Source organism: Zeus faber (genome assembly GCF_960531495.2).
Source record: "Zeus faber genome assembly, chromosome: 19".
NCBI classification, from domain to species: domain Eukaryota; kingdom Metazoa; phylum Chordata; class Actinopteri; order Zeiformes; family Zeidae; genus Zeus; species Zeus faber.
In genome coordinates this window covers 20,655,717-20,711,177 of record NC_137206.1, presented here as the reverse complement: position 1 = coordinate 20,711,177, position 55,461 = coordinate 20,655,717, and the positions used below count along the sequence as shown (strand labels likewise).

At 43.3% G+C, this 55,461-nt stretch overlaps 1 protein-coding gene across 9 annotated transcripts; it reads left to right on the top strand.

Moving 5' to 3' along the window:
• The first annotated feature begins 19,417 nt into the window (after window positions 1-19,417).
• On the top strand, window positions 19,418-55,244 carry unm_hu7910 (un-named hu7910). Of its 9 annotated transcripts, XM_080020220.1 has the most exons (28): window positions 19,466-19,605; window positions 21,159-21,513; window positions 21,606-21,671; window positions 23,655-23,840; window positions 25,883-25,927; window positions 26,966-27,034; window positions 40,616-40,669; window positions 41,552-41,623; window positions 41,917-41,949; window positions 42,982-43,017; window positions 44,075-44,119; window positions 44,458-44,490; window positions 44,633-44,665; window positions 44,801-44,836; window positions 45,315-45,362; window positions 45,490-45,633; window positions 45,942-45,974; window positions 46,063-46,154; window positions 46,607-46,693; window positions 49,018-49,168; window positions 49,437-49,573; window positions 50,469-50,567; window positions 50,696-50,785; window positions 51,201-51,338; window positions 51,478-51,613; window positions 52,174-52,265; window positions 52,389-52,522; window positions 52,633-55,244. In XM_080020220.1, the coding sequence occupies exons 2-28, from the start codon at window positions 21,357-21,359 to the stop codon at window positions 52,781-52,783; spliced, it is 2,397 nt and encodes a 798-aa protein (XP_079876346.1). In that variant the 5' UTR covers window positions 19,466-19,605; window positions 21,159-21,356; the 3' UTR covers window positions 52,784-55,244. The 9 variants fall into 9 exon arrangements, with proteins under 9 accessions (XP_079876343.1, XP_079876345.1, XP_079876346.1 ...); XM_080020223.1 differs by lacking the exon at window positions 25,883-25,927; XM_080020222.1 differs by lacking the exon at window positions 42,982-43,017.
• The last annotated feature ends 217 nt before the right edge of the window (window positions 55,245-55,461 follow it).

Sequence of the window (55,461 nt, the reverse complement as noted above, 5' to 3'; positions counted from 1 at the left end):
CATTTTGTAACTTCCAATCGTTTCCATTTCCTGCATTGACTGTTTTATAACAATGATCGTTTTAAGGAAGTGGCACGTTTCAGGTTGTGCACGAAAACCTCTCACCAGGAAACAACAACTCTCAGAAGTCAGTTGGCGAGCTCCTCCCAGCCATTTGAATTCTGGGAATAGTCGTTTCTGGGGAGGGGCGATACGCGGCGATTTCGGCGGAAAAAAAAACTAAGCTTCCGCCGCCCTCTTCTCATAATCCACAACGACGCGGAGAAGGCGTTTTCACGGAGAAGTGAAATTTGGTTATTTGTTGTTGTTCCTTGAAAACATTGCTTCTGGAGGTGATTCTTCCTCATGTTCATTGAGGCGGCGTCAGCAAAACATTTTTTTTTAATTAATATTTTTTATTTAAGACGCCCTCTTGTCATTCCTGATTCTATACACTTGATAACCTTATTTTACCCACACAGCTTCACATTCTGACTTCACATCCCTCACCCTGATCTGCACGTTTGCACCAAAAGGAACCATAAGATCACGGTGTGTTCAACAACTTGTTGGTGAGAAACCCGACTAATGTTGATGGAGCACATAGCCTGGACTTTTTAATATTTATCTAATTTTTAGAAATCATTGAAAATACGCTGAGAGATAGAAATCAACTCGAGGAACATAAATCTACTATAATCTCATCTTGGACTAAAAAAGAATGACGAACTTCAGATTTAGTCAAAATTACTTCCTTTCAAACAGATGCATAACAACCTACAAGCCCAGTGGGTTGGATCACATTCCTTTACAAATGTGTCATAAATACATTTTTTTTTTTCATAATTTTTCTTGAGGGCAGGCTACGAAGTGGGAAGAGGACGTAGCAGAAAGGAGTCCCAAAATCGGCTGCCGACATCTTTTGCCAGGAGGGATAAATAACCCAGCACCCACACAGGAGGGATTCAAGCTTCGACTGAAAACATGAGGGATCGTGAAATTGACTTGAGATTTCTAGATTGATTATTGCGATATTTCAACATTAGATTTAAACATTAATTGGGATTGAAACATGCGATCGTGGATTCTGACAATTTTACAATTTCGTGAGAGGATAGAAAAATGACTATCTTGTATATATTTTTTATACCATTTCTTTCATTATGTCGCAAATCACAGCTGCTTTACGGCAGCGTTTGACGTCGTTTGGAGTCACGGTGCTTCACCTTATCTGCACGCACGAGCGAAAGTAAACTAACATGGCTCGGCGGGAAATTACTCATGGACAAGTCGTGAGCGGCGCGGCTCAGGAGGTAGAGCGGGTTCGTCCGGTGATCAGAGGGTTCCTGGTTCGATCCTGGGCTCCTTCCTGGGAGCGCGCCAAAGTGTCCTTGAGCAAGACACTGAACACCTGACTCCTCTCGATTGAGCGGGTGGTTGCGTTGCACGGTTGCCGCCGCTATCAATATGTGTGTGGGTGAATAAGTGAATGAGAGGCAGGTATTGTAAAGCGCTTTCAGTGGTCGCAAGATTAGAAAAGCGCCATATAAGATGCTGTCTATTTGCCAGCTTTTTTTTGAAGTGTGTTAGAAAATGTGATGAAAAACCTGTGTTTGATGAGGATATGTCAAATTGCGTAATGAACCAAACTTACTTTTTGTCTGCCCATCGCGTTACAGTTCAATGTTTCAGTGAATGAAAGTTTACATCTTCAATTTTGCAAATAAGTCTGATATAAATCTGTCGCTCATTTTTCCCCCGCTTATTTTTCCTCTTCTTTGAATTTGAGGGCGCCGACAAGCGCCTTTTCCCATGCTGCACTGCGTCACAAATCCATTTAAAATAGGCTTCACCATGTGTTTGTTTATATAAACTATTTATTAATTGAATATACAGAAAACATGGTACATTTTGATATTTATCGTTATCGAGGTTTGAATTTACCTACGGTATATCAGCATAGGAGATTTTGGCCACATCGCACAGCCCTAGTCTGCTCAAATAATTGTGATCAGGTGATGATGTAATTATTGTGACAGCTCTAATCAGGGAGGGCTCGTGCATTTTCCACATCCAAACATCTATGGTTGCAGCGCTGCTGACCGAACATCTCTTCTGTTATTCAGAGGTTTTTGCCTCAATAGTGAGTGGTGTGCTGACCTGATAGTTATCACTGAAAATTAAAAAGGCTTTCAAAACAAGCTTGTGCTGGATGAGGCAGTGGCCTGACATGAGCGTTGTCATTGCTTATATCACACACACACACACACACACACACACACACACACACACACACACACACACACACACACTTTCTTTCATTAGGCATCAATATTCAGGTTAATTTCAATTTAGCACAAAGGAGGTCAGACCAGCCTAGCTCATCACCCTGTAATAGCTTTGTCATGCACGCTCACTCACACACACACACACACACACACACAGTCTGCTCTACTTGTGAGACAGGAGGGGAAGTTATTCAATGTCTTCATCCCATTTTGACTAAAGTAATGACAGACAAAACAAAAAAAATACTGTACTTTGCAGAAAGAAAGAAAAAAAGAAAGAAAGAGTTCATGGATATTGTGTGTTTTTATGTGAGTTTGTATGGATGAGTATATTTGTAAGTATATCTGTTTGTGTATGTGTGTGTGTGTGTGTGTGTGTGTGTGTGTAGTCTCTTCTCTCCTCTGGTCGCAAACCTGGCATGACGCTGATCAGCTTAATAGGCTTTCTATTGATTCTGACCGCCTGCTCAAACACACACAAACACATACACACACACACACACACACACACACACACAGCGACCCAGTTAGATTTATCCTATTTGAGTCTCTACATCACACCTTGTCTCTTCTCTTCTGTGCTTTTGACTGTATGTGTGTGTGTGTCTGTGTGTTTATGTCATGCTGTTCTTCTGTTTTTCTCACTGTTGTCCCTCATGGCTGATTAAATCGCCGTGTATTAGGACCACACACACACACACCCAACCCACACACACACACACACACACACACACACACACACACACACACACACACACACACACACACACACACACACAAAACATTTCCCTGTTATTCTGTTAATGCATTCTATTATTGTACACAAGCCATGAGGGAATAAATAATAGTTTAAAATTTACCAATTATTAATATGTCATATATTAAATTATTTCATTTGCTTTATTGTTCTCATTATTTTTGTCTTTGGTTCCTTTTCTAATGTCTTCCAGACATTAACACAGGTACACAAAAACATGCACACACTCATGCAACCAGTCACAGACACACACACACACACACACACACACACACACACACACACACACACACACACACACACACACACACACACACACACACACACACACACACACACACACACACACAGCAGAAGAGGGGCTGGCGCGGTACATGCTATAGCTTATATACCTAACAGATATATGAAACTTGAATTGCAATTGGATAGATTGCAGTCGTGTGGTAGCCTTGCAGTCCTGTTCATTAACTTTATTTTTTTCTACTTAATATTCAACTTTTGACGAGAAAATGGAAACGCGACATGAGAGAGTGCAACTTGGAAGTAACTAAATCACAACTGCAGCTGCAATCACTGTTGATAGTCAATTAGCGGGTCTGCTATAAAATAGTTGGAACAATTGGCAATAGGCACTTTGAGTTTTCAAAGCAACCTGAGCCAAAGTGGCCAAATAGTTTAAGCCTGAATTACAGCAGCAGCAGTCATGAGAATTGATGAAATATTGAACGTGTCAAAGGGAACAGTCTCAAAAATCAATGTGCCAGACATTGGACAAACTATATCAGCAAAGAGGCTCAATGGTCAATTCTCACCAATAGGGATGGGCGGTATGCTTGGGCTGATATTCGATAATACCGAATATCGCGATATTTGTCACCATATGCAATATTTTCACAGTATCGAAATATCGCCCCCGTCTGTCTGTCCATCCGTCCAGCTGGGGGACCACGGGAAGCAACGGACGGAGCAGCAGAGCACACGGAAAAAGCTCATTCACTTGCGAAAGGTATATACCAAACATACACCACAAAGAGAAGGTATGTGGTATATGTATGCGTGCAACAGCAGGCAAGCAGATGGAGGATTTGGACGTGGTGGTGCGCGTGGAGCGGATGGTCCAGCGATTAGGTTGCAGCTCCAGGTTATTACTTGCATTACAACAAATATTTAAAAAGCTGTTTATGTGTTCTAAATGTTTATAATAAGTGTTATACAGAGCTGCTAAGTCTCACGCATCGACTGCGAGACTCACGCATATCAACCAGTTCACACGCATAACCTCATATTTCTCACGCTGAGAATCCCAAAATAAGTCAACTCCCAATATTTTTTTTTTGTATTTCCTCACTCGCGCTTGCTTGGTGTCTGTCAGTGTACACGTGGTGAACGGGAGATCCTTTACACACGCATGTTAGGTGAACCCCCACGTGCAACTTCCTAGTTGGAGTGGCATAAAGCCATCTGTTCTTTGCAATCAGCATAAAGTTTCCCCATCTCCCCAAAGAAAACAAATACAGAGTGTTTTTATTGTATATATATTTATTGTAATTGAATGAAACCAAAAAAGTGCTGTGTGCATCCATGTGTAATGGGAACCCCCCCAACTCCTCCACCTGACATTGCCCAAGCCTAATGGACGAACACTTTGATTGTAGATAAATGCCATAAATGTACAGCCACATAATTACCATACCACAGACATAAATTACCATTGCTCAGGACACCTGAGTAATGAAAAAAAGTGATATGCTCTGATGAGTCATCTTTCACTCTATTTCCTACATCCAGATGGGTTTGTGTTCAGAGGAAGCCAGGGGATGCCTTTCGCCTGTTGCCAACTGTTCATCATGGTGGGGGATCCGTAATGGTATGGACAGCCATCTCGTGGGAGTGATTGGGTCCGATAATTGCTCTGCATGGTCGTATAACAGCCAAGGACTATGAGGCCATTTTGCAGGACCAGGTTCACCCTGCGGTACAAACTGTTCCTTCATGATGTTCCCATAATCCAGGAAGAGAACGCTGCACATACACACTGCTAAACAAATTCAAGTGGTTTCATGAACACCAAGATGCAGTCAACTCCCTTCCATCACCTGATCGGAAGGTCAGTGAACCCTTCTAGGACAAAGGCTGCGTTCACACTGCAGGTGAAAATGGCCCAATTTTTTTGCTCATGTGTGACTCAAATCTGTGTTTTTTTCATAACAGGGTGAATAGTACAAATCACATGGAATCTGATCTTTTCAATTGGGTATTGAGCCACTTTCATATGTGGTCCTGAATCGGATACAGGTAGGATTCTTTACGATGCGACCTCAGTCTGAACAGTCTAATCGGAATTCATGCGAATTTTACGTCACTCCCGAGCGGGGGTTCCCGACGGACCGGACTGCAGCATGCAAAATGTTCACGGACCAGGGACACAAAAAGAATAAGTACCCCTGTGTTTTGAGAATAAAGTAGGAATTCCGCCCCCGACTTCGGGATCGGCGAGCAGAGCGAGTCGCACCGAGGCCGCCCCTACCATTAAGCAGCGTATACAGCGTGGGGAGGGAAAATAAATAATAGATCAATAAATAGATAAACAGATAAACAGATAAATAAGATGACCCGGCAAGGGAGCACACCTCAACACCTCTATTATTTGTTTTTTGAACATCCCCAACAATAAGGAGAGGTGAGAATGTCCATTTTGAGAGTTACAGAGTCGACAATGTTAAAACCCAATTCAATTCATGGAGAAATCTAACTAACCAAACTTAAAGTTTTGGAACTCCTGGGGTTGTCATCCGAAGCAGAAGACACAGAACAAGGTCTAAAGGGTGAAGCTCCATGAAGCGAGGCACCAACGTTGCAAGCCAGGGTTTCCGTCTGTTCAGCATGGCAGCTTAGTCACGACGTTAATTCTCAGTTTCAGCGTATTGGGAATCTATAAATGCTAATGTTTTGGTCTTGTTATGAGCCCTGCCTTTATTCTGGTCCTCAGGGGCAACAGCTAGAATAACCCCTGTGCAACCCATAACAACCCACCCTCCTCCTGACCTCCCCACATGGACAGCTGACGACCGTCCATCACTGGCAACAAGATGTGGAGAAAGGTTGAATTGAACACACTTGGACTCACAGAGAAAGAGAAATAAGAGTCAATACCAAGACACAAACCAACGTGCTAGGAATTTGAATAGGGATTTTGAATAAAGGTTACCTCAATTCTAGTTATTTGCATTAGTAGACAATTGAGCCAGTTTAACTTAACTTGTAACAGGATTTTTATTTTATTTTTTGTATCTTTGAAGTTGTGAAAGTTCTTTTTTTTTCCAGCCCTGTTTGGATTCAGTTTGAAATTGTTCATGTAACGGTATTGTGTCATGTGGCCATGATGTCATTAGGCCCAGTGAGCCTCTTACAGGAGAGGGACATTTTGCAGTCAGGAAGGGCACCCACACACACACACACACACACACACACACACACACACACACACACACACACACACACACACACACACACACACACACACACACACACACACACACACACACACACACACACAAACAGAGATGCACATACACACTCCAAAAAACCCTATGCAGGCATACACAGACACACACTCAATAAACACTAAACACACACACTTCACACACACTTCAGCATGAGTGCACTCCAGACTGGAAACACTCAAAACACTCGCTCTGAGCACACACTCAACATTCTTTGCAAACTTAACACGCACGTGCACACTTGCATATGCATGCGTATGAACATTTGTGCGAGCACATTTCTAAACAAATATTATACACACAAACACACACACACACACACACACACACACACACACACACACACACACACATATGCATACATGATACAGCTGTCTGTCTGTTGTGCTTTTAACCAAACACGTTTTTTTTCAGCAACTCATTTGTATGAAAAGCCAACGGGACGACGTTTTTATTTTGAGTTTATTGTGCTATAACAAGGATTTAAAACAAGGAAGTGTAAATAATGCCGGGGTCAGAACATGATTTGAATTTGTTGTTCATTTTATGGTGTTTTTTCTTGCCCACTGACTTTTATATGGGAAATTAAATGCAATATTTAATTCTTTTTTAATGAAGTCATATCCAAGTGAGGTGCATGCTCACTCGCATATGCGTGTGTATCAACGTCTTGTGTCACAGTTTCGATTTGTTTTTGTGTCGTTAGTGCGTCATTTTGGTTTTGTCCTTTTGATGTCTCCCTTGTTTTCTGTCCTCGTTTCACCTGTGTCTTTGGGTATTTAAGTCTGCAGTTTGATTTCCTCTGTGTTACTTGGTCTTCGTCTAAGATATCCTGTTTTGTTTACTTTTCCAGTTAAGTTCGGTCATATTCAGGGCCTGCATTTGCCTGCCTGTGTTTCTGTTCTCCTAAACCTTTTTGAATTAAACTCTGCTATTGTTGATATCCTACATCTGCCTCAGTGTCTGCATTTGGGTCCTGGTTAAGAACAGTTACAGTCCGAACTACGGCACGAGCAGCAGCTGACCAATATCAGAATCAGAATCAGAATCAGAAATACTTTAATAATCCCAGAGGGAAATTACTTCAATATGGCCGAGGGACTCCAGGAGATGGCAGCACACCACACCCGTGTTTTTCGCAAAATGATTGAGCAGTCTCAGTCCCTGGCTGTTAGCATCCAGCTCCCTCCAGCCTCCACCTCGGTTCCAGCTCTGACATCGGTTGCAGCCATCTCTCCGCCCCTGGCTTCAACTGGAGAATCCAGGTCCCCCCGTACCCGTTGCGGGTGACCCACGAACCTGTCGCTCCTTCCTCGCCCAGTGCCCCCTGGTGTTTGAGCTTCAGCCTTGCTATGTCAATACTGAACCTTCCCGCATGGCCTACATCAGCACACTCCTGGCCGGGAGAGCGTTGCGTGGGCCTCTGCCGCGTGGGAGAATCGGCTTCCTGTCTGTTCCAGCCTCCACCCGTTCACCACCCAGATGAGGAGGGTGTTGGATGTTCAGCACACTAGCCCTGGAGAGTGCGGGGAAATCTGATGCCCTGTTCGACACCTTCCATCACAGGCTCTCAGACCATAGTTCGAATTACGGGGGGGATTGGGGCAGTCTGACCCCCCTAAGACCTGGACACCCACAAAAGAGGTGAAAACAACAGATCGGAGGGGTCGAAACATTTATATACTGTATCCTTCGTACCTGTAATCGTAAACAATACAATATATGTCCCATACTCATGCCTGGAAGAATCTTGTAATATTATTCCAGACACCCCTAAAGTGGGCAATACCATTACACATCACGCTCCGTGGTGGACCCAGGTGGAGCAGCTCCAGCAAGAGATGCTCTACAGGGAAGGGCCCGATCAGCTCAGATCAGAGCAATCTTTTTTTCTAAACAAAATTAAAACTGTTTTTTTATTGTAGATTTATTTATTTTACTCCATTTTGTAATTGAATGAAAAAGAAATCATTGTGATGATAGGATTATGCGTATGGGTCCTAGTTCCGAACCCTTACATCTTTGCATGTTCTGTAATGCAAATATTCAGAAAATGCATGGACTTACTCACGCGCACACACCGTCACCAACACATGACGAGCAGCTAGGTCTCTCAGTGCCGAGAGCGCTAATGCCTGTCACAACGCAATGTTGCCCTCCACTACGCACAGTGGTCAAACCAGGCGCCTGGGCACTCCCCGCCTGCCGCTAACCTTTCGAAGTGCGGTGGCAAAAACAAACTTGATCAGAATGGAGGACAGCTTTTTTTAAATGTGTTACCAGACGTCTGCCACCTGTCATTAAAATTACATCATGATCTCGCTAAAAGGTTTCCCCTTGTCTGTATTTTTCCGTTCTCTGCTTCCAATTGTGCTTCTGTGATGTCACTCTTAAGCTGCTTTCACACACGCACTGCGACCCTGAAATTATCCGGACCATACCCGGAGGAGCTGTACGTGTGAACGCAAATGTCCGAATCATTTGACCCGGACTTTACCCAGCCAGCACCCTAGTACAAAGTCTGTGTAACGTCCGATTGAGCCCATGTGTGAACACAGCAGGGGATTGAGCATTTACAGCGAGGGAGTGGGCTTGTCGCGTATGATGATGTCTCTATCAGGTGGCAGTTATTAATATTTCTAAATCGATCTTCGTGCCCGTAGCATAGCTGCTTCGTACTCCTTATTGCTTTCCTTTATATTCCTTCCCACCCTGTGGTTTATATTGCGGTTACATCCAAATACATGGAGTATCAACGCCTCGTCTGCTATCTTGGATGTGCTAAAACACCGCAGCGTCATTGCGTCACGTCCTGCCTCCTGCACGCTCTACCCAGGCTCCGCCCCTTCGCCTAAACCAAACGGAATTTTTCCAGTACTGAAGGTGTAGACGCGTCTGAGACGGACAATCTCCGGTTGTGTGCTGCAGGTGTGAAGGGGCAACTCAGGACAATATCAGGAGATGTGTTGCGCAGCGTGTGTAGGACCCATTTAAGGTACACTAGCGTCTGAAAATGAGACTGCAGGATTGCTAAAATCCCAAAATGTAATTTCCATGGAACACTTTGTATTTTGTTCCTGGAATAGAAAAAGAGCTTGAGGTAATGCTTGGCTATCTACCACACCAAAAACTCTCGCTTTTATAGCAGCAAACTGGATGTGGGGGAACGGAACAGGACCCATATGACGGGCGGCTTCCTGCTCTTTTTCCATATTTGTACCACAATTAGATGTCAACGGAAGTTTCGTGATCATGACGCCGTACCTGTACGTCTGCCGGTGCAGAAGGCTGAAGGAGTCTTTGTCTTCTCTCTGGACGACAGAAGACAAACTGGTCCTGAAAATGCCAAATTACTGCTGGATATAATTGTTACGCTCTCACTTTGTCCGTCTGCCCTCACTGTGCATTAAGAACTATTTCCGTTCGCCCTGAGAATCATCCCCATCCCTGAATTTCAGCTGTCAGCGAACTAACTAAAATTCGATAAAATGCATCCAAACTTTTGGTCAAGCTTAAATGTATAGATTTTTATTTGTTTGAGATGTTTATCTATTTGTGTTTATTTGTATATTATATTTATCTATCACCATGTTATAGTTAATTAACTAGTTAGGGATTTAAAAGATAACTTCTTTATTTTTGGTTTTCATTTTCTTCTCTTTTTCTTCTAAGCTTTTTTATTTTATTATTTTTTTTATTTTACAAACGTCACTGTGCATGTGTAGGTGCTCATGAGCAAAATTTTAAATCGATCAAAGTTCTCAATGCCGTTTGATGGGGCCTTTAAAGTGTTGGGCTGCGTATACACCTTATAAATGAACAGAGTGGATGGAGGGACGGCGAGAAGAATTAAAGCCAGCGAGAGAGAGAGAGAGAGAGAGAGAGAGAGAGAGAGAGAGAGAGAGAGAGAGAGAGAGAGAGAGAGAGAGAGAGTGACTCAGCTCAGAGGAAAGAGAGACAGTGGGAGCGCAAAAAGGACAGACGGGTAGAGAGGCGACCACAAGAAAAGAAAGAGGGCGATGAGTGAGGGGGGGGGGGGCCGTAAGAGACTGGGAGGCAAAAACAGAGGAAAGAGTGGAGAGGGGGAAGGAGGCAAACAAAACATTGAGAGCAATGGAGAGGCGAGGGAAGGAAACGGGAGGGAGATAGCGGGAGGGCGAGTGAGATAGAGGGAAAGTGGGAGAAAAGAGGAATAACAAAGAAAGGGAGATGAGAGCCATGAGGTCAGGGGAGTGGAGCGAGGGACGTAGACAAAGACAATGAGAAATAACGAAAGAGAGCGAGAGACATGTGTGAGCGAGAGAGAGAGAGAGAGAGAGAGAGAGAGAGAGAAAGAGAGAGAATAATACAGTTTTTCGAGACAAAATAATATTAAATAGCATAAATTTGAAACAAACTGAAAAAAATGAAGCAAAGAAGTGAAACTCATCGCTATGCATGTGAGAAGGGGCGGTGCTGCTAAAATTAGAAGCACAATGACCCGAGCAAATAGCAAACAGAGAGAGCCGGAGAGGGGAAGGGTTGACACAGCGGCGTCTTGTCAGAAATAAATCCTAAGCCGTGAAGAGTTTTGGGGGATGTCAGTGTTGTGCTGAGGGCGGCGTTCACTTAAGAGCCCTGATTTACGCACAAAGGACGCCCCGTCACACGGACTTTATGGCCGGAAAAAACTTACTTCCTCGACGCACGTGGACTAATCTGCGGAGATGCACGGTGCAGGGGATTGCGGGTGAACGCGGCGACGTGGAGCCATAACAACGATAACAACGGAGTAGGAGTGAACATAAAGATAATGTAGGTGGGGTGGATAAAGGAGAGACTTTTATGACGCTTCTTTAAACCTTGACCCGTGCGAAAACACCATAATAACTCTTCTTCTGTTGCATTTTCGGTCTATTTCGGTTTGGTACACTCAACTCTGCCCCCACCGCGTTTTTTGGTGGCACCGCATCGACAGAGAAGCCAGGAAGAATGAATGACTCTACTTTGGCTCCTCGGACTGGGGACGGGGCCCTGGGGTCACCAGGATCATGAAATTTAAGTCGGCGATTAACTGTCATACAAGCAATGGCAATTAACAACTTAATTGTTTTTTTATGTTCATTTTATGCCGCTATTATAGTGTAATAATACACATCCACCTTCCAAAGAAAAGCCATTAATATTGGAACATAAAACTTTGGGTAGACAGTTAATTTGCCCCAACCCAACTGATGAAAACTTTAAATTTCTTGCGACATTTCTAACAACGGCTCAAAATTTACACAAAATTTGAATGGAAGCAGAAGATTGGAGAATCAAATGATTTTGCAAAATGATTGCATTTGTCTTTAGTAACTGCAATCAGGTGATTATGTAATAATTGTGACTGCTCCACTGCGCCCTAATTTTATATGGTCGTTTTCCAGTGGAATTCTATCATTGTGAGATTAAGATCTGAACATGACATTAAATAATATGGGGTCTTATATATTCAAGGGAGTGCACTGAATCAACACCCACCACACTGTACAGTTTTGGTCAGACAGCTCGGTCGGAGGGGGGTCAGTGCCTTGCTCACGCTCAGTGCGATTCCAGAACAACAAACTTTAGACTGGTCTCTCTAACCCCAGTCAGTGGTCTCTCTCTCTCTCTCTCTCTCTCTCTCTCTCTCTCTCTCTCCCCTCTCTCTCTCTCTCTCTCCCCCTCTCTCCCACTCCCTCCCTCCTTCCCTCCCATGCTGATCCCTGTCCACCGTCGAAAAGCGCCTACAATGGGCACGTGAACGTCATAACTGGACCATGCAGCAATGGAAGAAGGTTTTCTTTAAAATCATCTGGAGAAAAGATGGCACCAGGATGCATTATGGGAAGAAGGCAAGCTGGCGGAGCAAGTGTGATGCTCTAGGCAATGTTCTGCTGGGAAACCATTGGATCCTGGCATTCATGTGGATGTAACTTTGACACGTACCACCTACCTTAACATTGTTTAGGCGGTCAGAGCTATTTTGGCGGCACAAAGGGGATCTACACAATATTAGGCAGGTGGTTTTAATGTTGTGGCTGATCTAGTGATTTTGTGATGATTGAGAAACTGACACGTCCACAGGTGGTGATTGATAAGGTGACACAGTGACTCCCTCTGAGGCCGTGCACCCCAGCTACATCACCACCCAATGACAGCACACACTCACCCAAACACACACACACACACACACACACACACACACACACACACACACACACACACACACACACACACACACTCTTCAACACAGAGGCCCAAATACAAATGCAAAAATACGTGGGGTATGTGTGTAGTATGGCCACACTGTGCATACTTAAGACACTCCACATAACTGCATTAATAAGAGTGAGATGGATTATAACACACACACACACACACACACACACACACACACACACACACACACACACACACACACACACACACACACACACACACACACACACACACACACACAAGGGCAAAACATGTCAATGCTTTCCCCAATAAACACCACATATATTTCAGCGGAGATATGTGAACGACCTGAGAAGCGCTTGATTTATCCACTCCGACACCTTTACAACCTCAGAATTGGACGAGACGCTTAGCACGTTCAGAATCCAGGACCTCTTCAAGCTCCCGAAATGACTTGCTGGCCATACGAGGAACCGAGGACAAAAATGTCACCAGAACAGCCAAGGCGTGAAGTAATAATAGTTATAAGTGGTTCAAGAATGAATGTACATTTAAAATTTTATAATTTTTTTTTCGGTTTTCAAAACTTTCCTGTTTCATGTTGCAGAGGGGTCAGGTTACGTTTTGTTTATGATTTGTGAAAGGTCTGAAGGATCTTTATTGTCTCTCAACCAAAACACTATCGGCTTCAGGCTGCATGCTGCTCTAAGGACAAACTATAAATACACCACACACACATAGCCTGGCACACACACACACACACACACACACACACACACACACACACACACACACACACACACACACACACACACAACAAGCAACACAAAATGCTCCTCAGACTTACAGAGTTGTGTAACTTTTGGATTTGGATTATGTTTGGACGGCATCACACAAAAACAGATTCTCAATGACACAGGCCATGCATAGAAGAAGATCTTCTCTTACTGTGTCATAAACAAGAATAAAGCCTAATTTTGACAAATTCAGCTTTACGTTTGTGTTGTTTGGTGCATGATCATCCCAAATGCTCATACAGCAGTTTGCTGGAATCGACTGCTAAACCACCACACTTCTTTTTAACTTTCCAAGACATTTTTTCCCAAAATGGTTCCATTCTTTCCTGGTGGGAGCAATGCAAGCTGCTGATCATTTAAAATGTACGACATCGATAGTAGAGAAAACCGCCATGCAGAAACAGTGAATATTTCTTTGCCAAAATATTGTTGTACAAGTCATTATTGCAGCTCCTTTTGAAACATAACCTTCAACACACTAATCAATGGATGAATATCCTTCAATAAATGCAATCAAAAAATTGATGAAATCATATGAAAAACTTTGGATCTTTGACAACTTTGAGAACCTCTTCGAACTAGCCCACATGTTCTGGAAAGAAAGGACAATAAAGGAAAATTTGGTTTTTAGCTTCCCTAACAGCTGCTCGCACTCTGGTCCCCATCAGCGTCGCTGAATCAGCACCTTCTGCAGAGCAGGGTGTGTGTAGGTAGACAGACAGACAGACAGACAGACAGACAGACAGACAGACAGACAGACAGACAGACAGACAGATAGATAGATAGATAGATAGATAGATAGATAGATAGATAGATAGATAATAGATAGGAATCAAGATTTTCATTTGTCAGGTATTTAATCACCATTTAATTTGTTTTATTTACCGCTGTTTATCATTTTTATTGTTTTATTGTTTTGCCGTTTATTCTCTTTTTATTGGTCTCACTGTGTTCTTACTCTTTTAAATGTCTTCATGTTGTGTTCTTGTTTCCTCCAACCCAACCAATCAAAGCCCTGTTTAAAGGGGTTAAAAGTTAACACTGTTCAAAAAGTGTAATTTATTCGTCTCAATCTCTTTTACAAGCGCTCTAACATGACAAATTAGGGTTCAGACAGTGGAACGGGTTTGGAACTAAATTTAGGACTCTGAATGGGGCTTGTAGGTGCTGTAACACAGGCTGTGTGGCTTCGCTGAGGCATGATAAAGGTCAGGCCTGCCGCTCCAGCACTGAACAAGCATCTCACACACACACACACACACACACACACACACACACACACACACACACACACACACACACACACACATACACACACACACACACACACAGCAGATAAACATGCACGCGGGCGAGCGGGGGGTGGGTGGAGGGGGGGGGGGTGCAAATAGGAAACATGCACACATGTATAGGGCTCACGGAAGTCACACACACACACACACACACACACACACACACACACACACACACACACACACACACACACACACAAATGTAATGTATGTGAGGCAGGCGGCCCAGGGACACCTGTTGTTGGGTCCGAGCTGCAGTGAGGTGGGTACTGAAACAACACCCACCACACTGTTTGTCTGGCATTGTAGTGTGCGGCCCCATAAAACAAGTGTTAATTAAAGTAAATTTTGTTTATAATTGAGAGAGTTCATTATCGGACATATTGGATGAAGTTGCAACCCACGATCTCTTTCTCTCCGTCACAGGCACACATACAAGCACACACACACACACACAGCACACATACACACATACACACACACACACACACATTTTGTCATCATGTGAGAACTGAGCGCATCTGGGACCAGTCAGTGTGATTCATCACAGACACACACCTTGCCCTATACATTGTCCTCTATACAGACATGTATATGTCATACACACTTTATACCCTGTTATTTATGCATTTTGTATATTTGTTCTATGCGGAATGTCCCTCTTTCCCATCTTATTGGAGTGACACCAAGAATTCTCTCGCTTCATGTCAACACTAGGCCTACCTCCATAATTTCACCTCAAAAGGATTATTTCACTAATCTGCTATTTGACAGATTTTGAAGTTTCCTGTTCAGCGTGTATTCCCCATTTGGTCGGTGATTGATACGTCAATTACTACACCATTAAGGCGAATAATAAGGCAGGGCGAGCGTGACCAGGATAAACAAGTCCCCTCCAGTTGAACACGGTGTTATTTCATCTTATTGTACCTCATCGCGTCTCATCTCATATCACCTTATCTTCAGGTTTGCATTGTCCCAGGTCATGAGGGAGGGCAGACTAGGGGGTGTGGGCTTTTCTGCAACCATAGCCGTCCTTAGAAGAACTATACATAGTCTAAATAAAATGATGCTTCAGTTAAATGAATTTCAACAAACGACTCCAAACTGTCTTCGTTGCCTGGTTCTCTACTCTTAGACTGCAAGCGCACCTTCCACCTGCCAACGGGGTTAAAGGATGTCATTGTGACATATCTTTAAGATAAATTACCACAAATTAAAAGATATATTTTGAGTTGAAATCGAAAAAATGCGTACACCCCCCCCCCCCCCCCCCCCCCCAAAGGTGATCAAATGGTAATCGGATCCAATATCATGAAGTCAAAACAGAGACGGTGCCATAGATTCTATAGATTTGGGCTATTTAGTCAAAAAATAAAGACCGAAAAGGTTTTTTGGTTGTTGTTGTTTTTTCTTTTTAAACCAGGACCAGGTTGTAGTCGCACTTATGCTAACACGCAACGTAGCTCTCAATTAACGGAGAGCGGCGGCTCGGCTCGGCTCGGCTGGGCACAGGAGCGGGTTGCGTGGGAACAAGCGGAGCGGGGAAAGTGGAGGTACTTACATGTGAAAAGTCCCGCTTTAACAGAATGTCTTCAACGCCATCACGCCGTCCTCTCCTCCACCAGCCCTCACTTCTTATCGCCATCCAGTGAAAGTGATTCGGCCATGACGTCCGAGAAGAAGTCTCCACGGCGCGCGCGAAACTCCAAAAACGGCGGAAGGGGACGAACGGCAAACAAGGTAAAAAAAAAAAATGATAATAAAATAAAAAAGAAATAAATAAATACAAATAAAAAAAAAATGATGTGTTTTGAAATGTAGAGACGTTAAATCCAGACACAGGTGTGGAGGTGGTGGAGTAATTAAGTGCCACTTTACTCTGGTGTCTCCCTTCGTCCCGCCAGATAAAAAAAAAAGAATATATATATATATATATATATATATATATATATATATATATATATATATATATATATATAAAAAATTCAAGTCATCGTCGGTCAATTGTTGGTTTCTTTTATTGTATTTTATTTGGTGTTGAATTTGTTTTAAGAAAGATTCCAAAGTAACGGGTGAACACGGAGGGTCGTTGGCCGGTTGACCGGTGGGGCTCGCGCTCTGTCTCTGTGCCGGAATCGCATCCCAGTCGCGCGCGCTTGATCGCCCCGCGCGACGCTGAGCGAGAGAGAGAGAGAGAGAGAGAGCGAGAGAGAGAGGGGGGGAGGGGGGGAGGGAGAGAGAGAGGGAGGGAGGAAGAGAGAGAGCGAGAGAGAGAGAGGGAGGGAGGAAGGGAGAGAGAGAGAGAGAGAGGGAGGGAGGGAGAGAGAGAGAGAGAGAGAGGTATGTTCCGCGAAAGAGAGAGAGAGAGAGAGAGAGAGAGAGGGAGGAAGAGAGAGAGAGAGAGAGAAGGAGGGAGAGAGAGAGGGAGGAAGAGAGGGAGAGAGGGGGGAAAAGAGAGAGAGAGAGAGAGAGAGAGAGAGGGGGAGAGGGAGTGAGAGAGAGAGAGAGGGAGGAAGAGAGAGAGAGAAGGAGGGAGAGAGAGAGGGAGGAAGAGAGGGAGAGAGGGGGGAAAAGAGAGAGAGAGAGAGAGAGAGAGGGGGGGGGAGAGGGAGTGAGAGAGAGGGGGAGAGGGGGAGAGGGAGTCAGAGAGAGAGAGAGAAAGAGAGAGAGAGAGAGAGAGAAGAGAGAGAGAGAGGTATGTTCCGCGACGGGGGCACGCCTCTTCTCGTCTGTCTCTCTTGATGTTGTCCTGAGGCGCGCACGCACTCCATCACTCCTTCGCTCACTTACCACTGTCACACGCACACGGACACACACACTCTCTCTCTCTCGCTCTCTCTCTCTCTCACACGCGCACACACACACACTGACATATAACCCACGTGCCACTGTATTGTTGTAGGGGCTGTTGGCGATGTCATTGATAATTCAAATTATTAAACTAATACATCAACATTTAAAATTAAACAATTATAATATATATATATATATATTTTTTTTTTTCTTTTTTTTCCAGAGACGCTTAATATAAAGAGCATAATGGAAATATCTAAATATTCAAGAAGTCAAGCGTATAAAATACATAACTGTAGAACGTCATAACTCACGATGATATATTTTCATACGTCATACGGGAGCGAATACTTCACGAGGGTGTTTTTGCATTATCAATAGACAGGACAACTGTGCGCGCGCGCGCGCGTGTGTGTGTGTGTGTGTGTGTGTTTTAGGATCTAGGCCTACCGCTCAAGCAGCTATAGGGATGGAACACCTGTTAAATAGCCCGGCAAACAAAAACAAACCAAAAAACAAAAGACATCAGAGAGAAATGTCTAAAAATATGAATAAGGAACCAGTCGCGCGCTCAGTTTAGCCCCACTTTTCCCAAATGCGGTGGATTTCCTGCAGCTTGTGCTGATGAATGTCTTGTTTTGTGTGGCTTAGGGGAGACTTCCCCGTTAGAGTCTGTCAGGGTGTGTCGTCGACTTTTATCGTCGTCGTTATCGCTGCTTTTTACTTTATTGGCTGAGGAAGCTGTAGGTGCAGGATATTTATAGTGGACTTAAAAACCCGTGTTTAAGAATTGCAAAAAGGGGACATTTGGAGTTCAGGCTGGTTCTTAATCCCTTTTGGAATGGATGTTGTGGGTGTTTTTGCTTATTGTGTGTTATTATTTTACTTTTCACAAACGTTTGTCTATTTCTGTTGTGTTCCGTGTGTTCTTTTTAATATATATTCCACCTCTGTAAATTCCGTATCCAGTGTATGTCTATTGCCAAGGCTACACTACTCGACAGCTAATACAAGTAACAAACCGCTGACAAGAATGAATTCAAGCAATTAATTCAAGCTCTGTTAAAGCCATCATAACTTTTTGCGTTGTTTTTGTTTTCATAAACATGTGTCCAGACTACGCCGGAGCGTCGAGCCACCATGGTGCGCGCTGCTCTACGGTCTATGAGTTTATGGTGGGAGAGCGCGATCTACTGGTCACGTCTGAGAACAGCAGGGACACTGAGCGGCAGCGGGCGCTGCAAAAGTGGCCTCGGTTCCCTTTCTTTTCCTTCTCTTTGTTTCTTTCGCTTTCTTCCTCCGTTTGTGTGAATCCGAAAACGCAAATTGGAAAAAAAAACAAAAAAAACCAAAAAAAAACAACAACCCAAAAAAGTTTAAAATAAAAACGACGGAATCCCAAATAAAAGGTAAATGGGAGTTTTTAAATGATCCGAAACTCCGTGGGGCATGGGACGTCACGCATTCCGAAATAATGCGTGAAAAAAAAAAATAATAATAATAAGCTTTGTTTTCTGGACCAATAAATCAACCAGCACCGACCCGGGTCCGGTGTGCTCCGGTCCGGGTCCGGCGTGCTCCGGTCCGGGCCGGGCTTGGCCCCGCCCCGGCCCCGCCCTCTCTTCCTTCGCCGCTTCTGCCACGTTTTTGCTCGTTTCCAAGGAACGGGGCGGGGCTGACACGGCGGCGCCGACATCCTATTGGTTCGCGGAGCGACGCGCCCCGCCCCCTTCCCCGGCCCCGCGTCGCCGATTGGCCGACGTCCGCGTCGCTCACGCCAATCGCGGTTACCATGGACCGCGGCTGGCTTGGACGTGCATCCTGGAGGAGGTGATCGCTCGTCCAGGGCTGGGATCCATTCCCGCTGTTTCGCGGCGATAAACGCGCTTACGTCTGCCGCCACCGGCCTCGCCGCGATATCCAGTTGTTAGTGCGCGACGGGAAAACAGAACCGGCGAGACCCCCGAGCGATGGCTCAGAAAAGGAATCCCAAAACTCACCCCAAAAGAGGTCAGTGCCCTTTTACTTGGTAGATTAGCAACAGGGCTAATGTAGCATCCCGACACGTCCATGTAATAAACACTTCAACCAGTAACACACGCGTTAGATTTCAACCCAAGCCTGGGCCCTGCTGCTGTTCTGTTGTCCTCCAAACTTTACATAAGCTAGCCAAGGTGGAGACTGCTCGACAGAAAGACAAGCCAGAGAGAGATGGATGGAGAGATTCTCTATTACTGCTGCAGCACCCATCAGAACAATAGACAACAACAATAATAATAAACTAACAGAATACCATTTTCAAGAACATGCCAATAATAAACTCAAACATGAAATTAAAAATAAGAAAAGAAACGGGGAAAAACTGCACAATATACCTAGTACTTACTTCTTGTACTTCATAATGCATGTTTACAGACTATCAGGACGTTAATCTTCCCGCTAGTATGTTTAGGTTTTTAAGTAACGTTGAACATCAGAGCAGATTAATTTTCCCTCTAAAATAACTAATATGGAAACTTTTGTTTATGGAATTGCTGCTCATTGCATGCTCACACCAAAGTGTGTGTGTGTGTGTGTGTGTGTGTGTGTGTGTGTGTGTGGTGGGGGGGGGCACTCTGAATACTGACAATCTCAGAAGTTTGTATTAATAACTTCTGAAACTGTCAGTGTAATATCCCAAATGTAAAGCTTCAGTCTGTAAGGATAGTTGTAGATGGGGGGTCTTGTGTATGTTCCATCTATCTATCTATCTATCTATCTATCTATCTATCTATCTATCTATCTAGCTAGCTATCACACACACATACACAGTGGATGGATCATTTCAAAACTACTTATGCCCTACTTACCAAGCACATGTAAAGTAAATGACATTACATTACAGTTCAACCACCCCCCTCAGCTGCCCTGTATGTGTGTGTGTGTGTGTGTTGAGACCAAGTTTCAAGGTTAGGTTGTTCAGTGGGCTATTCGGTGCTCTGTCACCACCCCCCCCCCCCCACACACACACACACACACACACAGACACTCTGACACACACGCACTACACATGCGCACAGTAGATCAAACACCTCACCCCTCTCTCTTTCTTTCATACCATACACACACATGCTATGTGTCGTCCATGGTTTTGTCAACTCTAAGAATAGAGTGGATCAGGTTCTGCCTGACCCATCAGCCTCTCCACCACCAAGAGGAGGAGCATCTCTCTCTCTCTCTCTTTATCAGTCTCTCTCTCTCTGGTCTTCCTTCTCTTTCTATTTATCTCCCTTTCTCTCCCCGATTGCCTTTACTCAGGTCACAATTTCTTGCATTTGCTGCCACTTTTTGAAATGAATAATTTGGCACATTTAATTTCATTGCCCTTATTTCAGTCTTACAAAAGTTTTCCTTCCCTCTGTGAAATTATTTTTGTCTTGACAGTTGCATTTTGGTAGATGTAGAACAGAGTTCATTGTATTTTAAACATACTCTGAATAACCTTTTGGTTCATATAGATATAATTTAAGTTCTTCTTCTATAACTGCGTCACTATCAGCTCAACTCTACTCTTTTTTTTTCAGCTGTCTAGCTTTCTGTCTTTCTGATTGGACTTTTCGCTGGACTGACACATCCATCCACAGTGGTTTTTATTTTATTTATCCATCTATTCTTGTGGGATCCTCTGAGCGGAACTGCTTGGCTTACTGCGGTCCAGTTTTCTCTGCCAAGCAAAGTTCTGTTTTGAACCCTGTTGGGTTCTGAGGTCAGCGTGGCGATACATGGAGCGATACCAGCACACAGATTCCTCCCTTTCAACTCCCACAGAGGATGTGTACACTGAGGAGGACGAGGAGGTGGTGTATGAAGAGGAAGAGGTGATAGAGTATGAGGAGATTTTTGAGGAAGAGGTGACAGCATCAGCTGTCCAGGAGTCAGGTAGGACTGACTGGCTGTCTTTTAAAAGGTTTAACCCCTTTTAACTTGACTTTGTTTTAATTTGGGCTTGATATTAAATTTGGCCTGGTCAGGAGATGTTCAGGAGGAGTGGCCCCCACTTATTAAAGAGGAGGTGTGTCCAGAGTTCTTGGAGACAGGTAGGATTTATACTAATAAAGTTTGGACTGGCGTGGTTTGGTTTGGTTTTATAAAAAACTCTTTGTCGAAGAGCTGCATGTTGTGGCTGCATGTTATTTACCAGCCACTAACAATTCACTGGAAAGCAATGGGGGGGATAAAAAAACAACACCATTTGTCTTTTCGTACACATATTCCAGTATAAATGTCACAGTACCACATGATGGATGGTTATCTTCTATAGAGATTGATGAAATACTTGGCGATAAATTTAGCAGTGTTTGACTGCTAGGTCATGTGAACTGTTTGACTCCCTTGGGAACTGGAAAGCATAGTAGGTGTTCTCGTGCTAATTTTCAATACCTGATATTCTTTGATGCAAGGTATTTGCAGGTAAGGTTGTGTTTGGTATTGTATAGAACGTTCCATAAAGACAATAATGGAGCACGATTTGATCGTTGTGTGTCATGGTTTGCTTAAGTTTCTCCGCTGTTTCGCCCTGATTAGGCTCATCTATCTACCCTGGGCTTTCCAGGTTGATTTTAGAGCCATGACCATATAAGTAAAGTAACCCCGTTAGTGGCAGGTTCAGGCCCTGTAACAACTATGCTTTGGGTTTTCACTTGGCATGGCAGACTTTGTTTTCCGATTCTGCAACCCAGGTCAGCCTGGCTAGACTTGTTTTACAGTTTAGTCATGAAACCTCATATACAGCGGCCATCAATGACAACATTATAAGCAGCCATTCGGAAAGTTCAATATTTTTGTTAACCTAGATGATGTCAAAAATAAGTCAAGTTCATTTGGAGAGTCCTCAGTGGCAGGAACCATAAAGAATGTGAGGAAGGTGTGAAGAATATTCATTTTAGGGTTGGGTCAATGAGTAGAGTTATTAAAAAGATGATGTAACAAGTTGGCTTTGTCCAGCTTTGATACAGGACGAGAGTTGGTCTGTGTGCTAAATATTTATAGTTTTAAGAATGACACAAAACAAAAACAACCATGGTGTCATGTAGGGTCGACGGTTGTATTAGCACGGAGGGTGCGGGTTATTGGAGTGTATCTGCTCACACCCATTACATTTCTAGTAGCAAGGATGACAGAGGGCCCACCACTTACCATCTACCAACTTCCTCGGTCTATCTTCATCTATTTATCTATTCACGCATCTTTCACTGCTTTCTCCCATCCTCCCAGTTCTTTCTCTTTATCTCTCCCTGTCTAATTGCTTAGGTTCAGTTTAGTCTTATTTTCCATTTCAGTGTCCAGCCTGTCCCCCTTCCCTTTAAGGGGATCGCTCTGTCTTTCCTTCTCCTGCTACCCCCATCTCGCTCACTTCTCCCACACACTTCACCTCCTTTTTCCCCATTTTCCTCTGTCTTTGCCGACCCGCCACCATCCTTGACCTCCATACTCTCAGCTGCGTCTCATGTTGCTGCTCGAGCATTTGGAGCTAGAATAACCATCTACTCTACTGTTGCACTCATCGTGAGTCACTCCAGACAAGAGCGTCCCCTTTGTGCCTGTAATGTAAATGTAAAAATAGTTGTATGTTTGTGTCTTCCCTGTCCTTGGATCTGATCCTTCAGGAGCTTTTCTCTTGCTCTCTCTCTCTCACACTCTACTTGAGCCTCCACTTAAGGGTAAAGATTTAATTAGAGTGGGCTACACACTTCATCCATGAAACAACAGCAGAGAATATTCTGTTTTTCTTTACGACGGTTATGGACAAGGCCACTACTTTCCCATACTACTGACACTTGTATGCATCTTTATTTATCCATCTATCCATGCCATTGGTGAGTTACATGCTTGAAAAAAATAATTTTGGAGCCCATACTAAATATCTACCAGTCATGACTATGACCATATGACTACGAGCAACATAATGCGATTATGTCCCCACATAAATTGTACTTTTATTTTTAACCTTTTATAAATCCTCTAACACTCCCCCAATATTGTTCCTTAGACCTAATAGACTGCATCTGTTTCTCCATCAGAGGTGAAGGCAGCAGTGGACAACAAGAATGGAAAGAAGACTGAAGGCGGAGGAGGAGGTTCCGGCGGTGTAGTAGTAGGGCCCAAGTACACCATGTTCACCTGGTTCGTGGTCCTGGCTCTGCTGGGGGTGTGGAGCTCTGTGGCCGTCGTTTACTTTGACATCGTGGACTACGACAGCGTCATCGGTGAGTAGCGTTCAAGGACACCGGCTCTTCTACTTGCATGGCTCTTTTCCAGGTTTGTAGAGCTCCGTAAATGTCGCAGAAATTATTTTTAAGGCTACATGGTGCAAGACACATTTTAGACGAATAGATACGGCGTATTACTATAACATGTCCAAGTTCAGAATCAATCAGAGACCCCTGCCTGTTGTACAACCACCATTGTCAATAAAAAAAATTATTATATTGAGTTTTGACTAGTGGCATGGTGACGCAAGGTGCTTGCACTGCTGCTTCACAGCAAGAAGGTCTTAGGTTTGATTCCCCCCGGGGGCACTGTTGGCACAGTATCTGGTGGGTTATCTCCTGATTAGGGGCCTTTCTGTGTGTTCTCCTAGTGCTCACATGGTGTTTCCGCCATATAACATTGGTAAGGACACTCAGCAAAAACGTGCACAAGATCTCGTCGTCTGACAAGGACTGGGTGATAAAATGATTAAAAAAAAATAATAACTTCCACGATAAAAATGATAAATGTATGACATTTATTTTCAGTCTGTTTTCCTCTGCCTACAAAGACACGACACGAACAGCCAATCGTACAGCAGAGAAACATCCATGTGACGGGACTAGCCAATCGTACAGCAGGGAAACAACGATGTGACGGGACTAGCCAGTCGTACAGCAGGGAAACAACCATGTGACGGGACTAGCCAATCGTACAGCAGGGGAACAACCATGTGACATGAACAGCCAATCCTACAGCAGAGAAACAACCATGTGACAGGAACAGTCTGACCAGTGTTGGGGTCCAGGGGTGTTGTCTTAAAGTTGCACAAATCCTTATGTGTTTATGAGAATCCACATAAGGGGAATGGTGTCTGTTCAGCCACAAATGAAAAGTAAAATTATTTCTGGCTGAATAGGGCCTGTTGTCAATTCCTGAATGGAATAGGGGCCTTTGGAAAGGCTATTTGGTTGGCTCTACATGTAATAATAGCACTTCTGGGTAAATGACAAATAAGGGTTTTTAAAGGGAATAAAAAATATATTGAGATGCATGCATTTATAATTTGTTATTTTGTAAAAATAAAATGTATTTTGTTAATTCACGAATGTCTATTAAGTTCAAAGACTTACTTTGTTTCTTTTTTTTCCCACATAATTTGTTAATTTGTCAAAAATTTCAGTACATTCAGAGGCAGTCAATTGTACGTCACCATCATCAGCAACAATCTAAGATAAGGAATTTTAGCTACGAAGACAGCAGATCCTCTATCAAACATTTATAGTAATACTGGCATGGGACAATGGGAAATATGTCAAAATATACATAGTATATCATATTTGTATATCATAGCATATCACTTTACTTACACTACACTCTAAGTGTTCTTTTTGTACAGTAATTCCCTAAAATCAGCCTGTTGTGTCTGCAAGAGGTTTAGAGAGGGACACACACGTACAGGAATTGAGGTAGCTGCTTTGATGCTAAAAGATGAACATGTCATTTTCATATCATCCAGTTTATTATGTGTTATAATGATATATATATATATATTAAAAATCATGACTTATCCCTTATGTAAAGCACTTTGAGTTGCCCTTGTGTATGACGTGCTCAGAAATGTGCTATTATGCTCATAAACTTGCCTTCACTTACTGTCGCCTAACACACTCTGTGGACCATCCAATACCTGTCTGTCTTAATCTAAAATGCATATGTCTTTGCTACATGTGCAATTTTAACTACATTTGAGGTGATGAATAAAGTGCAATCTTATATTATTAAATGTAATACGAATGGCTTCTATCCTTACATATTTTCTCTCCACTGAAAGGTTCTATTGCCTTGTTCTAAATCTGCTGTGGAAGTGCCAATGCCAAGTGCTTGTGGTTATTACGTTTACATCTTTGACATGTTTGAATATAATCGTCCTCTCCATCTCTCTATTCCCCTTATTCTACTTCCCTTCTACTTTTTTTTTTTTACTAATTTTATGTCGTGTTAATTTTCTTTCTCTTTTTTCCCTCTGCATTTTCCTCTTTTAATTCTCTGCATGCAGCGCGAGCTAAGGAGTTTCGTGTGAACTTCTCTGAGGTTCTACAAGGTACCGTCTATGAACTGACTTACTGCAACCCTATCCCACATCTTTCAACACCTCATTTACCATATCCTTATACTGCGTCGATAACACAAGAAACACATGTAGTAAAAAAAAAAATCAATCACAATCAAAGCTGATCAATTAGAGAACCTTGGTAATGAAACTGTAGGTTGTCACCCAGTCTGCAATTTCTGGTTAATATGAGAATTTCATGGCGAATATAAATGATTGTGGTCAGTGTGCCAAGAGGAAGTGTTGCTATGACTTTTTTTGTTTGTTTGGTTTTTTTTCTGTCTGTGCATACTCAGTTTAACCACATCCTCCCTGTTGTGGAGCAAGAGCAACTCTTATCCAAACAACCTGATTAGATTTGGTTTGAACAGCGACATGATTTTAAATGTTGAACAGCAACTAGCTCATGGCACAGTGTACACAGCCCTGTAGTTTTGGAGGGAAAAAAGGGTAAAAAAAAAAACCTCGTGAATTGAAGCATCAGTGTATGGCGTTTGGTTCCAATAATATTTTATGTGAGCAGTCGCGGAGCTGTTTTGCTCGCAGAACAGTGTCTGCGAGCGAGGTGCTGTGAGGCGCGCAAACCTAAATTGGCACTCACTTACAAGAGGTTCATGTCCTCATACGCAGTATTCCATATTTGGATGTAGGGGGAAGAAAGGGCAGAGGAGCCCCTGATGTGTTTTTTTAATTTTTTTTTTTATACATGATATTAATATCAGTTGTGACCAAAACAACACCTTGAGAAGCCAGAAAGAAATACACAGTGAGTTTAACACTTTTCCCTGGCAGTGTTGTTGCCATGACCAGTTGAGCCACTCTGGGAATGGAAACATTCAATAACATTCCATGACTTTTTCATATGTTGATACCACCATTAGAAATAACTTACCCTTTATAATCTACATGAAAGCCTTACTCCGTAATTCTAAAACAACATCTTTTCAATGTCATTTTGAGTGTCCTGACTACAGCAAGGTGGATGCTGACCATGTAATGCGGTCACTCTCCCCCGTCTTCCTCCTCCAGGTAAACTGACGGCCTACGACAGAGATGGAGACGGAGACTTTGACATGGAAGATGCTAAAGTTCTGCTCGGCAAGTCCAGTTAAATACTACGGCCTATCGACCTTTTCTCTCTCTATCTTGGTCTCTATCTGTTTCTCTCTCTTTCTCCCTCTATTTCTCTGGCGTTATCATTGATTCTCTCTGTTTCTCTCAAATGCACAATGCATGAGTGTTGTAGCAATTCTTTAGTAAACAGTAACCAACGTCACATGGTGGAATAAGTGAACCGTACTTCACCATAAAACCATTCAAAGCCCTTGTTGCCATTCCATTGAGTACTACCTCAGTACATGAATACTCAAATTGAGTTAGAATGTACTTTGTTTTATGATTAGCGTCAAAGTTAGTCCTAAAACAAAGCATGGTTATAGTGTGATACACAATTCTCTAACTGAATGTTGATGATATGAATTAAGATGATATGGTCATCATTGGTGACAGTCTTTGAGGGAGTTTGGTCGCATAAACACAAAGTTGGGGTCTTTTACGTCCTCATTAATGGGCATCCGGGGATGATAAGGCAGAGGCCTGCTGCCAAAGGAATCTGGTGAAGAGCTGGGGCACAAATGTTCACCTGCCTTTGCTGATATAAAGCAGAGTTCTATTGAACACAGGTGTCTGAAGAAGACAGTAGTTTGGCAATCAGCAGTGCAGGCTCTGGACCAATGACTTCCTTTTCCAAGGGTTCTGTTGGCTGGATTGTGTCAGGTTGTTGGTTGATCTATAAGACTTTAATCTAACTGTCTTCTCTCTCTTTCTGCATCAACACCTTTTATATTTTCCCATATTTCACCTTTTGTTTTCCATTTCTCCCATGGCTTGTTTACGTTGTTTGTTACGTCTTCCCTTCATTCTTTTTCCCAATGTTGTTCCTTCTCCCCACCCATTCTATTATTTCTTCCCCTTTACCTCTCCGGCTTGCTTTAATATTATGTACTGCGTTCATCCCTATTCCCACCTATTTTATACTTCCTTATTTTTTACCAGCTATGTTCCATTGTCTCTCCTTCCTCTTTTCCATTTTCCTCTACTTCTCCCCCTGCCCTACCTCCTCCTATTTTTGCATATCCATCTCGCACCGCCTCTCCACGTCTCTTTCTGTGTTTGTCCCCTTCCTCTTATTCTCTTTTGTCAGGCCTGATCAAAGATGGCGCTGATAGTGAGAATGCTGCTGAGTCGCTAGAGGAAGTGCTTGATATTTTAGCCGAGGAGGGGTCCGATTGGTTCTATGGATTCTTCACCTTTCTCCATGACGTAGTAACCTCACCCGTAGCGAGGGTGAAGGAGGAGGAGGAAGAAGAGAGCGAGGAAGACGGGCAGTCAGCGGCCCAAGAGGAGGGCGGGGCGGCCTTGGATGACATGGTTGAAGGGGTGATACTTGACCTCCAGAACCAATAGGGAAGCAGGACCCAGAGCCACAGCCAATAGCAAGGCTTCCTGGTCTCACCAATGGGAACACACCAGGAAGTGTCTGGATTTCAGCCATAGGAAGAGAGCAGTGTATGTACTACTGTGTGGATAACCTTTTATTAAGGGTAACGGTGAAATGCGGAATAATTCCTACAGGGTAATCACTGAAATGATGTGTTTTGGAGAAAAAGAGGTAGTCGCCGTGCCATTTCTTCTGTGGAGCATTACTGGGGAAATAATGATGAAATAACCCTTAATTAAATTGTATAACTAATTTCCTCCAAAGTAAATTTTATAAAGTTGTAGATGGTAGAAGTCCAGGGAAATTTATTTGATCAACAAATAATTGAATTTGAAATGGTTCCCAGTTTGCTCAGCCCCCCAGTGGCCCAGCAGTGGTAAAGGAAGCTCCCTGGTCTCAGAAAGCGCCAACGTTTGATGCCTCCTGCCTGAACGCATTCCCCTGAAACGCTCGATAGAAGTCTCTTATGGACCAATCAGAAAGACTCCTGATCTTGCAGTGTGACACATTTCAACGAAAACATGATGTCTATTTTGAAAAGAAAATCGTATCATATCTCAGCCCTGTTCTATTTTAACATATTACTTGGCTTATGAAATTGGTGATGATGATATTAATGGTGTTGTGTCAAGCTTTTTTGACTGCTGCCAATTTATTCTCTTCCTGTCAATCTTCCACTCTGCACCCTGCCTGTTACTCTGTCTTAGTCTTTCTGGATGACTTGCTGCTTCTCCCACCGTGTTACACTTACACTAACACTTACACTCAAGCCTTTTTTTTTTTTTTTTAATTTTTACTTTTTCTGTTTTGTAAATTACTCATTTAAATTATCAACAATGATAAAAATCCACTTGATATAAGACTAGTTTCACCTCAAACACGTAACTTCTGATGTGCTTTTCGGTTACATGTTTCTGATTATCTAATACGTAATATACTTATATTCAGAAATCATACAGTATTGGTGTACAACCACAATTCACTCCGACAAAGTAATACACACATTGTAAACTATTAAAGTTACATTTTACAAGATTCTATATACAAAGTATTTCTCCATCTACCTTTTTCCTAGTTCTGTCAATGTTCACCTGACGTAAAACATACGTAGTATTTATGTGCTGTCATTAAAGTGATAAATCAGTCAGTGTCCTGTCTAACATGGTGCTGTGTGCCGAGCAGCCTCACGGGGGGCGCTGACAATAATTGGGTTCACTGCTTCATCTACTTCTCACTTTGGAAAATGTAAAAAAATTAGACGACATGAAACCGCTTCATTATACGAGATATGGATACTAATGAAATGATAATACCAAGTAATGTTCCTTACCTACTTGGGTTATTCTTGGTTATAAACTGCTTAGATTGTTGTCGGTGATTCGGAGAATAAAATTGATTGATTGGTGCTCTATGGTGGGGATGAGAATGTGTGATTAAACTCGGATTGCAAGATTTTTTTTTACCAAGCAAAATTTCTACTGAACCTGCCGATATGTCAGTTCCTTGTACTGTGAACCTGCTTCGCATACAAAGCACCAAAATTTCAACATTATTTTAAACAAACACAGTGATTTATTATGAACCTCAGGTTTCACTCCTCACTTTTTTTTTTGTTTTATTTTTTTAACTTAATTTCAACTTCAACCCATTTATTGTCAAGACGCCCAACAAACTCTGATAGCTTTGTAAAACACATTCCATGATATCAGTCAGTAGTTAAGAACAACTTTGACAATAAATCATTAACCATTTTAAGGTTTGCTTGCCTTTTTGCTATGTTTTTAAACACTGACATTATATTGATTGATTTTTATGTTACCTAAACGGCGGTATTTAACTTGTTAATGTAGTGTATCATTTGCTAACCAAACCTAAATCTGTAAGAAAAAAACAGGTAGATTATGATGTTGTAGTGAACTCATTAAATCGCTAATTGTCATATCTGTTGGCTCAGATGAGAAGAAGTTGAAAGGCTCTGATCTTCCTAAAGAAAAGCTGACAAAAGGTACCCACCACCGCCATGTGTGTGTAGAATAGGCTTGGGCCGATATTCGATAATATCGAATATCACAATATTTGCCACGATATGCAATATTTTCACAGTATCGAAATATGCCCCGTCCATCCATCCGTGGCACCACGGGGAGCGACGGACGGAGCTCATTCACTTGCGCGTACAGAGAGCATGTACAGTATGTGGACGTAGCTAGCAGATTAAGGATTTGGACATGGTGGCACCCGTGGCGTGGATGGTGATTAAGTTGCAGCTCCGACGGCACGACGATGCGCACGCCAGCGACGGGGTGCCTGCCATCGGCGCACCAAAACGTTGTGTTCTTATTTTAGTTGTAGGTTATTTTATTTTACGTCTCCTTATAGAACGAAACAAGTGCGTATGGAACGGTGTGGAACAAAACCGTGCATAATGGGGACACTTTCTCCGTGACTCTCCTCAATCGCCGCCTCTCCATGTGTTACGTGCAGAAAATAATCTTAATGAGTCTACGGCCCGTGCCCCATCCCCACACTCTTTTTAGTTGTTTTATTTGGAGGAACGGGGCACGCCGATCAGGGTGCATGACGAGCCGTGTTCAATTCACACATGTAAAAATATATTTATGATTCCCCTTATTTTTAATTCCTCATTGAAATGTTATCCCTGCGCATTTTGTAAGCTTCCATCTGTTTTATCCTGTTATTGTAATGCACACCGACTGACTGGTGGACGGGGGATCCTTTCAACTTGAGATCCATTCTCGGTGATCCAGCATTGAAAGGTTCACTGTTTCTCAAGAGTGTTTGTATTTCTGATGTATTTATTTTGATTGATGAAACCAATAAAGCGCCCTGCGGAACACTTTCTCCGTCACTGCCAAAACGAAGAAAGAGCTTGACCACTGGCCACCAGTTTACTCAGTGGTAATCAATATTCAAGATGACACAGTGACCAAACGAACCAGAAATGATGGTTGAACAATGTGATATTTGGGCCAGATGTAGATGAGAAAAGTTGGCAAGCTGATAAATAGTTCATGCTGGGGCCTTGCACTCCCCACCACCCGCTAATTCAAGACATGGTGTCCTTAAGTTCGCTCCTCGTTCTCAGTTCCTCCTTTTTGCTTGAAAAGTTCCTCACTGTGAGTATACTGGTCTTGATGCGTGACTGCCCCATGCATCTGTATGAGCTTGTTTGACAACCTGTCACTGTTTCCCACATTTCTAGAGGAAAAGACTGATGTGAAGAAAAAAGACAGAGCGGGAGGTAGTATGCTCGGTTTGAACCCACTTGATTTTGTTTGGCTCACTAAATAGAGCATGGCACTAATAAAGTCACTGAATGGTATAGTGAACTCCCATGGCAACTGGGGAGGTATTTGACAGTCTTTGTTTTCCTATTTTATTACAGTGTGCACCATTTTGAATGCTTTTCAATATACATGTTGCTGGTTGGTTTTGTGATTGCAATAGGGAAGCCTTATACCCTGAGACAGTGTTTGTTACTGGAGTTGGCATATCTTCTCCGTTATACTCTTACTTACCACAAAGATAGTAACGTATTGCTACACAATTTTTTTTTTTTTGCAATCCTGATCTTTATCTTGAGGTCTGACATTTTATGTGGAAATACTGTCTCTACTGACTCTTGTGTTGTGTCATGATAAGGTAAAGCAGCTGTTTGCTTGGGTGCATGCTGCCTGGCCTGGTGTGATGGTTTGACCATTGAACTTTGTAGCTCATTGGGTTTGACCAAGCACCAAATCCCATCTGTTGTGTGTGTTTTTGCTTATGTTTGTATGGAGCCACTCCAGGAGAAAAGGCAAATGTAGTTCCTGCTTAACTCCACAGAGTTAACAGTTTATCTGCCTACACTTGGTAATGTCTCCTGATTGTTTAACATCAACAAGTATTTTTCAAAAGGCATGTACCAAGTCTGGCAAGGAAAGAAACACTTACTCCTTAAGATCCATATTTTAGAGCAGGCAACAGGTAATTTTGTGCTTTGAAGGGGCGAGAGTGAAGTTTTAATCCCAATCAATCACTGAATGAACTGATTAATACACCTTTACCAGAATGGGAGAATGTAATCATTAAATTCTGGTGGTGCTGTAATGGCGCACTCTGCCCTCTGCCTAAAAGTGTCCCCTAAGCACTCACGCTGCTTTTAGAGTGGTACTTAATTTGAAGTAGGAGACATACCAGCGAGGGACATTTGGTAGAGAAGCAGAGACACTCTTGCCTTGTTGATGTGGATATTGAGTTATATCAGAAAGCTGCTGCATTTGCTACTAAATTACCAATGAAGACAATGTGAAATTATGAGCATAGTTCATCATGAATTTATTAATTTCAACGTATTTCTTTCATAGTTATTTACCATTACACAAACATGTTCAAAGTTGAATTGTCAAATAAAATGGCTTCTACACATTTGTGGGAAGTCCAATTATCATTTGTCCAACCTTTGCCCCACAGTCAGTGTCCACAGAACTGAGTGGGCTGAGCAGCCACTTCCCTCGACTCAGTTTAGCGCACTCTATATTCAGAAAGCTCTTGCTCCGCCATTGATGTGCGCATACGTGCAAAATCAAGGCTTAGCACGTAGGGAAAGTACTTAAGGGATGGTTTGTGATGAAGGGTTGGTTTTCAAGGACGATGGTTGTCCCCATGTGGTTTACAGATTGTAGCAGAGACAGTATTATTTGTGAGGAGACAGAGTACTTTGTTTTGTTGTTTTTTTTGTTTTTTTTATTTTTTTTTATGAAAAGTGTAAGGTGTCAGCGAAACCAGCCACACCACCACAGCTTGTCATTCACATTCACACATGTGCATACACAGAATAGTTGGCAGTGGTGTTTTCTTTTAAATGACATTTAACACGGTTGTTTACAATTCACTTGAACCACCACTTTACGAGCATTTCTCTTGAAGTGACTTTTGAAAATTGGATTCCAAATACGCTCAAATAGAAACACTTCAGGGGATTGATCTCATATGTGGATTTATGCTTCGATCCTCATCTGGAGAGTGGTTTATTAATGTATAATCTAGTAGAGAATACCACAGCTCTAGATTTTTAAATGGAGAAATTGCTTGTTCTGGTCACAACAGTTATTACTAGAACATTCCTTCCTTACCCTGTGTTCAGATTAAATTAAACTTAATCTATCCCTGGGGAGGGGGCCGTATTTCATTGGTTCGCCTTTCTGGCCTTGCGCTGTGTGTCAAGTCGTACGACTGGTGTAATTTATTCCTCAGGTTTCGCTGTGTGGATCTTTGTCCTTGTCCTCCGTTGCTCTGTGAAGTCTTCCGTGACAGACTTGTATGTCGGAAGCACTTTAGGGACAAATGAAGCTTGACAAGCTGTTTCTTCCCCTCTCTATTTCTCTCTCTCTCTCAGAGGAGAGGCTAGGGGAAGTGGCTCCCGATCAGAATGGATCTCAAGGTACTAGCACCTGTCCCGTGCATGCAGGAAGATATGCCTGAGTTTGTTGGCTCTTGGGACTTGATGAGTTATGGGCATGGCTTGAACTTGTATCGTTCATTATATTTTCGGTATATAGATATATTGTTTGTATCATTGTATTTTTATATAACAAAGGGCATAAATATTTAACATGTAATATTTTTGAGTAAAAAATGTAAATAAATTATTGACATGACTTCAACCATTCCCTAAATGAAACCATGTCATTCGTGATATTTAGCCTTGGTTTTTATTTTTATTTTTTTGAGACATTAAATCAAACTAATTTGCTAGCTGTTATAAGAATACTGGCATTGAAACACATATGGCATCTGTGGTGATGTCATATCCTGTCATACTGTGTGATACCTGTAGCCGATATTTGATATGTGTCCTTGCTTGACCATAATAGTTGGATGATTGTTTCAACACTCATCATATTTTTTAACCTTCTTTTTTCTGGGCGACAGATGGGCAACCATGTGCTGTGGAGTACCCAGAATGGGCCATCTATCTCTATTCCAATCCAAATACACCAGCTGATTGTACTGATTTACACACCTTCAAACTGTGAGGGAAAATCGAATACCTCAACTGGTGGTTAATTTGAAGGAGAACATGGATACTCTTGGCACCCCACAGTGTATAGTCGCTATTTCTTATCTACTATGAGGTTTGCTTTACTTTACTCAGTTGCTCCTAGGAGCTGCCCAATACATTTGCAGTCTTCGACTGTTAGCCACTGAGAGCTGTCCAGTAGAACTGCAGTCTTCTACTGCTGTTCCATGGGAGATGCTTGGTAAAGGTGCAACAGTCTTCTACTGTTGTTCTATCACTGTAAAACTTCAGTATTAGTCTTATTCAATGGCAGGTGGATAGTAATTGTTGTCCCTGGCCCTACTCTCAAAGTGCTCCAGGAGGTGGCAGATGTGTTGCTTCATATTCATTGAGCAGCTCCTAAGAATGTCAGAGAGCATTCTGCTCAATCCCATTATTTTTTTAACACACCCAATAAAAAAATCTTTCTCCAACTCCAAACTCCACTTCCCTGACTCAGCCTCAGCTCACCTGCCCAAAGGTTTGGGGTTAAAGCTGCGGTCTGCCTTGCGTGAGCAGCTGAGGTCCATCCACGAGAAGATGGAGGCAAAGAGGATCGCCCGGTTAGTCATGGAGGAGGTGAGGGCTGTCCTGGCTCAGGAAGAAGAAGAGAGAGAGCTGGTCTGGGCGATGAAGATGAAGAGGTTGGAGGCAGCGCAGAAGGCTCAGGAGAAACTCAGGGAAGAGAGAGAGATGGATGAAAAGAGGAGAGAGGAGGCGAGGAAGAAGGAGGCGGACAGGTTGCTAGAAGAGAAGACGAAAGAGGAGGAGCGGAAGAAAGAGGCGCAGAGGGTAGCGGCGGAGGAGAAGAAGAAAGAGGAGGAGAGGGAAAAGATAGAGCGTGCAGCCAAAGCGAAAGAAGAGCTTGAGAGACTGGCAAAAGAGAAGGCAGCCAAGGAGGAGAAGGAACGGATAGAGAGAGAGCATCTAGCCAAGGAAAGAGAGAGGCTGGAAAGAGAGAGAGCAGAGCGAGAAAGAGCTGAAAAGGAGAAGATGGAAAGGGAAAGACTAGAGAAGGAGCGCATTGCCAAAGAAAGGGAGAGAATCGCCCAGGAGAAGGAAAGGATGGAGAGAGAGAGAGCAGCAAAGGAGAAGGAAGAGAAGGAACGGAAAGAAAGGGAGAGAATCGCCCAGGAGAAGGAAAGGATGGAGAGAGAGAGAGCAGCAAAGGAGAAGGAAGAGAAGGAACGGAAAGAAAGGGAGAGAATCGCCAAGGAGAAGGAAAGGGTTGAGAGAGAGAGAACAGCAAAAGAGAAAGAAGAGAGGGAACAAAAAGAACGAGAGAGAATTGCCCGTGAGAAGGAAAGGATCGAGAGGGAGCGACTGGAGCGAGAGAAGGCAGAAAGGGAGAAGATGGAAAGGGAGAGATTAGAGAAGGAGCGCCGTGAGAAGGAAAGGATCGAGAGAGAGAGGGCAGCAAAAGAGAAGGAAGAGAGAGACCGCAAAGAAAGAGAGAGAATCGCCCGTGAGAAGGAAAGGATGGAGAGGGAGCGACTGGAGAGAGAGAGACTAGAGAAAGAGCGCATCGCCAAAGAAAGAGAGAGAATCGCCCGCGAGAAGGAAAAGATGGAGCGAGAGAGACTAGAAAAGGAGCGCATCGCCAAAGAAAGAGAGAGAATCGCCCGCGAGAAGGAAAAGATGGAGCGAGAGAGACTAGAAAAGGAGCGCATCGCCAAAGAAAGAGAGAGAATCGCCCGCGAGAAGGAAAAGATGGAGAGAGAGAGAGCAGAAAAGGAGAAGATGGAAAGACTAGAAAAAGAGCGCATTGCCAAGGAAAGGGAGAGAGTCGCCTTGGAGAAGGTGAGGATGGAGAGAGAGAGAGCAGAAAAGGAGAAGATGGAAAGACTAGAAAAGGAGCGGGTCGCCAAAGAGAGGGAGAGAATCGCTCGGGAGAAGGAGAGGATGGAGAGAGAGCGACTGGAAAGGGAGAGGGCTGAAAAGCAGAAGCTGGAAAGGGAGAGACTAGAGAAGGAGCACATTGCCAGAGAAAGAGAGAGAAATGCGAGGGAGAAGGAAAGAATAGAGAGAGCAGAGAAAGAGAGATTGCAAAAAGAACAGGCTTCCAGAGAGAACGCGCGGAGGGAACAGGTGGAGAGGGAGAGAATCGCTAAAGAGAGAGAGAGACTCACCCGGGAGAAAGAGATAAAAGAAAGAGAGAGGGCAGAAAAGGAGAGACTCGAGAGGGAACGTCTCGCAAAGGAAAGGGAGCGGATTGCCAGGGAGAAGGAGAGAGACAGGGCCGCCAAAGAAAGAGAAGAGAAAGAGGGGATGGAACGGGAACGCGCCGCCAAGGAAAGGGAGAGAATCGCCAGGGTGAAGGAAAGGATGGAGCGAGAGCGGGCCGAGCAGGAGAGGCTGACCAAGGAGGGGGAGAGGGCGGCGAGGGGGAAGGAAGAGAGGGATCAGATGGAGAGACAGAGAATAGCGAAAGAAAGGGAGCGCATGTCTCAGGAGAAGCAGAAGGTGGAGAGGGCCGAGAAGGAAAGCGTAGAGCGGGAGCGCGTGGCAAAGGAAAGGGAGAGAACCACCGCGGAGAAGGAACGGACGGAGCGGGAAAGGGCCGCCAGGGAAAAACAAGAAAAAAGTAGGATGGAGAGACTTGAGAAAGAGCGGGCCGCTACGAGAGAGACCGAGAGGGAGGGGAGAACTGGCAAAGACAAGATGGCGGCGGCGGAGAGAGAGAAGGCGAGAGCGCCGGCCGGCGGAGAGCCGAGAGGAGGGGATCTCGCCCAGAGGAATCCGAAGCCCACGGAGCGAGAGAGGGGAGCGCCGGCGGCGGAGAGACAATGACACGGGGCCCATGCAGATGACATCACCGCACAGGATGGTGGATGAAGGGATGGAGGGAGGGTGGAGAGGCGTCTCCCCCATGTGAACGTGAGAGAGTTATTTTCGGCTCTTCATTTGAGCGGGCCCTTTGCGAAGTGAAGCCGCTTCGGGCTCGACTCTAAATGGTCCAAGTGACGGCTGAAACTTTTTGAAATCTGGGTTTTTCACATCCAGGCCCCTCAATTTCACGCGCGTTGGGCCTCAGACCCCCTTTAATAAGATGCGGATTCTGGGAACCCGATCTGAGAAGATTATTATTGTTTAGTGTTATTTACGCCAAACCGACATATGAGGTAGTCGCAGGGATAACAATGAAACTAGGATCAAAACATTGTACTTATTGTACCTTCTTTAATGGTGCACACGTCTGGTAAAGTTAAACTATTAATCATTTTGCTGGGGGGGGCCCCCCTGGAACCTCTTGAAGGACCCCTCGTGGGTCCTCGCACCGCACACGGAGAACCCCTGATTTACACAGTACCCATCACCACACCCCTGATATGGTATTAAAAATAATGAATTCAAACATCCGGTGCCGCTTGTCATTCTACCCGTTTGACTTGGGATCACATCCCTCCAGACCATTGTTTCTCCCTCTCTTGTGTCTAATTTTCTCTCTACCTTTCTGCTGTAATAGTTTTTGTTTATTGAATCCAAAATGGCTAAACTATTAATTATGAACACTGACAAAAAAAAAAAAAAAGTGTGTGTGTGTATATATATATATATATATATATATATAGACGTATCCAAATCATCGATTGAAATGATCATTTCAACACAATCCAGTGGAACCTCCACCAACGTCCTATCTCTGGAGCACCTCCACGGTGTGCAGTCAACCACAGGCCTCCTGCCTCGGAGAGAAGGGAACAACGTAAGGTAGGATAACTTGAGATCAGACTAAATAACACTTAATTACTCTCTGCGGCGTAAATCGCAAACCTCAATGAACTCCTCAGTTTTCTGCTGGCTCAGGGTCTCATATCTGCTAAAAATAGATAAATAAATAAAAAATAGGGAGCGTGTTAGGGGACTAGTTTGTTTCCCTCATCCTTCTGAATGCTGCAAGCTTTCACATCAATTCAGCTTTTTTGCACTTGTTCTGACAACAGGAAGCTCTCGTGGTACCAGGCGCTCTTATTATTTCATTATTTGTAATTGTCATTACATCCCCCCCCCCCCCCCCCCCATTATGAACTTTTCCCGCATACATCTAAAAAAAAAACATCTCCAACATCTCCTCGTGCTGTATTTCTGGTGCCTGCCCTCTTTTGTTATTGGTCGGCTGATTTTTTTTTTGTTTGTATTGCACTAAATGTGATTCAATCTGCCAACGCCTGTCATTATTTAGGCATGTTATGCTTGGTGGTTTCAAGATTTCTTGTAACCCTGCCTAAGAGGTTTGGTATGTTTTGTTCCTCTATTTTACCATGATAGAATGGGAAAGGGGCCTAGGTGGCAACCTGCCACATTGGCTGGGGCAAAGTGGTTGCTCGGCGCCGGGAAGTCCTCCTCTCATTGTTTGGACGTGTTGTGTAACTCTAGCTCGCTTTCTTCTATGTGGTTGTTGACGAGGTGCGTATTGTGCCGGAGGCCTTGATGGAGTGGGAACTGCCTTTTGCCCACTCGACGCACTGAAGGAAAACTTGATTGAATTTGTGAGAAATCGCTTAATGATTAAATATGAGTGTTTAAAGGTGTGTTGTGTTCTTGTCCTCAACATTAGTCCTTATAAACAATGGGTGGTGGGTTTAATGCCCTCGACAGGTATAGTCTGTGTGTAAACAGCCACATGTCCTGCCAGGCTGCCCTTGGTCAGGGCACTGAGTAAGGCATGGCTTGGTGGCACATTATAAATCAGATGAAATATCATTTGCACATGGAAAAGTATATGGTAATTTGGTTCCGAGGCTTGATTTTTGAGTGGTTTAATTAATTGACAGATTTTACAATAAAAACACAGTGATATCGCACTAGAAAACAAGCGACCATCGCCCAGTACAAGCCTATACAGCTTGCGGTAATACATAGGACGACCTACTTCCTCGAGTCAAATAAAATCAATAAAAAATACACATTAATTGAAGTTCTTGGGAAACTATTTGACTTAAGAGAAGACTGGCAGGTCCATGGTGCTGCTGGTCTTGAGCCTGACTTGAGCACACACACACACACACACACACACATATATATATATATATATATATATATATATATATATATATATATATGTGTGTGTGTGTATATATATATACATGTATATTCAATTTTGCTCTTCTGTATTTGATTGAGCTGTGGTAGATGTTTGCCCCAGATATTTATATGTTCCATTTGCTAGCTTATTTTACATTTACCTTCAGAAAGACATGCTAAAGGGATTTGGCCTAAAAAACACAAACAAAAAAATGCCATTACTAACTCTCTTTCTGGCTCAGTTTCTTTCTGTTTCTAAGATCAGAATTGCCATTTGTTTCTGTATTTAGTCGGTAGTTGGGAAGTTGGCCTTGTTAAAAAGTCCAATTCTTTTGTCATTTCTGAATCTTTGTTTTTGAGGCCAATAAAACATAATTGTAAATTGCCGCCCTGGTCTTTCGCATATTTATTTTGAATCTGCAGTCTTTTGTATCAACAGAGAGGAAGCAGCTCTTTATAATGATCATGACTATCAACATCATCATATTCAAATGTCAACTTCCTTTTTAAAGCAATGGCATCTTCTCCAAGTGTCTCTCAGACAGTGAGAGGCGCGTGAGCTGCAAAGCAATGTCTATTTATACACAGTACTGTATTTATCATGGACACTACTCATGTTACAACATTGTGGAGAGACTTTACTTTCTTAAATGTGAGCTAATATTTCGCCTTTTGGCTGGTCTGTCTTTCACAATAGTATCCTTTGTTGATGTTATCTCATTTTACTGGTTATACTGGGATCATTTTAACCCTGAAGGTGGGGGGAGATAATACTCTTGTGAAAAAGAGAATGGAGACGGAAACCAGATAAATGGGAACAAAAGTCCTTCCCAGGTCTTGTCTGGTCCCCGTTTCAAAAAGTGTATCCTTACAGTGTGTACGTGGGGAAGTTCCAGGTTTCGAGTAAGGGTCAGAACGAAACAATAATTTGCTCTTGGTCAAAGTGAATATTATTTGATCCAATTAAGTAAATGAAATTAACCATTTGAAATAATGATAATAATAAAAAAAAAAACCGAAACATTTCATGTTTGTGTGTTTTTGTCATTGTGGTGTGTAATGTTTTACTCGTTAACCTCTTACCGACAAACAGGGCTGAAAGACCCAGAGGCACCAAAGGCAGGAGGGGGACCTGCCCGCGAAATCGGTAAGAAAGCACGCGCACAGACACACACACACACACACACACACACACACACACACACACACACACACACACACACAGGGTTGCATAATCCAGCGGGTCAGTATACTACCATGTCCTCACAAAGGCAGGGTGGTGCCCACCAGACACACGACACCGGAGGCCTGCAGGGGTTTTTAACCTGGTTCCAGCCCCGAACAGTACCCAGGATGATGAGAACTATTGTGTATTTATCATGAGAGGCTGTGACTTCTTCAGAATTCACCGCAAATCACGTGAATTAATTCAAGGGGAAAAAGATTTCACTTACATATAAGATTCATTTTGGTTTAGATACCCTCGCATATGAGTTTGAATGGCTACAAAAATGTGTTGTGATGACGGTGGATGGTTAGGCCCATGTCTTTCAGTACTCGCCAGTAGATGATATGATGGAGACCTGAAGTTGAAGACCGTCTTTGTTTCCGAGTTATTAATTAAAATATCTCAAAAGCTGTTTCCTGAACAAGGGTGTCCCTTCGCTTCCGAAGACACATTTTACGGTGTCACTTTACTGGTGGCCCGTACAGACTAGAGCCGATTGTAAAGTTCTGCTTTTAACGTGCAAGTCCAAAGAAGGGGTCGAGCGCCATCATATTTATCTAAAATGATTAGGCATTACACACTGAGGCGTATCTAACTGAGCATTTACCCACCGCTCTCCCTACCTCTTGGAAAGCCCTCTCCGTGTTCATTGGAGTCGGACTCGAAAATATTTGCAAGTCCAGCGAAGAGTTGTGCCAATTGAGGTTCTTCCATAAATATGATTATGATCCCTGTAGCTCGAAATGTGCACTTGTGTTTTTACTTGAGTAAATGTAAATAACATGTTTCTTCCAAATAAAGGAACCAATGAACAGACATCAGAGGCTTCAACAATCAATGACCAGGTTGCAAAACAACAAGAGGCCCCCTTAGGTAGGGGGGGGTGGTGTGTGTGTGTGTGTGTGTGTGTGTGTGTGTGTGTGTGTGTGTGTGTGTGTGTGTGTGTGTGTGTGTGTGTGTGTGTGTGTGTGTGTGTGTGGTCGTATCTTGTTAAAAGAGGCATAAATCACAGCTATTTGTTAGATACCATGTAGAGTCGGTGCTTTAATATTGCAACCACGTTACTAATAAGTACAGTAAATATGTCCCCTACATCCTGTGCAGTGGACTCTCTTTAAACTCGGCTGTGAGACAGATTGAAATGGTCCTTGTTTGTACTTTTCCAGGGAGCGCAACCTCACCTGACAACAGTGACGGTGGTAAGTTATTTATTTGTGCTTCTTTTTCTGTGTCACTTTGTCACTCCCCGAACCAGCCGCCTTGCGGGCGGTCTATCTGGTTGCCTGTTTCTATTGCCTCTGAATTTCTTCATTTTTTTAAATTTCATTCCTCATAGATCATCCTGTCTCTCTACTAATTCTTTCCGTCTCCCCATTGCTGTCAGTGTTCTCAACTGTCTAAACGTTCTTTTTGGCGACCACAAACCGCAAATGGTTGCTTTTTAGGAGCAGCAAATGAAGTCAACGAAAATATCAATGAAATATCCAAAATATCTTTAATTTTCAATGACAACATTTCAATTGGCCAATGAAAGTGTGTTTTAAAATGCTGTAAGCCGACATGGAACTAAGCGGAAGTTGTGTCTGAAAAGTCGCCCCCCCCGGCATTCAGTTACACCTGCATTAATGACTTCGGATAACGATGTCATCAAAATGATTGTGGCTGATGACACCACACGCTATGACGCACAAATCCTTCTATCTTTCTGCTTTTGCACCTGTCTATTTTAAACCGCACTTCACGAGGGAATTGTCCCCATAACTCATGCATTGCCGATGTTGGATAAATTATTCTCTGGTGCTCTGGAGATGTTTACATTTACATTTAGTCATTTATCAGACGCTTTTATCCAAAGCGATTTACAATTGTTCAAACACCGACGGACGCAGCCATCAGGAGCAATTAGGGGTTAAGTGTCTTGCTCAAGGACACTACAGCATGCTAGCAGGAGGAGCCTGGGATCCAACCAGCAACCTTTAGATCACTAGACCACCAGCTCTACCGCCTGAGCTACCCACCCCCATGTTTGACATAAATCTTCCATAAACTGCAAATCTCACTGATACAACCTTTAATAATGTGGATGAGAGTAATATGTATGTACGCGTAACAGTAGTAAATGTGCTGATATGTCCGTCCTCACTCTGATTCCCTCTGGATGAGAGCACCAGAGACTACCAAAGCCTGCGATGTCTATAAACGTGAATGCTTTGCTCTTGTGTATCTACCAGTCTATGGATCTCAGGATGTGGAGTCTGAAATCCAAGGTTGGTTCTCGTGTGTGGCGGTGGGACGGCTGAATGGCTGCCGCTCGCTCCTCTGTTGCTGTCTGGCGCACTGAAATAACAGGCCTGTGTGTTTGTCGCGTTGCACGGTGGGGGAAGCATTGTGTCAAGTCTCTGCCGCTTCTGAGAGCTTAACATAAATAAAGCTCCATGTTCTTTTTTTTTTGTCCTCGTGACTCATGTTACTCACCCCTGAAGGTTCAACGTCCGCTCTCACATCAAGCACCTAGTCACATCCTATCAGGGGTAATGTAGCATCAGCATCCAGCAAGTAGTCCACTCAGAAGACACGTATCAGCCTGACGTCATCTTGGCTAATCGGAACTCACGTCACTCTAGTGTTGAAGCCTGTAGGCGTCTCCGTCGGGGGTCATGTCGCACTAGCATCGACCACGTTGTCAGTCAAGCAATGCAACTACAGCAAGCAGCGAGTCAACTGCACCGGCTCCACAAACCACATCCGTCATCTCATACTATACGATACCACACATAACAAGTCGGTCGTCGGCTCCACCGATCAGATGTCATGCAGGTCCTGGATTTTACGGTTGCAACCAGATTTGGGCCATTGTCGACCATCTCTTGCAGTGTGGTTGCCCTATTGTCAACCACTTTGCATATGTAAAAAAAAAATAGAAATAGAAACTTCCACCAAGGAAAATTATGTTATCCAGCCGCATTTATTCACTCAAAAACGGTGAAACAAGTGAGAAAAATTGACTATTGAGAATATCCAATAAATTAATTTGGCAACCATTTTGTCAGTCTCGGCAACCAACAGCTGATGCATAGTAGTTGAATTTGAGGAAGTGGCCGTGTGCTTGGATTGTGCTGGATTCTGAGCTTGCTCATCACGTTGGTTCTGAACCATCCGCAGAGAACGTCAGTGTCTTCCGCGGGGACTTAACATCATGGTGTTCCACACCTCATATTCTCATGCACCAGCTCCTCTGTTGGCGCCGCCACCGCTGTGGGTGTTTGCTTGTGTGCGTGTCTGCGCAACTATGTGCGTTTGACGTTGACGTGTTTCTCACTCCAGCTGCTGTTCCTCTGCCTCCGCTGGTGGAAGACGATTTTGTTCCAGGTTTGTTCATCACAGGCCTCACGTCACATTCCTTTTTATTTATTTTTTTTATTTTTTTTTATGAATAATGGCAATCAATAAAAATGTCAAAAAGAAAAGTAAGACAAAATATTAATTTTGGTGATTTAGTGATCATTTACATATTATTCTATAAACAAGTGCAAATAGGCACCTTAATTCAATTTGTGATAACAATGACGGCATTAAACTACTAATGAACACTTCCGTTGGATAATTTACAGCATTGTTAAAAGGATTGAGTCTTTAATCTCTTAATTATTTTTTGCCAGTTAGATATTAAATACTTAGTAATAGATCGATATTAAATGTTTTTATAGACGACCCAAGAGAGGAAAGTGGACATCCTTATGGTCAGTAAAATCTCTCTCTCTCTCTCTCTCTCTCTCTCTCTCTCTCTTGCTCGCTCTTGCTCGCTCTCTCGCTCCATATAAAATCTCTTAATTTGTGATGTTTTTGTTTCCTGTTGGTGCTGACCTGTTATCGCTGTTCCAGGGGAGGAGCCTGACACCATCGACACCACTGGAGGTCAGAGGTCACAGCTTTAAAAATAGGAGAGATTATTATGTTATTATTATTATCATTATCATCATAACACTCAAGCTGCAATCCTCCTGCGTTTGTGTTGGGAAAACAGTGTTATTCTCCTCTTCCTCCATACAGCGCTGGTGGAGGAGGAGATGTCAGAGGAATCTCTCAGTGAGTAAAGTCGTTGACCTTCCCTTTCTCTGCGTCTTTCTGTCGTGGTCCCCGAGTGCCACTACTTATAACGTATGTGGTCGTGATGCAAGACTCGCAAACCCTTTTGTTCTTCGCAGACAGAGCTTGTAAATGACTCGGGAGTCAGAAGTGACCGGCAAAACGAGCATTTAGCATAACTCATATTGAATGTGACAGATTTACACTTTGCATTCTTCCTAAATATATAATTTTGACAGTGTGTGAGAATTCCATTCACAACTAGGAGCTGAACCGACTCGTTACACAAACTGAATCAAACGAACGAAGAGTGAGTAGTTTGGTTCGATTTACTTCACCTTGGCTTGATTTAGCTGATCTTACTTTAGTTATAGGTTTAGTGTTGTTTAGTTGGGTGTGGTCCCGGTAGTGATGGTTTCCGTCTGACAAGTGGGATTGTTAGGAATTAACGTGCTGCTTGTTGTGTTTGTTTCTGCAGTTGAATCTGGACAATATGTGACCAGCTCAAGAGTAACACAGCAGAGAGGTATTACAGTGCCGAATATTAAACAGCTTCTATTTTCCCCTGGATGCCATGGTTACCTCTCTCTCTCACCTCGTACCTTTTTAATGTCCCTCTCTTTATTTTCCTCCTCCTTTCTGACTTCTCTCAGAACCGGAATTGGAGCCACAACGCAGTTCGGATGCTCATTTGCACACAGAACCGCCAGAGCCCGCGGAGAGTCAGACGGCGGCAGTGGAACAAGAACAACAGACTGAGTCAACCGGAGACAAAGACAGCAGCCATAAGGCCGTGGGTGAGGAGACACACACACACACACACACACACACACACACACACACACACACACACACACACACACACATACACACACACACACACACACATTAACTCACAGAAGTAAAGTCTCAGAGAAACGCATCATCACACACACACTTGTGCTTTAAATCTGTATACCACCCTCTAGTGGCCAATGGGTAAATTACACACGTTGACCCCTTTTGCAGTGAAAACTGCCTGATCTCCAAGCTGCTGTTGATCCAGCTCTGGATGTTTGATTAGATGTCACAGTTCATTCTAACGAGGCTGCTGTCTTCCCCACAGAGAGCCAGTCAGCTCAGAAGGCCAAAGAGAAGGGTAAGTTAATTTATTTTTCATGATAAAACCTGTGGATTCATTTGAAAGTGGAAAATATCTACTAACCGTCTAATTCCTTCATATTTAGCTTCAGCTAAGAAGAGCAAACCTAAGCTGTTGAACAAGTTAGACAAAACCATTAAAGCCGAGATCGACGCCGCTGAGAAGCTGCGCAAGAAGGTAAAGAGCTGGGGATGGAAACAAACTTTAGGTGGTTTATTTACAGGAATGATCTACCATGGGAGTTCAAGTGAACATCAACAATCAACAACAACCCATTAGTTTACTAAAAACAAATGTTAATTAAAATTTTTGAAAAAGATATATATTTAAGTATCAACAATTTCCTATCTCAGACCGTAAGGGGCACCTGCAGGTGTCAATCACATAGTTCATACTTACCAAATAAAAGGCTGCTATACAGAGCACTACCCACAGATACACGCCACAGCTTATTTAATGAAATTTAGTAGCCTATGTGAAGATAACCCCCTGCCCCTCCCCAGTGTCTTGTGAACTTTCTAATTCTCTGTGTAGTATGTGTGTATGTGTAGTGTAGTATGACTTAACTGGTATAATCAACAATTTATTTGTTCGGTTGTTCATCCATCCTATGCTCATTGCTCCATCAGGGGAAGCTTGAGGAGGCGGCGCGGGCATTTGACTCTCTGGTCCAGCAGAACCCACAGAGCCCACGGGCACGATATGGCAAAGCCCAAGTACGAAACAGAACCTTCTCTCCAGCACCACATCAGTGTAGTTCTACTACACCGGACCAGATAATACTATAATTAACTGAGATTTTAATTTAATTGTGTATATTTGGCAATTCTTGTTTTACCTTTCTATTCGTGTGTGTGTGTGTGTGTGTGTGTGTGTGTGTGTGTGTGTGTGTGTGTGTGTGTGTGTGTGTGTGTGTGTGTGTGTGTGTGTGTGTGTGTGTGTGTGTGTGTGTGTGTGTGTGTGTGTGTTCACTACGCACAAAAAGTTTGGGATATTTGGCTTTCGGGTGACATTTATGGAAAATTTAAAAAGTTCACGCTACAGTGATATTATATCATGAAAGTAGGGCATTTAAGTGGAAGCATGCAATGGTGATTTCCTCATTTCAAACAATTTGTTGAAACAAAAGCCAACAACAGTGGTGGGTTTACCACAACAAAAAATGTCAATGTCTCAATAACTTGTCATGTGCCCTTGAGCATCAAGTACAGCTTGACAACGACGTCTCATGCTGTTCACAAGTTGACTTATTGTCTGCTGAGGCCTGGCCCCCCACTCTTCTTGAAGGGCGGCCCTCAGGTCATTGAGGTTCTGGGGTACAGAGTTACGAGCCTCTACACGGCGACTCAGCTGATCCCATAGGTTTTCTATGGGATTCAAGTCTGGAGAAAGTGCAGGCCACTCCATTTGAGGTACCCCAGTCTCCAGCAGCCGTTCCCTAAGGATGCAACCTCGATGAGCTGGAGCATTGTCGTCCATGAAGATGAAATGAGGCCTGTGTTGTTCATGCAGGGGCACAATGACTGGATTAATGATGTTATTCAGGTAGTATGGGCTTGTCACTGTACCATTCACAAAGTGTAGGGCAGTTCTGTATTGACTAGACACACCTGCCCACACTGTAACACCACCACCACCAAAGGCTCGTCTGGTGACAACAGTGGCTGATGCATAGCGCTCTCCTTGACGTCTCCAACATCGTTGGCGGCCATCATTTCTGCTCAACGTGAATCGATTTTCATCAGAGAACAGCACTGAGGCCCATTGGTCCCTCATCCAGCGTAAATGCTCCCTGGCCCATGCAAGATAATGATGGCTGTGCCTGGTGGTGTGGTCAGGTACCCTTGCAGGTCGTCTAGCACGCAGACCACGCTGATGTCAACAGTTTTGAATGGTCTGACGTGACACTTGGGTGCCTCTCACCTCCCTTTAATGTGCCTGGAGTTGAGTGGCATTCATCATCCGGTTTCGCAGGGCACTGTTCACAATGAAGCACTCATCAGTGTGGGATGTGGCCAAAGGACGTCCACTTCTATGCCTTTCTGTGACTCTTCCAGTGTCTCTGTATCTCTGTTGCAACCGCTGATGACACTCTGTGACACTCTAAGCTCAGTGGCCACTTCCCTCTGAGAACATCCTGTTTGAAGCCTCTGAAGGCGAGGTACTGTTGATCAATTGTTAGGTGTTGTCTTGGTCTCATGATGTCAAAATGTGAACAGCATGATGAAGAGGACTGTTGAAATACCAATTCTAATTGAACCAGGAAATGTATTGGTCGATTCATGGATCAAACACCTGTTGTGAATGTTGCCGTTCAGCTCCTTGTTGGAGAACAGCAAGTTGTGCAAAAAGTACTGAAACACTGAACAGTTGGACATGTGCATTCAAAAGTTTAGAGAAGGTCAAATTAAGTTCACCTGTAAAGGTAATAGTGCATTTTAGGTTCATCCTGAAATTTCACCCGAAAGCCGAATATTCCTAACTTTTTGTGAGTAGTGTGTGTGTGTGTGTGTGTGTGTGTGTGTGTGTGTGTGTGTGTGTGTGTGTGTGTGTGTGTGTGTGTGTGTGTGTGTGTGTGTGTGTGTGTGTGTGTGTGTGTGTGTGTGTGTGTATATATATATATATATATATATATAAATTTATTCTTTCAGACTGTAAAGCTTTTTTTATGCTAATTGTCTGTAAAGAAACACACCAATCCTCACTCACCTTGACAATTATGATACGATAGCTGGGATTGGTGTCAAGTCAATCGATTAAAGAAATATATAATCGTCATAGTGATAACCGGTTAAAATTCAATTTAACACAGGCCTACTCAGATTATTATTAATGTTATCTTTCATTCCTGGCTATAGTTGCTGTATGGTCTCAATGGCTGTCATTTCTCAATCTGTTGTTCTTCCTTGTGTGTGTGTGTGTGTGTGTGTGTGTGTGTGTGTGTGTGTGTGTGTGTGTGTGTGTGTGTGTGTGTGTGTGTGTGTGTGTGTGTGTGTGTGTGTGTGTGTGTGTGTGTGTGTGTGTGTGTGTGTGCGCGCAGGTGGAGGACGACCTTGCAGAGAAGATGCGTAGTAACGACATGCTTCAGAAAGCCATCAACACCTACAGGGAGGCTGCCGAGCTTCCAGCCGCAACTTCTGACCTCATCAGAACCTCCATGAAGAGGAGAGCTGAGCGACAACAGTTTTTAGGTAACTGTGTGTGTGTGTGTGCGTGTGTCATCTTTCCCGCCACCACCAAAAATAGCCAAATAAATAATTGTTTCTTTACATCTTAATTTCTTCCTCCTACCAAAATAAATCTAAATTTATAAATTTTTTTCTCTCTTCTTCCTTTTATTCTCATGATTCATTCTTTCCTTCTGTCTCTGTTGCTCTGTCTATCTCCCCCCCCCCCCCCCCCTTTCTGTCTCCCTCCCTCTCCCCTCTATAAATCTCTATCCCCCTCTATCTCTCTCAGGCAGGATGCGTGGTGCTCTGGTCACTCTCCAGAAACTGGTTCAGATCTTTCCAAAAGACATCGGCCTGAAGAACGACCTGGGCGTGTCCCATCTGCTGCTAGGAGACAACAAGGGTGCCAAGAAGGTCTACGAAGAGGTGAGCATGGATAGAGGTGGGCTGTAAATCAAACTAATGGAGTAGAGTCGGGTTGCCGCGGTTACTGGTGTTACCGTTGATACACCTATGCGGTCATACACCGATCACACTACTTGCCCACCGCCCCCAATGTCGCTTAGCTTTTTTTTTTTTTTAGAGCGAATTAAAACCCCTGGATTGGCGCCTGCGTGAAGTTGATGAGAAATGCAGGTTCACAATTGAAAAATGAAGCACACAATTAAAACTAGGCTTAATTCTAAGTGAATTACAAGTTTAAGTGTGTGTAACTGTGTACTTTACTGTGTGTTTGTACTGAATTTAACCATGCACTGCATTGAAGCAGTAAAATAAAATTGGTAACAAAAAAAGGATACATTCACAGAGATATTTAAGTGGTAATCCATTAAATTACTTTGTGAAAAAAATCCCTTACTTGATATCAAACTTATTAAACTGGCACTTTATAACAACAGCCATTCAATGTATTTTATGCGATGCCCTGTGTTCTAAATGTTGTTTCCATTACTGGTGGCGGGATCCGCCTCACCCGGCAAGAATGCCCTGATTGGGCAGGTGCAAAAATGAAATGCCATCGAAAGGGACCGTCTTAAGGTGAAGACGAGGGTAGAGCAAGATGTTGGAGGAAAAACATTTAAATTGGAATTCTGGGACTTGTGGTGTTAACCAACATAGGCAATCAAATGGATTTCTACTTTAATATAGAGAAATCTGATGCCACTAGACTTATCCAAGTCTTCCTTCCTTAAAATCCAAGTCTTCCTTATCTAAAGCAAACAGTCAGTGTGATGGACAGTTCCGTAGGTCTGACCTCATAATTCTTCATCTTGACCTGATCTCTGATTGGCCGGCTCTCTATTTGGCTCCGCCTCCACAGGTGCTGGCAGTCGCGCCTGATGATGGCTTTGCTAAAGTTCACTATGGCTTCATCCTCAAGTCAGAGAATAAGATCGAAGAAAGCATCCCTTATTTGATGGTACACACACACACACACACACACACACACACACACACAGACACACACACACACAGCTGAAAGCATCTCAAACAATTGACAATCAAACATACACACTAACTTTCTACAAGCGCAAATTTTCTCTGCAGGAAGGGTTGGAGTCTGGAGAACCAGGTACAGACGATGGTCGTTTCTATTTCCACCTGGGAGACGCTCTGCAGAGGGTCGGAGATGACACTGTGAGCTATACAGACACACACACACACACACACATACACATACACATACACACACACACACCAAATAAAGGCAGTGTTCCCCACAGGTCTGAAATATACTTGTGGTGGTAGCCGGCGGGAGTGGGGCGGGAGTCTCTGCTGTCGCTTGACCTGACAGTAACTTGGAGCACCTTCTAATCCACCTGAACCAGAGAGCTGTGTCCGCGTCTTCTAACGTGATACCAGAGAAGGAGTCCACGAGTGAATCGATTGTGGATGGCGTCATTTTCTCGGACGGATTTAAAAAAAAAATGCTAAAATGGGTCTTTTGTTCTAATAAGGTTCTGATCGCTCAACGCTGATCTGCGTTGAGGTTTTGACAGAAGGGAAGCCTTTCCAACATGTTTGATGTTTGATGTTGATGCCGTGTCTGCAGGCGTATCACTGGTACGAGCTGGGACACCAGCGAGGACACTTTGCCTCCGTGTGGCAGAGGTCGCTCTACAACGTGGATGGACTGAAGGCCCAACCCTGGTGGACGGCCAAGGAGACTGGGTACACTGAGCTGGTCAAGGTACTGTGTGTGTGTGTGTGTGTGTGTGTGTGTGTGTGTGTGTGTGTGTGTGTGTGTGTGTGTGTGTGTGTGTGTGTGTGTGTGTGTGTGTGTGTGTGTGTGTGTGTGTGTGTGTGACTGTCACTCTCACCCCACTCAGGCCCTAGAAAGCAGTTGGAGAACCATCAGGAAGGAGGTTCAGGGCGTGATGAACCAGCAGACCGGTCTGTTCCTCCCCGAGGAGGAAAACCTGAGAGAGACAGGAGAGTGGGGGCAGTACACACTGTGGCAACAAGGTGCACACGCTCTCTCACACACATACAAATACATACACACATTCACATACTGTACATATATGAATACAAAGAGATTTCTGGCATGTTTTTTTGTGATTTAGTGGATGCAATGTCTTCCTTTGTGCAAGATCAACTATATGTACTAATATTTCCTTACAGTGGGCAGAATCCAGCGTTTATGGCGGGGAACACATTCACAGCAACGCGCATATGCATTCAATACACACACATAGATAGATACGAATCTATAGAAACCCACAAACAAAAATAAACACATATTTAGAAGAACTGGGCCATTCAGAAAATAGCGCCCAAATTGAAACACACACTCAATCATCTAAAGAAATAAACAGAAAAAAAAAAATATATATATATGTCCACAAACACAAAAAATGCACGTAGCCAGGGAAACACAATCACCTGCATTTCATATGAAAATGTATGTATCATATCATAATAAACACGCTGCTCACAATACATATGTGCAGTGATAGTGTGTACTGCATATACTGTATAGTGAAAATGTGTGTATTAATGGGTGTGTGTGTGTGTGTGTGTAGGGAGGAAGGCAGTAGATGCGTGTCGTGTTGTTCCTAAAACCTGTGCGCTGCTGGAACGATTCCCTGAAGCTATTAACTGCAAAAGGGGACAGGTACACACACAGACACAAACCATGATTTTATTTCTAATTGTCAGTCAACCTTCAGAAATCTAGTAAATCAAAATTGTGTGTGTGTGTGTGTGTGTGTGTGTGCGTGCGTGCGTGCGTGCGTAGATCAAGTTCTCGGTGATGCAGCCTGGGACCCACGTGTGGCCTCACACCGGACCTACAAACTGCAGGCTGAGGATGCACCTCGGCCTTGTCGTCCCCAAACGGGGCTGCAGGATCCGCTGCACCAACCAGACCAGGTTAGACACCCCCTCTCCCTCCTCCTCCTCCTCTTCTCTCCCCGTGAAGCTCCTTTCTTCCGCCCACTGTATGTACGCGCTTCCTAACGCGCGGTGCTTCTGCGCGGCAGGGAGTGGGAGGAGGGCAAAGTCCTGATCTTCGACGACTCGTTCGAGCACGAGGTCTGGCAGGAGGCCGACAGCTACCGCCTCATCTTCATCGTGGACGTCTGGCACCCGGAGCTCACCCCCCACCAGCGCCAGACCCTCTCCGCCATCTAGCGCTCCGCCAGCCGGCCGTCGAGACCGGCGCACGGACGGTCAGACAGACAGACAGACAGTCAGACAGGACATTATGTGAACAGTCTGCCTCCTGATTAGGGCAGGCTGAATGAACTGCCAGCTCACAGAAAAAAAAAAAAAAAAACACACACCCAGACTGCTGAGCGTCTGGAGGCTCTGAACAGGCCGAGCACCAACGGGCCGACTGTTGGCGTGCGAGCAGCGTCTCTCCTGTGGATGAACTATCCTGAACCAGGACTGGCTGACTGACCGCCTGGGAGATACTACTGAGGGTGCGCGTTCACTGAAGCCATTTCCACGCAAGACACTTTTTAGGACATGCTGAACCAGGGCTCTTTTGGTCTCCCTGGACTTGATCTGCTTGAGTGGGTTTGGGGAGAAAAGAAAAAAAAAAAAAAAAGAAAAGAAAGAAAGTACAAAAGTACGGCCAAACTGATTTACATAGACGCTGTGTCCTAGTTTAGCGAAGCGACCTCCTTTGGCGCATCTGAGAAGGCTGCAGTAGAATGTGGTTGTCATGGAAATGAGTTTCAAATATTGTTTCAGTCTGGGGTGCTATACGCGAAACACTACATATTCATTTTAAGAAAAATATTTTACCTGTTTTTCTTTGTAATTTTTCAGAAAGAAAGTGTTTAAATTAATTGTATGGATGTCTCAAGAAATCTCATGCAAATGGGTCATTGATAACTCCACCATCATTAGTGTAGTTGAGTTGACATTTTGTGAAAATATATATTAAAGCTTGCTAAACAATAACTAGAAGATTAAAAAAAATAGTTTCGCCGTGGACCCCCTGCAATTCCTTCAAAAACCTATAGGGGCTGCGAGCCCCAGTTTGGGAACAATACAGTATGTCAACGCCATCGCCTTTTACTGTATGCCTCAAAGGCGTTACTTATTGATATCTAAAGAAATACTGTAAATTGAAATTGTAAAACTCACATGTCAACTTAAGGAAGGTGATAAATAAAAACATAAAAAATTTGTAAAATTTTTAACAATAAAATGCCTGACCATATTTTTGTATGCTGGCAATACATTGCATTTACATTTCAATGTGTAAATGTTGTCGTTCATTTTTTTTTTTTGAATGCGTACTTCTAAAAAGTATTGAGTGTATCGAAAATTAAATGGGTAACAGAAGGAAACACTATTGTACACGTAACTTTCTGTGTGTGTGTGTGTGTGTGTGTGTGTGTGTGTGTGTGTGTGTGTGTGTGTGTGTGTGTGTGTGTGTGTGTGTGTGTGTGTGTGTGTGTGTGTGTGTTCGTTCTATTGCTTCATGGCTGCTAGATGCTCCACTCTTTGTTGCTGTGTTGAAAATATCACACATCACAAGACATATTTTTGTCGTGTCTTCCTCATTTTGTCCAGTCCAGTTGAAATGCAATATTCACACTGTGAGGTTTTCCCCAATTGCAATTAGACCAGTGGTGGTCAATCTGGGGCCTGGGGGCCAAATGCAGACCGATGGACGATGAAAACATTAGGATTTATTCAAATTAATTCATGAAATAAAATTTATTTAGTTGTTTTTAATTAGAAAATGTCCCGAATGAAGCCTCTTCACAGTATATACACTAATACATGTTTACATGTGGCCGTTACAGCCGGGTTTCCACCACTGGACTAGGCCAAATTTGGGGGTAATTAAGTTACACTTTTACATAACCTTCAGGGGCGCTAGACTGAAACTAGTTTGTAGCTATTAACCAAAGCACAATTGGTTCCACATTGTGGCAAAGTACCTGGTGAAGTCAAATTTGACATTGAAAAAAATAGAATAATAACATGAAGATTTTTCGGTTTCCTTGTTTTGTGTTTTCTAAAGTAATCCTGAATGCCGCGCATGGAAGTGCTGTATCATGCAGCGTTTGAGTGTCAGGGTCGGGGTGGGCGTTAGTCAGTTTATCTGTTACGCTGAGTCATGGCCGGATTTAGCTGATTCATGCAGACTGAGCCTCACCCAGCCCTGGTCACAGTATCCAATGGCCAAGGACATCCTGTGTGACGGTGTGGGGTTATTCAAATGGTCCGTAGAATGTAAAAGGCTTTGTAAGTATTTAGGAAAAAGCACTAGAATTGGCAGCATCTGTAACATTGTCTTGCTTGTATATCTGTCAAATGGTTCAGTCTAGTTTAAGGGGATTATATTATATTATATAGACGGACAGATGCTGCACATGCTGTTTGAATTCTGGTCCAACATTCTGGTCCCATTTAAGAAATCCTGAAATAATTGCAGTAATGTGAGATAAGTAGAAGCTGTTGAACCCTCCTTGGTTTGTACCACTATGTCATATGAACCAGTGTTATGTTTCTGAAATCACTGAAATATGCAGTAATGAAATGCCAATAATGTGTTGTTTTCCCTTGTTTGGTTCTGCTTTCTGATTGACTGCTGCTCTGTACAGCTTTTTTCTAATAAACAGTTGAACTTAAACTATTTCAAGTTTTTGCAAAAAACATCAAATTCCTATAGATGGAAGTCTCGATAATTCAGTTTGGTATTGTACAATGACCATAAATAAATACTCATGAGGTAAGTTCAACAGAAACAGCATCCTTGAAAATAGCAAACGAATACTCAAAGTGGTAATCCATGAGATTATTTCATTTAAAAGAATCCCATATTTGATACATTATTGACCTAG

What these genes read in the sequence shown, in the direction of transcription:
- unm_hu7910 (XM_080020216.1), top strand. Translation starts at nt 21,357, where the DNA reads ATGGAGCGATACCAGCACACAGATTCCTCCCTTTCAACTCCCACAGAG. An exon ending in AGATGCTAAAGTTCTGCTCG is followed by an intron (nt 27,035 to 30,390) that starts GCAAGTCCAGTT and finishes CTGTTGGCTCAG; the next exon opens with ATGAGAAGAAGTTGAAAGGC. An exon ending in TAAAGAAAAGCTGACAAAAG is followed by an intron (nt 30,442 to 31,659) that starts GTACCCACCACC and finishes CCACATTTCTAG; the next exon opens with AGGAAAAGACTGATGTGAAG.